The sequence below is a fragment of the Odocoileus virginianus genome, chromosome 16 (genome assembly GCF_023699985.2).
Source record: "Odocoileus virginianus isolate 20LAN1187 ecotype Illinois chromosome 16, Ovbor_1.2, whole genome shotgun sequence".
NCBI lineage: Eukaryota > Metazoa > Chordata > Mammalia > Artiodactyla > Cervidae > Odocoileus > Odocoileus virginianus.
Genome location: NC_069689.1, coordinates 54633103 through 54705191, shown reverse-complemented (window position 1 = coordinate 54705191; position 72089 = coordinate 54633103).

The following is a 72089-nucleotide window of genomic DNA, read 5'->3' as shown; positions in this document are numbered from 1 at the left end:
AAAGACCCTGATGCTGGTAGGGATTGGGGACAGGAGGAGAAGGGGACGACAGAGGATGAGATGGTTGGATGGCATCACTAACTCAATGGACATGGGTTTGGGTGGACTCCAGGAGTTGCTGAAGGACAGGAAAGCCTGGCATGCTGTGGTTCCTGGGGTTGCAAAGAGTCGGACATGACTGAGCTACTGAACTGAACTGAACTGAAGCAACTTAGCATGCCCACGTGCATGGAAGCATAAACTGTGTGTAGCTAATGGTGGGACATGAAGTTAGGAGCTGCTCAGCCAAGGAAAACAAACCAGTCTTAATTTCATTTTGTGTTTATAAAGAAGATGCTGGAATGCGCTCCCTATCCCATTAGCATTAGATATAATTATTTAAACATAACTTGTTAGAGATTAGCTGTTTAATTTAAAAAAAACATAATTAATTGGAGCAATGTGTTAAATAATATTTGACATCATTAATGAGCGGATAATTATGTGTGCTATTTAAAAACAGCACAATACTAATATTTTCTTGTCAAATGAAGCAAAAGCTAACTACAAAGCACCTTAACTCTTTGACTTAATTCATTTTGGAATTCACACTCCTGGCAATAATCACTCAAATTAAAAAAAAACAAACTATTTTAAATTTCTCCATGCAAACTAAGTAAATATAAGAAAAATGGAGGCACATTTTCATAAAGAATAGGTAAGAAAAGGGGGGTAAGGGAGATTCCCATTGGGTATATGTAAATTACATGAACTCAGACTTAGCAAGACTTAGAGAAAATGCCCCACAGAGTTGCTATTTAGCTGTAGAATATCATCAGGGTCCAAGAGAAGCCTGATTCTTAAAGAACTTGTTTTGCGTTGATGGAGAGAAGTAATGATGGGTCAATATTATGGACCACTTAGTAGGTGCCAACATCATGGACTGCTTCATAGGTAATATTTAACACATTATGTACACTGTTCCTCTAAGTTTCACAAAAGCCCAGTGGGCTAAGTGCTATTCATGTGCTTAATTTTTCTGAGAAGGATGAACAGGTTAGGGGATTTGCCCAGGGTCATTCAGCTAATAATCAGTAGTGTCAGGGTGCATCCTGAGGTTTTGCTGACAGTTCTACACCGGGAGATGTTGTACACAGACATCAGAAAGGCTACAGTTCAGATGCTAATACAGCATGGCATTAAATATGGACAAGGGTATATTTTATGATTTGACTTGAACATTGTAACCGAATGGTAAATGGCTGTTCTTCACTGTCTGTTATCTAACTAAGAGTACCTCCAGAAAATGAGGTTCTGGGGTATCACTCTGGCTTATTTACTTCTGGGAGAGTGATTAACAAATGGAATATATCCAATTCCTCTCAAAAAAACTCCTGTTCACAGGATGCCAACAAAGATTTGTGAGCTAGATAATGGCATCTGTTTGAATTGTATTAAAGTGCTATTTCTTGAAGGTCAAAAGAAGTCCAGTCTTGGCCAGTTCATATGTTTGAACTTAATGCTATTAGATCATTCTATTGAAAGGTCACCTTGAAGAGGTGAGTATCATGGAGTTGGGGAAATGAAACAAGAAGATAGTTTTGAGTATTCTTGCAGTGATCCAGGGGAAAAAGAATGACTGCTTCAGTAAAAGTCATGTCTGCATCTGTGTCTCTATTTCTGCTTTAAAAGGAAGATCATTGACACTGTTTTTTTCTAGTTTCCACATACATGTGTTAATAAAACAAACATATGGATACTAAGGGAGACAGGGAGGGTGGGATGAATTGGGAGATTGGGATTGACATGCTTACATCATTGATACCATGTATAAAATAGATAGCTAATGAGAACCTGATGCACAGCACAGGGAACCCTACTTGTTGCTCTGTGGTGACCCAACAGGAAGAAAGTCCAGAAAAGAGGGGATGTACGTACACATACAGCTGATTCACTTCACTGTACAGAAGAAAGTAACACAACATTGTAAAGAAACAATGAAAAGTAGTTTTCTAAGCAAGTGAGTAGAAAACTCTGCAAACTGAACTAACAAGATGACCAAGTAGAGGTGAGAAGCAAGAATTATCAGGACAATGCTGAGATTTTTAGTCAAAGAAGCTGGGAACATCATCTGAGCTAAGGTTCCTCCCAACAAAGAATTATCTGACAAGAGATTCGCTTATTCTTTCTAGAGAGTTTCTCCTATAATCCATGTCTGAGTCCACGTTAATTCAAGAAATACCTTTCTGTCTTAAAAGTAAACAGGCAAAGAAAAAGTGACAAAACCCAGATTCCTGAATTTGTGAAATTGAAGCCTGCACTGCTGGTGAGGAAGGGACCCCAGGAGCCTGCCTGCCACACATCCTCGGGGTCCGCATGCTCAGCAGCGTGGTGTGTAGTCCGTCCACTCAGCAGATGTTAATCGGCTCCTACCAGGAGCTAGGCTCAGTGCCAGCTGCCAAGTCTGGGATGAAGCACACACCGTCTCTCTCTGCCTCTGTCCTGCCCCTAGGAGGGGAGACTGCCATTCACTGTGCAAACGTAGTAAGAAGGATGCAGACCCTGATGGGGAATGGGCAGCATAGGCTGGGGGAGAAGTGTTAGAGGGATCTTACCTGCTCTAATGGCTGTTGGTGTTCCCTGCACACACACACACACACACACACACACACACACACACACGCCACACTTGTGGACTCAGAAACACAGACAACCAACCACCATTCCTAGGGTACCCTGAAGAGAACATTTCTTACTACTGCTCAGAGTCAGAACTTTGGCCTCCCGTCAGCCATCCTTGGGCTTCTCTGATAGTTCCATTGGTAAAGAATCTGCCTGCAATGCAGGAGACCCTGGTTCAATTCCTGGGCCAGGAAGATCCACTGGAGAAGGGATAGGCTACCTACTCCAGTATTCTTGGGCTTCCCTTGTGGCTCAACTGGTAAAGAATCTGCCTGCAATGTGGGAGACCTGGGTTCGATCCCTGGGTTGGAAAGATTCCCTGGAGAAGGGAAAGGCTACCCACTCCAGTATCCTGGCCTGGAGAGTTCCATGGACTGTATAGTCTGTGGGGTCACAAAGAGTTGAACATGAGTGAGCAACTTTCACTTTCACCCATCCTTAATCCTCCTGACACACCAAAATCATTCCTAAAGTTCTCTATCTTCTTATACCCTGCTTGGAATGGTTACAACTTTGCTTTCCCATTTCTTCTTTTATCCTGATATTTATAGTAACAATTTTGAGTAAAAATTCCCGTGAACAGCAGTTCCAGGTGAAGGGTCTTCTGCTGGGAGGATGTGAGTGCTATAAATGGGCTGATCTCTGATTTTATTATTGATATATTCCTGTTAGTTGCTCAGTTGTGTCCAGCTCTTTGCGACCCCATTGACTGTAATCTACCAGGCTCCACTGTTCATGGAATTCTCCAGGCAAGAATACTGGAGTGGGTAACCATTCCCTTCTCCAGAGGATCTTCCCGATCCAGGGATCAAACCCAGGTCTCCTGCTGCATTTCAGGCAGATTCTTTATGTCTGAGACACCAAGAAAACTCTTCTAGAGTTCGCTTTCCAATATTCCTTCAACAAGAAAAGCCTTTATTGGTATCTAAAGCTGAGATTAAGCAAACTTGGAGGTTCCTTTGCTTGTTGTTACTGGGAAAAAGAAACAAAAAAATTATGTTTTTAATTTCTCTGATAAGCTCCCTTGCTGAAGGAGATTGACCACTGCCAGGACCAAGTAAACCATGCCGCTCTGCCTATCCTTCTAGAATCCCCCTGCATCTGACCTTTGCTTTCTGTTGCCTCCTCTCCAGAGTTTTCCCAAGTAAGCTGAAGTTCCTCCCTGAGGTGGAAGGACAGTCCAGGCTTGTGGATCACGTGGTAAGTTCCCCCAAAGTGTAAAAGGCAATGTGGTCACCACACAGAGCCACTCCTGGGGCCCCCTCTGACAAACACCTGAACACACGTGTGTACTCAGTCACTACGTCGTGTCCACTCTTTGCAATCCCAGGGACTGCAGCCAGCCAGGGTCTTCTGTCCATGGAATTTCCCAGGCAAGAATACTGGAGTGGGTTCCCATTTCCTCCTCCAGGGGATCTTCCTGACCCAGGGACTGGACCTGCGTGCCCTGCATCTTCTGCATTAACAGGCAGACTCTTTGCCACTGAGTCATCTGGGAAACCCTGAAAACACACAGCAGAGCCAAATAAAGAACATCTTTACAATTATTCCTGGCAGACCTGAGAAAAGCTCCTTCTCGGCATCCTCAGAGAAGTGTTTTCTGGAACGTAAGGCCAAAGGAAAGGGGTAATTTATTGTGAGGATTGCATATTAATTAGTTTTCTGGAGTTCCTTGGGTAATTACAACCTGTAACATTTGTAATTGATTTGACGAGATTAAAAACGGATGCTTTGGTTCATCAGTGAAATTAGCAAGTGGCCAAGGAGAAGCTGAAGAAGGGCATGTCTCACCTGAGAGATGAGGAGCCAAATGGTCTCAGCACAAGCCCCAGACAGCGCCTTCCCTGGAGCCAAAGCTGAGGCAGGCTCCTGAGACTGCACACTCAGCAGGTAAGACTACACGGGGTGGGTGGCCAAAGGACCCCTGAATGGCCTTTAGAAATTAGAGGAGAGCGCGTCAGGGGCCTGGTGAAGTCAGACCTACCTCAAGCCCACCTTGCTACTGGTCAGGGCAACAAGATTGACATCATTAAAAATCACTCATTTTGTAAAACAAGAGGAAGGGGCCCTGCTCCAGGAGGGGATAAGACAGGATGAATGGGGCCAGGATGGACAAGGAAGCTGTCTCCTGCCAGACCTCTGGCTGCACCCTCCCCTCCTGAGCCTTGCAGATAGCCTTCTGTTCTTCATGATGCTGGACAAAAGACTCTGTCCCTGCCTCCTTTGTCCACGTGTCACAACCTGTGAGACTACTGTGAACTGGAGCAGCACGGTGGCTCTTTGGGGGTTCGGGGAGATGCCTGCTGAAGGTCCTAGGATTCAAATATCCATCTCAGAGGCTGCCCCCAAGGCTGTAACACCTTGTTACAGAGGTGACAAGTTTCTCCTGATAAACAGAGCTATGAAGGTTGTTGATGGGATACCAAGGATGGAGATTCAGGAAAAGAATGAGTAGGATATCCCCAACAAAAATGGGCTTATTAGTTAACATTTATGGAGCACTTTCTATGTATTAGGCGTTGTCTGTGGTTGCTTGTTGGTTATAACAGAGTTGAATAGTTCTGAGAGAGCTTATGCAAAGCAATAAATTTTGAAACAAAATAATGTAATTGTTTGACAATGTTGTATTAGTTTGACAATACGGGACAGTGAGTCCACTATACATAAACATGCATCGCCTGTTTCTCGCATTTCTTCCCCATTTAGTTCACCACAGTGCACTGAGGAGAGTTCCCTGTGCTGTTCAGTAGGTTCTCACTGTGAATGTGAATGTGCTAGTCGCTCAGTCGTGTCTGACTCTTTGCAACCCTGTGGACTATAGCCCGCCAGGCTCCTCTGTCCATGGGATTCTCCAGGCAAGAATACTGGAGTGGGTTGTCACTCCCTTCTCCAGGAGATCTTCCCAACCCGGGGATCAAACCTGGGTCTCCTGCATTGCAGACAGATTCTTCACTGTGTGAGCCACCAAGTTCCCATTAGTTATCTACTATATACATAGAATCAATAGTGTATATGCTGCTGCTGTTGCTAAGTTACTTCAGCCATGCCCCACTCTGTGCGACCCCATAGATGGCAGCCCACCAGGCTCCCCTGTCCCTGGGATTCTCCAGGCAAGAACACTGGAGTGGGTTGCCAGTTCCTTCTCCAATGGATGAAAGTGAAAAGTGGAAGTGAAGCCACTCAGTTTGTCCGAATCTTAGCGGCCCCATGGACTACAGCCTACCAGGCTCCTCTGTCCATGGGATTGTCCAGGCAAGAGTACTGAAGTGGGTTGCCGTTGCCTTCTCCAATAGTGTATATATGTCAATCCAAAAAAAGATGTGGTATATACACAATGAAATACTACCCAGCTGTAAAAAGAATATGTTCGCATTTTCAGCAATATGGATAGACCTAGAGGATATCATATTCAGTGAAGTAAGTCACACAGAGAAAGAGAAATGCTATATGACATCGCTTATACATGGAATCTAAAAAATAATATAAATGAATCTATATGCAAAACGGAAACAGATTCAGAGACATAGAAAACAAATGTATGGTTACCAACGAGGAAAGGGAGGAGAAGAGACAAATTAAGAGTATAGTGTTATCAGATATACAATATTATACATAACATAGATAAGCAATAAGGATTTCCTATTTAGTAAAGGAAATTATACAGACTATCTTGCAATAAACCTATAATCAAATATAATCTGCAGAAATACACAAATCACTATGCTGTATCCCTGAAACTAGCACAATAGCTTAGTTGTACCATAAATCAACACAAATGTATAGTTTTTGTAAATCAACTACACATCAACAAAAACATTTTGATACAAAATAAGCCAGAGATACTGACTTACAGAACAAGTTTGCCAAACTCTGCTCTAGAATAAAACCCTAATCACAAGAGCACACCCTATACACAAGAGCCCATATTCATTCTTTCTCCAGGGTTTCATAACATGATAATTTGTGGGCTGAGATATAGAGCTCTATGTAGAAATCTGAGGACTATTTTCTGCTCTAGGAGAGAGACAGTTTGCCCTTTCTAGATGGAGGAAAAGTGGAAGAAAGGCTCACCAAGATGGGGATGGCTCCACCTAAAATACAGATGCATGCCATTAGAAATGTCACCTTTGTTCGCTTTGATATTGGGGAGAAAGACTGTGAGAAGAGGGTTGGTAACCACATGGCCTGCAATGCAGGGGTAGGTTATCATGAAATAAATATTGCTTAATAAGTAATCCAAAGAAGTGACCAGAGAAAAGTTGCTAAACTATAGAGCACGAAGCTGGCCTCAAGTCTCTTTGCCTGGGTTTATCTCTAATAGCTGACACTTACAGACAGTAGATAAATGCTCACAGTCTTCTGGGTTCCGAGCATATGGCTACCCAGTAAGGATGGGACATGTCTAACTGGACTTGGAGATGCAGAGACTCCTGTGGTCCTGCCATGGGTGGGGCTCATGCCTTATCACTTTCTACTTATTCCTTCCCCAGTATTGATGGGAAGGAGAGTTTCCAAGTATCTTTCAATAAGATGGTGAGCCATTGGAGGTCACTGGTTTCATCCCCCATCTCCAAGAACACTAATTTCCTACAGAGGAGATGGCTATCTGCCTAGTCTCTTCCTCATGGAAGAGTGTGCCAGCCAGGTCTGGTGACATATTTTTAGCAATATCTCTTTTTTTTTTAATTTTTTTTTTATTTTTATTAGTTGGAGGCTAATTACTTTACATCATTACAGTAGTTTTTGTTATACATTGAAATGAATTAGCCATTGATTTACATGTATTCCCCATCCCAGTCCCCCCTCCCACCTCCCTCTCCACCCGAACCCTCTGGGTCTTCCCAGTGCACCAGGCCCGAGCACTTGTCTCATGCACCCAACCTGGGCTGGTTATCTGTTTCACCCTAGATAATATACATGTTTCAATGCTGCTCTTTTGAAATATCCCACCCTCGTCTTCTCCCAGAGTCCACAAGTCTGTTCTATACATCTGAGTCTCTTTTTCTGTTTTGCATATAGGGTTTGGCTGTAAGTGTGTTTTGTGTTATCCAGGCAGAAAATGGTGTGGAGCTGGGCACCTGCCACCTACTTTCCTCCAAGAGATGTGACTCGGGTTTTCTTAGCTTGTCCACTGTTGGGTGGCACTCAGGATGACTAAAGTGCCGTAGGGAGCCCTCAGTGAGCACTGGGACATATGGGTGGAGACTGGTTATGGGATTTCATACACTTGAACCCAGTTAAAAGTTTGAGATTTGAATAACTGATCCACATACACTACTCATATAGAACTGGGAAGATTTTCTTAAGCAGAGTGAGTGAGATAAGTGGACGGAATTAGATCTTAAATGCCTCTTCATACCCTAGAAACTGAAAAGTAATATTAATAATGATAATAAAGAGTATATCACTATTTCTATTGCTATCATTGTGCCTGGTCCTACATGCCGATTAGTATCCATCTTCTCATTCAAACCTCTCAAAAACTCTAACTGTAGAGACTGGCATGATCACTGCATTTTAGAAAGGAGGAAACTGAAGCTCAGGGAGTCCAAAGCATGCTCATAGGAAGTATCAGATGGAGCCTGGTCAGCTACAGATGTAATCTCTCTTTGACCCAGAACCAACAGCAACTATTCCCATGAAGGACTCTCTCCTACAAGAAAGGAGGTTCCAGGGATTAGTGTTCTTACATCCAGAGCACCAGATCTGAACTTTGTTCTGGGACCCCAGGGCAGCAGCATCTCCACTCTGATTTCCTGTTATGTCTGAAGGTCTGCCCTGAATCATGGACCAGGTTACTAGATACGATCTTACCACCTCCCTCCCCTGGGGCCTTCCTTGTGGTTGAGCCCTGCCTCTCTCATTGCTCTCATCTGCTTGGATGGGCCTCCTGAGTTACAACTGGAATCCAAAATGACGGCTCCCTAGTAACTGAAACTTCATGTTCCAGTTTTTAATGTCTTGAGTATAAATCCTGTCCTGGATCAAACTGGAGTTCACTATACTCTCTTACACCTGGTGACAGAGGGCCCTCCAGAATTGAGGCAAATAAAATGCTGCATTCTGTCTGACAAAGCTGCTAGGATGATTGGGTTGCCAAGGGGTGACTTGGTTTCCTTCTTAACTAATTGCCTGATAGTCCATGCAAATTGCCTGATGGTGGAAGATGAGTGATGAAGAGGAAGTCCAATCTCACATGGAGATAGGATGATATCTCAGTCCTGATCCTCCAGCCTAGATTTCCCTGATCTCCACTGAGTTCTTAGTGGTAACCCCTTCAGAAGCCCTTATCTCTACCTTTAATCCAGCCTTTGAACACAGAGGCCAGAAAGTTGGAGGAAAGCCAGGGGTTCAATACCCTATGTGATCGTTAATTTCTTGCCCATAGAAAACAAATCTTTATGTCAGTGCTGTGCTAACACTGCATCTTTAACATCATGGCAGTAGCTTTAGGCCAGTAAGCATTAATAAAACAAACTGCCTTGCACAGAGGCAAGGCAGACACTAAAGAGAAAGCTATGAGGCTCACTGCTAATCCCAGCCACTAATTCATCCTCTCCTCTTTTTTGGAATCTTCTATTAAAAAGTAAATAGAATAATAAGCTCCAATTAAGCCATGCCAGAGGGTACGCTGTGTGTCTAAGGGGCACTGGCATATTTGTCAACCATGATCTGGATACAGAGATGTTATCTGGCTCTGGGCTTGTCCCATGAAGCAGGCATGCTTGTAAGCCCTAGATCTTATTGATGGCTGCAGTAGCAGAATCTGATGGAGTGGATGCCCTGAGCAGAGACTGGGGAGGCCCAAGATTGATTTCATGCTTTATTGCTATTAAAAGATTCTTAGCATTTAGGTTGAGAGAAACTGTGGGGCTTTTTCTCTGGAAGTTATGAACAAAAAGTCCAAGAAAGAATAAAGCATTTCTCTCTCTAAGGGTGTGTGTGTGCTAAGTCGCTTCAGTTGTGTCTGACTCTTTGTGACCATGTGGACTGTAACCGGCCAGGCTCCTCTGTCCATGGGATTCTCCAGGCAAGAATACTGGAGTGAGTTGCCATGCCCTCCTCCAGGGGATCTTCCAGACCTAGGCATCAAACCCATGGCTCCTGCATTGCAGGCAGGTTCTTTACTGTAGAGCCACCCCTTGCCCCATTATATATATATTATATATATTTTAAAATTTAGATATATAGGTATAGATTTCAGGTTGGCCAAAAGTTCATTCAACTTTTTTTTAATATTTTATGGAAAGAAAATCCCAAATGAACCTTTTGGGCAACTATATATATATGTATATATATAACACACATATATATATTGTATTTTAATTTTTTTATTTATTTATTTTTGTCTGGGCTGGGTCTTCATTGCTGTGTGAGCTTTTTCTCTAGTTGCAGCGAGCAGAGGCTACTCTCTGATTGCAGTTTGTGGTCTTTTCGTTGCAGTGGCTTCTCTGGTTGCAGAGCACGGACTCCAGGCACACTGGTTTCAGCAGTTGCAGCTTCCAGGCTCTAGAGTGCTGGCTCATAGTTGTGGCCCTTGGGACTAACTGCCCTGCGGCATGTGGGATCTTCACAGATAAGGATCGAACCCAAGTCTCCTGCATTGGCAGGTGGATTCTTTACCACTGAGCCACCAGGGGAGCCCCTGTTTTATATTTCTGATCTTGTTTAAATTCAACGTTCTGGTCATGATTTCTTAGTTTTCTGATTTGCAAAACAGTAACAGCTGGCTTTGTTACTTATCTGACAGGGACATCATAGGGAATGAAAAATGAATTTATGATGTTGGAGGTCATACCTGGAGATACTCTGACAAGCATTTTTAAACTGTTGGATTGTTAACAATGAGGGTGTCCATAAAATTATTTTTTAAAGATCATGGAGTGAATAGACAAGAAAGTAGCATATATTGCCAATAAAAGTAAAAATAGGGATCTTTATTAAATTTTGTCTGTGACTGTGTGTATGTACATTTGTGTATACTTTGTCACTGCATAAGATGTATTACACCATGTAAGTTGCAATAACAAAAACATTTTAAAAACTCTGTTCTAAAGGTTGATCTTAGATCAGTGAAAGGGTAGAGGGGAATGCCCCATTCCTTCTCCCCCTGGCTTATCCCACACAGAAGGATTCTTCTGATTCTGGGTCATTTAACTCTTAACTGGCAGATGGTATTTCCAGTCCCTCTAACTGGAACACATTCATCCACTCTGATTCCCCCTCAATCAGGACCAGAAGATTTTCTCAAATCAGGAGGGAGATGGAATTGAATTGAATGAGGAAGTGTAGGGAGAAAGAACTAACCTTAATTTAGTACTTATTATGTTCTCCTGGGGGTTCAGTGGTAAAGAATCTGCCTGTCAATGCCGGAGACATGAGTTCAATCTCTGGGTCCAGAAGATCCTTTGGAAAAGGAAATGACAACCCACTCCAGTGTTCTGGGAAATGCCATGGACAGAGGAGCCTGGCAGCCTATAGTCCATGAGGTCGCAAAAGAGTTGGACATGACGTAGTGACTAAGCAACATCATGTGTTGGTTGCTGGCCACAAAATATTAAAAATAAAATGAAATAAACTTTACGGCCATCCTAGGGCAGATACCTTACTTACTCAACTTTCACACATAAAGAAGTAGAAATTGAGAGACACAGCACCATGATTTTTCCAAAAGACTTAACTATTTAAAATCACTCTTCAACTTTTTTTATTTGAGTAGAGTTGTTCTACCACATTGTGTAAGTCTCTGTACAGCAAAGTGAGTCAGCCACATGTATACATATATCCCCTCTTTTGTTTGGATTTCCTTCCCACTTGGGTCATCACAGAGTAGTGAGAGAAGTTCCCTGTGCTATATTAATGCATATATGTAGAATCTAGAAAAAATGGTAAAGGTGATTTTATTTGCAAAGCAGAAATAAAGTTGTAGACTTAGAGAACATAGATACCATTGAGGGAAGGGGGGTGGGTGGGATGAATGGGAGATTGGATTGATATATATATATATATATATATGTGTGTGTGTGTGTGTGTATATATATACACACATTACTGATACTATGCATAAAATTTACCTGGTGGCTTAGATGATAAATAATCTGCCTACAATTTAGGGGACCCAGGTTCGATTGCTGAGTCAGGAAGATGCCCTGGAGAAGGGAATAGCTACCCATGCCATATTCTTGCCTGGAGGATTCTAGGAACAGAAGAACCTAGCAGGCTATAGTCCATGGAATAGCCTGGAGAGTGGGACACGAGTGGGCAACTAACACTTTCACTTTCTTTTATAAAATATCTCAATCATTTTTAACTGAAGGCATCATGTTAGGCGAAATAGGTCAGAGAGAGAAAGACAAATATTTTGTGACATTATTTATGTGTGGACTCTAAAAAATATAACAGAAATAGTCAATAAAACAACAACAAAAAAGCAGACTCACAGGTACAGAGAAAACCCTAGCGGTCATCCATGTAGGGGGAGGGAGATGGAAGAGCAGGAGGTACAAACTATTGGGTGTAAGATGGGCTACAAGATGTCTTGTACAACATGGGGAATATAGTCAACATTTTGTAATAACTAAATGGAAAGTAACCTTTTAAAATTATATAAAAATAAAAAAGATAAATTATTTAAAATCATTTTTCCTCTTAGTTAAATAATCTCTTGGACTGTTACTTTGGCCTGCAAAAAGGATTGGGACATACTGACAAAACTGTGACTCTCCATAAGGGCACTTTAATACATGTAGGTACATCAGGTTTCACAATAAACCAAGCACTTCCATAGTCTTGTCTGACTTGATTCTCACCATATATTCATCAGATGGGTAGGGGAGTAATGTTCCCATTATAGAGACTGGGGAATGAAAACTGAGATGGCAAATGAGCCACATGCTTAATAAGAGGTGGAGTCAAATCTTGAACTAAGTTCTTGCTTTTGATTCCACTGTTCTTAGAACCATAACTACTACTGTTACATGATCATAGAGACCCTTGTGTCTTGAGTCACATCCAATATCTTTCATTATGCTGGAGGCTAAAAAGCAACACTACAAAAGAAGAGAGGAAAACTCACATAATTATAAATCTGGAGTGGAGATTTTAAAGACATCTTTAAACACACTCAAAACAGTACATATTTTAAATTTGTATTTTCATTATGAATATCTCCCAGCCCTCAGTAAAAACTAACCAGATTACTCAATCCTTATATAATACTGAGAATATTGTTCAGAAATCAACTCATTTGACTCAGCAGGGAAACATGAAAGACCAACATGCTTTTGCCCCTACATTGCATCCACCAAGCTCTTAGAATGAAAAGTCAAAGATAAGGCTTTTTTCTGTCTTTTTAGACAGGAAAAATTAATTGCTCCTGCAGAGATGAAAATTTTACACTGGAACAGAAACCAGTGCAAAATGCTTTTTTCTCCTGTTCCCACCTGTGGAGAATGAGGATTTGGCAGCAAATTGGAGCTTACATTGAATAAGTCACAAAGACAAATACCAGGTCCCTTCCTAATTAGGAAGTGGATGGTCTGTTAGACACTGTGTTCAAAGGATGACTATAGGTAAAGGGGAAATGAGATGAAGTGTTTTAGAATATTTGCATGTTTGACAGTGATTATCTTCACATGGTCTGCATTTATATAACTAGACCAGTCCATGGAACTGCTAAGGGAATATTGAGAATTAAACTAACTGTTGATCATAGGGTTCAAGATTTGCAGCTGGCATGGGAAGCACTTCTATGTTTCTTTCTATTTTGTCTGCTATCTTTGTAGATAAGCTCACAATACCACTCCTAGTAAAATTCAATACATTAATTTATGAATGAGGTCAACTTGGTCTGGTGGTTATTGTTGACCAGGATTCAGATCTTGGGGCGTTGATTTTCACTTCTCCAATTGAGTGGTTTTAGTCAAATCAGTCCATCGATTTGTCTCAGTTTTCTCTATCTGAAAAAATGGGAAATGGAAATGTTTCCCTCTTTGACTTCAGAAAATATATTAAAAAGAGGCATGCAGAGTTTGGGATGGACATGCACACGCTGCTATATTTAAAATGGATAACCAACAGGACCTCCTGCATAGCACAGGAAATTTTGCTCCATGTTATATGGAAGCCTGGATGGGAGGTCAGTTTAGGGGAGCATGGATGAATGCATACATATGGCTGAGTCCCTTTGCTGTCCACCTGGAACTATCATGACATTGTTAATTGGCTATATTCCAAAAAATAAAAAGTTAACAAAAGGGGCATGCAGGGGGGCTTCACAGGAATTCATAGACACTGTTTGTGATTCAAATCAGCAGCTCTTCTGTCCTAGGAATGTAATTATTGCAATTGTCCTGATAGAGTGTCTGAGTGAGCTTTGGACTGCATTTGGAATCTGCTCTTTGAGTTTTAGATATGCCTCTGTTGATCAATATTAATTTGAGAAATCCATTTCAATATCACTTAAACCATTTTCTCATCTGAATGAGGACATTAGGACATGAGCATCACAAGGTTGTTGGTTGTATGAGATGTGAAAAATATGTACCATAGTGCTTAATAACTGTAGTTGCATTTGAAAACTAAATGTGACATGTGGCAGGAATTCAGATAATCTGGCCAATCATTTTTCATAGATAAAAGAAAGTCTTTCCATAGAAAGATAAAGTATAAGGTGATCAAACTCCCTTTTAACACAAGCAGATGGCGGGAGATCGGGAGATCAGTTTGGGGAATGCGTTCTGGGAGCTAGGATCTTAGGCATGGGAGAAAGTCAGGGCTGGTCATTATTTTGAAAAGCATGGAGATAACTGTCCTAAGACTGATCACTGACAAAGTACAAGATTTCACAGAAGGATAGGAGTCCCTGAGGAATCAGATCACAGGCACGGCAGCCTCTTTGCAAGGAGCCTGTGGGAAGGAAGAAATAATTGTGGAAAGTCAGTTTGCTCCATCTACAGAGACTTAATAATTCCACTAATTATGACCAGCTAAGGAGCTCATGAAGGCTTGTTTTATTAATGTGCAACATCCCACTGAGGGGGACTGATGCTGAAGCTGAAGCTCCAATATTTTGTCCACCTGATGCAAAGAGCCAACTCATTGGAAAAGACCCTGATGCTGGGAAAGATTGAAGGCAGGAGGAGAAGAGGGCAGTGGAGGAGGAGATGGTTAGATAGCATCACCAACTTGATGGACATGAATGTAAGCAAGCTCTGGGAGATAGCGGAGGACAGAGGAATCTGGTGTGCTGCAGTCCATGGAGTCATAAAGAGTTGGACATAACTTAGTGACTGAAAAATAACAACAGACATCCCAAGAGCTGGACTTGTTCTGTTGACAGATTGAGGTTCAGCTAAACAATTTCGAGTATATCAGTGCATACTCTTTGGAGGTCCTGACCACATACCTGAGAGGTGGCTGCCCGTTTGGACACACTTTACTTTCATGATTCCTATTCACAGGTCATGGGAAAAAAGCAAATGATAATGGCTATTCTTGGTTTAGTTTCTTGAGATGATTTCCTGGTTAAGTCAGTCAAAGTCATTTGTCTGATTTAATGAAATAACTCCTATAGGAAAACATCACGTGGGTTGTTAGGTGTCAGATATAAATCACTTGCTGTTGCTTAGTTGCTAAGTTATGTCTGACTCTTGTAGCCCACCAGGCTCCTCTGTCCATGGGATTTCCCAGGCAAGAATATTGGAGTGGGTTGGCATTTCCTTCTTCAGGGGAACTTCCCAACCCAGGGATTGAACTGCATTTCTTGCTGGGCAGGCATATTTTTTATCACTGAACCACCTGGGAAACCCTTATAAATACTGCATCTACCCAATTAGCTACTTATCCAAAGGCAACTTATCCAGTCTCTCAGTTAAGGCAATTAAGGGAACCCATATTTAAACATTCACTTGAGCCAAAAACTTTGAAAACTTTCAATGTTGTTTCTGCAGCCAACTGGCCAAACTGAAGGATCAAATCCAATATCAGTTGTGATGAAATAGCAATCTCAGTATAGCTGATATATTCCTTACAGTACAGACAGGACCAACATGCTCGTTTGCCCCAGAAAGAATCAGGCTAGGATTACACTGCATCTTTATTCCTCATGGTTTCTCCCACTTGCTTATTCATCAGATGCTTTTTTTTCCACCTCCTCTTCCTTCTTGCTTTCAATATATCCATTCAAAACATGTCTGAAATAAATCCCAAGGCTCCTAAGAATATTTCTGCTCATGTAAGCGTGTGTACAACTTCCTTCCTCATGCTTTCACACAAGGCTTTCCTTTAAATGCCAAAGGAAAAGAAGACTTTCATTGTGTTTTGTTTTCTTCTCTCTTTTTGGCAGATATGCTTTACTTGTTTCTTGCTAGAGTTAAATGAAGGCTATGGATCCTCTTTTCCCAGGCAGAAAAAGGTAATGAAAAAGCTTAAATTCTGGCTTTGCCTATTTGACCTTCAATATGTGGCTTAAATTTTATTAACCTCTGATTTCTTTTCTGGAAACTGAGGATGAACAATAAGATAGAACATGAGTGTAACATGTAGTCCATACAAAGCACCAGAAATAAGTGGCTATAAATTGATTTCCTTTCACTTGCTTTTCTTATTAGACTCTTTTCAGATAATGTAAGCTCATTTTTTGAAATTATAAACAGGAATCTCTTAATGATCAAAGATATCTTTGTGTTAGGAGGTCTAACTGCAAGTCTAAAGCACCTGCAGTCTGAACGGGAGTGGGTGAGCATAGTAGAATGAAAGGGGGAAATGTCACTTTACTACCTTCATTTCAAAGCAGGAACTTGCGGGCAGTGAAATGGCCTGTTTACCAGTTCTTCTAGATATAAGCCCAGATAAGCATCCAGGAACTGTCAAGTCAAGAAATGCTGCTGGTATCTTCTTTATGAATTCTCTGAGAAAGTGGGAAGTCAATTTCAAAAGCAGTCTAGAGTTGGGAAAGATCTAAAGATGACTGAGCTTAGACTTTGACCAACTGAGATAAAACATGAAGACTACTTGGTACATGGCATTTCTAGTCAGCATCTCTAATAGCTAAGGAGAAGAGGAGGTTGTCACTGTTAATGCTAGAAATATTTTTCTGGAATCAAATCAGGGCAAGATTTGGTAGCACTTATTTCTGTCTCCAGGCTCTACTTATGTATCAGATATACAAGGTCTACATAGGAAGTGTGTCTCTTGTGGTTTTTGGTCTGTGCCCCAATTCCTTCTCTAAAATAGCTGAACTCTGTCACAGCACATCCCATTCAACACTGCCGTATCTTAGGGGAAATGTCTACCAATTCATTTTTAAGAAGGAAATTAAAGCCCAGAAAATGGCCATGATTACTGATCAAGGCCATTCAGAGGCTCTGAAGCGGGAGAGGAAGATGCCTGGTGCTGGACTCTCAGTGATGAGCAGATTCAGGGACGTTGTCGTGGGTTGGGGGTGACCACCACCGGGACCACTGTGAAGATGTCATAGGTGACTTTTTGTGCCCTGATGCCCAACTTTTGCTGTGCTTTCCCCTGGCACATATGGAGTTAGGGAACTATTAGAAAGTCCAACAGTCTTCTAAGTACAGTTTCATAGGATTTACTCTGTTTAAGCCAAATTCAGAACCATTTATCACCTTGCCACCAAGGCAGTTGACAGGTAGGATACAAATGCTGCTCCAAAAATTCTTTCAAAATGATGCCTTCCCTTGGTCTTTGAGACTGTATGATTTTAAAGACTTTGCATTTGGAACATTCTAAACTGTGGGCTAAGGTATGTATGCTACTTTCTTTAATTATCCTCTCTCAAAAGCACAGGCCATTTAATTAATATGTGAAGGTGAAAGTGTTAGTTGCTCAGTCGTTCCGACTCCTGTGACCCCATGAATGCAGCCCACCAGGCTCTTCTGTCCAGGGGATTTTTCAGGCAATAATACTGGAGTGGGTTACCATTTCCTTCTCCAGGAGACCTCCCTCACCCAAGGATCGAACCCAGGTCTCCTACACTGCAGGCAGATTCTTTACCGATTGAGCTATGAGGGAAGCCCTAATTAATAAGTACTTTATTCCCCTATTCTTATTCTTTTATGAAATTGCTTATTCCTCAATATCTGTTTCCCATCACCATGGTGTGTTTCCAGACCATGAATTTGTATCACCCACTCATATCTACTAATGACTCACAGGTCCTACTCTTAGGTAGTTCTATTGGATAGAAACTCAGATAGAAACCAAACCAGGTGATGTCACAGAATGAAACTTGTCTCTGAACTCCCAGGGTGAGTAGAAATCAATTTAATATTGTCCTAGATTGCTATATTTCCTTACAACATCATCTTCATGATTCCTTTACATATCTGTCCTTCTTAAGCACTAATGTTAATGAGATCTTTTCTGAAGTTATGTTTAAAGTCATTGTGCTTTAGTTTTTCCTTTTGAAAATTTTACTTATTTAAAACACATTAAGAATCTTTATTTTTTTGCATAGGTTCCTACTTATGAATAGGAAACTGGAATGTTAGGTCCATGAATCAAGGCAAATTGGAAGTGGTCAAACAGGAGATTGCAAGAGTGAACGTCAACATTCTAGGAATCAATGAACTAAAATGGACTGGAATGGGTGAATTTAATTCAGATGGTCATGATATCTACTACTGCAGGCAGGAATCCCTTAGAAGAAACGGAGTAGCCATCATAGTAGAAATGCAGTACTTGGATGCAATCTCAAAAACGACAGAATGATCTCTGTTTGTTTCCAAGGCAAATCATTCAATATCATGGTAATCCAAGTCTAGGCCCCAACCAGCAATGATGAAGAAGGTAAAGTTGAATGGTTCTATGAAGACCTACAAGACCTTTTAGAACTAACACCCCCAAAAGATGTCCTTTTCATTATAAGGGACTGGAATGCAAAAGTAGGAAGTCAAGAAACACCTGGAGTAACAGGCAAATTTGGCTTTGGAGTATGGAATGAAGCAGGGCAAAGACTAATAGAGGTTTTCCAAGAGAACACACTGGTAATAGCAAACACCCTCTTCCAACAACACAAGAGAAGACATTACACATGGACATCATCAGAGGGCCAATACCGAAATCAGGTGGATAATATTCTTTGCAGCCAAAGATAGAGAAGCTCTATACAGTCAGCAAAAACAAGACTGAGAGCTGACTGTGGCTCAGATCATTAACACCTTATTGCCAGATTCAGACTTAAATTGAAGAAAGTGGGGAAAACCACTCGACCATTCTGGTATGACCTAAATCAAATCTGTTTTGATTATACAGTGGAAGTGAGAAATAGATTTAAGGGTCTAGATCTGATAGACAGAGTACCTGGTGAACTATGGACAGAGGTTCGTTACATTGTACAGGAGACAGGGATTAAGACGATTCCCAAGAAAAAGAAATGCAAAAAAGCAAAATGGCCATCTGAGGAGGCCTTGCAAACAGCTGTGAAAAGAAGGGAAGCCAAAAGCAAAGGAGGAAAGGAAAGATATACCCATTTGAATGCAGAGTTCCAAAGATTAGCCAGGAGAGATAAGAAAACCTTCCTCAGTGACCAATGCAAAGAAAAAGAGGAAAACAATAGGATGGGAACGAATAGAGATCTCTTCAGGAAAATTAGAGATACCAAGGGAACATTTCATGAAAAGATGGGCTCAATAAAGGACAGAAATGGTATGGACCTAACAGAAGCAGAAGATATTAAGAAGAGGTGGCAAGAATACACAGAAGAACTATACAAAAATGATCTTCATGACCAGATAATCATGATGGTGTGATCACTCACCTAGAGGCAGACATCCTGGAATGTGAACTCAAGTGGGCCTTAGGAAGCATCACCATGGACAAAGCTAGTGGAGATGATGGAATTCCAGTTGAGCTATTGCAAATCCTAAAGAATGATGCTGTGAAAGTGCTGCACTCAATATGCCAGCAAATTTGGAAAACTCAGCAGTGGCCACAGGACTGAAAAAGGTCAGTTTTCATTCCAATCCCAAAGAAAGGCAATGCCAAAGAATGCTCAAACTACCACACAATTGCACTCATCTCACACACTAGTAAAGTAATGCTCAAAATTCTCCAAGCCAGGCTTCAGCAATATGTGAACCGTTAACTTTGAGATGTTCAAGCTGGTTTTAGAAAAGGCAGAGGAATCAGAGATCAATTGCAAACATCTGCTGGATCATCAAAAAATCAAGAGGGTTCCAGAAAATCATCTATTTCTGATTTATTTACTAAGCCAAAGCCTTTGACTGTGTGGCTCACAATAAACTGTGGAAAATTCTGAAAGAGATGGGGATACTATACTATCTGACCTGCCTCTTGAGAAACATGTATGTAAGTCATGAAGGAACAGTTTGAACTGGACAAGGAACAACAGACTGGTTCCAAGTAGGAAAAAGAGTACATCAAGGCTGTATATTGTCAACTTGCTTATTTAACTTATATGCAGAGTACATCATGAGAAATGCTGGGCTGGAAAAAGCACAAGCTGGAATCAAGATTGCCAGGAGAAATATCAATAACCTCAGCTATGCAGATGATGCCACCCTTTTGGAAGAAAGTGAAGAAGAACTAAAGAGCCTCTTGATGAAAGTGAAAGAGGAGAGTGAACAAGTTGGCTTAAAGCTCAACATTCAGAAAACAGTATAGAACAGACTTGTGGACTCTGTGGGAGAAGGCGAGGGTGGGATGTTTCAAGAGAACAGCATCGAAACATGTATATCTAGGGTGAAACAGATCACCAGCCCAGGTTGGATGCATGAGACAAGTGCTCGGGCCTGGTGCACTGGGAAGACCCAGAGGGATGGGGTGGAGAGGGAGGTGGGAGGGGGGACCAGGATGGGGAATACATGTAAATCCATGGCTAATTCATTTCAATGTATGACAAAAACCACTGCAATGTTGTAAAGTAATTAGCCTCCAACTAATAAAAATAAATGGAAAAAAAAAAGTATAGTTGATTAACAAAAAAAAAAAAAAAGAAAATTAAGATCATGGCATCTGGTCTCATCTCTTCAAGGCAAAGAGATGGAGAAATAGTGGCTGACTTCATTTTTGGGGGCCTTCAAAATCACTGCAGATTGTGATTGCAGCCGTGAAATTAAGACACTTGCTCCTTGGAAGGAAAGTTATGACCAACCTAGGCAGCACATTAAAAAGCTGAGACATTACTTTGTTAACAAAGGTCCGTCTAGTCAAAGCTATGGTTTTTCCAGCAGTCATGTATGGATGTGATAGTTAAACTATAAAGAAAGCTGAGCACCAAAGAATTGATGCTTTTGATCTGTGGTATTGGAGAACACTCTTGAGAGTCCCTTGGACTGCATGGAGATCCAAACAGTCCATCCTAAAGCAGATCGGTCCTGGGTGTTCATTAGAAGGACTGATGTTGAAGCTGAAACTCTAATACTTTGGCCACCTGATGTGAAAAGCTGACTCATTTGAAAAGACCCTGATGCTGTGAAAGACTGAGGGCAGGAGGGAAGGGGATGACAGAGGATGAGATGATTGGATCGCAGCACTGACTCAATGGACATGGGTTTGGGTGAACTCCGAGAGTTGGTGATGGACAGGGAGGCCTGGCATGTCCTGGTTCATGGGGTTGCAAAGAGTCAGACACGAGTGAGTGACTGAACTGAACTCAAGTGAGCTGAAGAATCTTTATACAATTTTTAAAGGTTACTTTCCATTTGCAGTTATTTAAATTATTTGCAATTTTCCCGGTTGCACAATATATCCTTAAGCCTATCTTACATCCAGTAGTTTGTACCTTCCCCTCCCCAGCCCCAATATTCCCCTCTGTCTCCCTACTGGTAACCACTTCTTTCTTCTCTGTATCTTTGGGTCTGCTTCTTTTTTTGTTATATTTATTAATTTGCTATATTTCTTAGATCCAACATATAAGTGGCATACAGTATTTGCCTTTCTCTGGCTTATTTCACTTAATGCTAACTAGATTTTAAAGTATTTAGAATTCTGGCATAGTTGAATTTGCACCATGTGTAATACACTTTGGGAAGGCTGGACTCATCTTCCATGGCTTCTAGCTACTAAATCTGAAAGAATTCCCTTGGCTCAGTGCTGTGAATGAAGAGTGTCATTAGAGGTTTGCTAATTGCCTTACAAACACAACATCACATCGGGAAATGCCTGAGAGGTTGCAGTCTTGTGTGGCTTGGGGAGCTCTTTGAGAGTCTTACAACATGACATGGGAAGCTGTATGGGAGCCTTGCGGCATGAAGTTGTTGCCACATGAAGTCTTCTGGTGACTTCAGAGTGCTTTCAGCTGCTCTTATGACCTACTGAACAAATCACCTCCATTTTACTGCTACACCTGCTCCTTTGGTTCTTAACTGTGTATGTGTATGTATGCATGTGTTCATTTTTCAACCTCATCTGATGCCTGATGTTGTTTAACCTCATCAGGTATCATCAGGTATTACATCCTGACTTCCCTCTTTGATCATATACTGGATTAGGCACACTGACAATTCATCATCCTGACAAACTGTTAACACATACACTATCTCACATCTCTTGAATAGCATCCTACAGCATGCTCTAGATTCAGACATTGTGAAATACCAAGATACTTGGTGCTTACATTTCTGTGACTTTGCCCTTCCCTCATTACAAATAGCTCTAGAGTCACTGGGATCTGTGTACTTGGCATTTGTAACAAAGTTTAGAAATTTGCATGTAAGAGATAGATCAGTGATTCAGATCTTTAAACTCAATTCTCCCCATTTCCTTTGTTTTAACTTACATCTGATCATTTATTTTCCTCTCCTTCTATTCAATGCATATCCTATATTCAAACATCTATTTATCTTTGTTCAACACCATAAACAATAAAATTGAACAAAAATACCTGACACTAAGGCACCACTTAGTCCACACATTTTTCCATCTTACTGTTCTGGGTTTTAGAATCTGGCCTCCCCTCATAAGTTTCTCCACATGAAAAGGAGTCCTCTCTCAAGTAAAGCACTATATACCTCCACTAATATACTGAAAACCATTACTGATAATAAAAATAAAAGTGTCAAATGAAGTTGAGCACTTATATTTTTAAACTAGGCTTTCCTGATGGCTCAGTCAGTAAAGAATCTGCCTGCCAATGCAGGAGAGATGCCAGAGATGTGAGTCAATCCCTGGGTTGGGAAGACTCCTAGGAGTAGGAAATGGTAACGCACTCCAGTATTCTTACCTGAGAAACCCCATGGACAGAGGAGCCTGGCGGGCTACAGTCTATGGGGTCACAAAAATGTAGAACACTAGCAACTTAGTGACTAAGCCACCATTTTTTAAATTATTGCTTTTACTACTGCCACATACAGAATTCTTCCGTCCTGGGGTGGCCAGTACATTGAAATGCATACCATAAAATTCAGGAAGTTATAGTCACCTACCTGATAGGAGAGCTGATCTATAAAATGTAGTGTTAGCAGACTGCCAACTCTGGGCGAGAGGGAAATTGAAATGCCAGCACTTTCAGCACAGCCTTGAAAGAAGTGCTAGGCTAGGAGTATTCACACTCAGACCAACATGGGCAAAGAAAAATTAAGGGCCGAGTGAAGCTTCATTTAATTATATAACGTTAATGACCATTTGTGATTTTGAAATAGGATTTGCCCACTCCTAAGAAATGGACAAAACTGAAATCTTTAGAGCATGAGATGGAAATACATTTATAAGAGGACCCTTCTCTCTTGCTATCACTCCACCTACTCCCAAAGTCCACATCACAGCCACATTGATATAGCAGATGTCTCCTGAGAGGGTTTTGCCCTCTTATCTCATGCCTTTGCATTTGCAGGCATTCATGTATTTATACATTATGAATATATACTCATATATTCACTCACGGTTTGTGCGTGCAAAGTCGCTTCAGTTGTGTCTGACTCTTTGTGATCCTATGGACTATAGCCTGCCAGGCTCCTCTGTCCATGGGATTTCCCAGGCAAGAATACTGGAATGCACTGCCATGCCCTTCTTCAGGGGATCTTCCTGACTCAGAGATTGAACCCACATTTCTTTTTTATTTTTTTTTATTAGTTGGAGGCTAATTACTTTACATCATTACAGTAGTTTTTGTCATACATTGAAATGAATTAGCCATGCATTGGCAGGTGAGTTCTTTACCACTAGCTCCACCTGGGAAGCCATACATTCATATATTTAGATGTTATTTCACCAAATGATAGCTCTGTTCTACATCTTGCCTAACTTCTAATTCATCCTTTCAATGTCTCTTCTGATATCCCTTCTCTGAAAAGCTTTCCTAATTATGCAGCCCAAGCTTCACAGGAACATCCTGGATCAAGCACAAGCCTATACAAAAATTTTGCCTTCTATAATTTTCTGCATGTTTTTTCTCTGCAAAAAATCCTTTCTTCATGAATTCCTTGATATTAGCTCTAGCATTCAATTTACTGCTGATTCACCAGTGTTGAGCATAGTCCCTTCTTTGGCAAACAGTAAGTACTCAATAATTGTTTGCTGAAAGATTCATGAAAGAAGTAGATGAAGGTTGGATTAACCACCATTTCCTCTACCTGGTTTTGCTTGCAGAAACAAGAGCCCAGTTTACATACCTCCTTTTTGTTAAGTGTGTGATCAATGCCATATTGACATGAAATAAGCATTGCTTGGGCCGTGAGGGGATGGCATTTGGTACTGAGGTTCAACAAACAAATCAGAAATAGTACACAAGGAAGTGATAGGCATTGATCACTGTCACTGTAAAAAATCTATTGTCCTTCACTTGATGACTCTTCTAATTCATTCAATGGAATGTTTATTTTGAGCCATATTCCGGCTCTCAGAAGGTAAATGGTCTTGTTCATATATTTAGAGGTATAACAAAAGGAAACTGTGGTTTGAAAGCTTAGAAGGCAGGTAAAGAGAATGACAGAGTAGGAAGAGATGTTTCTTGCAGCAAAACCCTGGAAGAGGAAAAGCTGGCTGAGGCAAGGTCATCTGAATGCACAATAGCAATGAGAATATAAATAGTAATGGCTGTGTTCCCAAACACTTGGTTACATACCAGGCCTAGAACTAAGTACTTCATATATATTAATTAATTTAATCTTCACTTAACCACGGAGAGTTTGAAGCACAGAGAGGCTACTTACCCCAAAGTAACCCCAGTAACACCAGTAACCAAAGTAACTTAGTGACCCAACAAACTCATTCCAAAGCTGCACAGAAAGAAACAGGCAAGCCTAGGGTTTCAACCTGGACAGGCTAAGTACAGACTCCAGATATTTCACATCACAGACCTGGGGGAAACGGAGGTACTGATGTACAGAGCATAGGGCTCTGATGAGTATGACTTGGTATGACATAAGGTTGTAAGGGATGAAGCTAAAGTTTTGCTTTTGGAAAGTAATGCCATAAATAGCTGTGGGTACATGGGATGTTTCTCTTGGTTATATTGAGTCAAGCAAACTAAATACAGTTTATCTAACCTTGTTCTTCCACCTCAACCCATTTGCACTCTACATTTTCTTTAAGACTATTGTGAAACTGAGAAGATAGAAGTTGATTCCATTTCCCTGTATTCATGTCTCTGGTCTAATTATATCGAGTGTCTATTGGTGAAATGTTCAATTTAGTGACATGCTACCTCCAAAATGATAGCATAGCTTCATCTGCAATGTAGTGTAATAAAAAATCTGGAGCTTGGAGTCTTCCATGTTGTAGGACTTTGGACAATTCAAATAGCTCTTTTGATTCTCTAATTTCTCTTTGGTAAAATAAGAAGTAAAATTTTAGCTCTCTTCTGGGGATGTTGATGAATATCAAATGAAATATTGCATTGTCAAGCATTTCCTAAACTTCAGGGGGATGGGGTGAAGTGTTCTGCCAGGATCTGTCATTGTTGTGTTCATTCACTATTCACTCAGCAGCTGGGTGCATCAGTCCCGCAGTGCACCAAGTCTGTTAGGTGTACTGGGGATCATACAGTGAACAAGTCCTCTGCTCCAGGGAGACAAATGTTTGCACGGGGTGGTAAAGGGGAGAACGGCAAGAAACAAGTAAATACATGTAATCATTTGAGAGTCCAGGTGTTATTAAAACATCAAAATATGGATGTATTTTCGGTTGTTTTTGCTATACCATATTCTAACCACTAGCATGGAATGACTGCAGAATATTAGTATAGTAAACTGTCCTTTTTTGTTTCCATTTATTTTTATTAGTTGGAGGCTAATTACTTTACAATATTGTAGTGGTTTTTGCCATACATTGACATGAATCAGACATGGACTTACATGTGTTCCCCATCCCGATCCCCCCTCCCACCTCCCTCCCCACCCCATCCCTATGGGTCTTCCCAGTGCACCAGCCCTGAGCACTTGTCTCATGCATCCAACCTGGACTAGTGATCTGTTTCACCCTTGATAGTATACTTGTTTCAGTGCTATTCTCTCAGAACATCCCACCCTCGCCTTCTCCCACAGAGTCCCAAAGTCTGTTCTGTACATCTGTGTCTCTTTTTCTGTTTTGCAATGCCCTTTGTAAACATCCCGACCACAGCAGTTTGGAATCCAGGGTGGTTTGCTCCACTGTTGAGCGCCCATGGTGACCCCTGACAGCAGGCATAGGGAGGCACGTTGAACACATGTGTGTTGAATGCTCCACTAAGTAGATGGCAGTGCCTGATACTGTTCTGATGTCCTCTTGCCATGAAATAGTTATAAAGGAGTTGTGGCATTTGGAATTAAAAGGTAACTCACAGCTTTAGAGAGTTCAATATCTCAAGGTTAGTAGCACAGTAGCATGACGGCACACCCTCGAGTGGGATGGCCTAGAGCTTCCTCTCAGTTCACTCTAATGATTGTGGCCAAGTCACTTAAGCTCTTTACATACCCACTTTCTCATTTATAAAATGGGAGTAGTAAAAGTACCATAAATCATAGGGTTGTTGATGATGTTATATAAGCCAGCAATTCCCAACTATTTTGGTACCAGAGACCAGTAGACAGTCCCTGTCTACCTGGAAGACAGTTTTTCCATAAATGGGGTTGAGAGATGGTTTGGGGATGATTCAAGCATGTTACACTTATTGTGCTCTTTATTTCTATTTTTATTACATCAGCTCCACCTCAGATCATCAGGCATTAGATCCCAGAGGTTGGGGACCCCTGATATAAACTAATACAAAATGTATTTAAAATGGTTCCTGAGTATATTGAACCTTCAGTGTGTGTGTGTTAAATCCCAGTTATGTTTTAACACACATGCATTGAAAGTTCAATATACTCAATACATGTTGGCTATTATTGTTTTTCTTCCTCCATCCCTTCTTGCCTTCCTGCCTTTCTTCCTTCTGTCAATTGGAAAATTAGTCTTCCAGTTCATATGCCATAGCAGAAAAACAACTAGAAATCAAGATGCTATTTTATTTTTCCTTCTATTACAGCTTGCAACTGTAGACTAAGGTGGCCCCTCTGGGCTTGGATTATTTTTTTCGAATAGGTCAGGCTAGAGAGCAAGTCAATCTTTCCTATACAATTTGAGATGAAAGAAACTCTGAGCCTCTGGTAACTGTTTATCTCATGGATACTCTGGTTTCTGTCTTTATGCAAAGTTATATTATCTAACTAGTGAGAAATCCTCTAGAACCAAGATGCCCACATTAGGGACAAACAGGTGACATTCTGCTGCTTTGATTGGGAATAATCATAAAAATTACCTTTGGTTGAAACCCTATCATAGACCAAATTCTAGGCTAAGTAGCTTACACATAACATTTAATTCTATTGGCAGATATGTGAAATAGTTATCATCCAGCTTTTATGTTTGAGAAAAAGCAGTTATGTAACTTGTTTAGTATCACACAGTGGATTCTGGATCTATCTGATCTCAAAGCCCATGTAATTTCCTCTAGAAAGCATTCCATAGACAGCATCACCTTTCTTAGCTTATGATCTTGCCATTCCTATGATCCATAGAGAGCTTTCTAAAATTTAAAATCCCCAAATCTTGCCATTCATAAGGGGTACCATGACTCACAAACAGTAAACACTTCCCAGCACCTACACACACCAAACTCTTTACCTTGAGTAAGGGATGGTGACTTCCCTTACTTATCATAGGAAGGGAAAATATGGATGTTTTCAGTAAAGGCACTGGGGGTAAGGTTTCCCCAGCAACAATTCCTATGGCTTCCTGGTCTTTTCATAAATGAGACATCTATTTTACTCCCAAGAGCTTGGAGCTAGAGCCTGAACCATGGTTGCAGCAGCTAGCATGATGCAAATGTTTAAAGCTCTAATCAGATATCCAGTCATTGGTTATACAGTCGCTTTTCCTTTTGATGAGGAAATATGCAATTCCTTAGGGAAGAATGTCAAATGTTTATAAATAGAAAAGCATCTGAAATATCCATGAGCAATACTTATTTATAGGGATCATTTATCCAGACTCTCTATGTGCATTTCCAGCTCCACTATTTATCTGTGGTATTATCCATCACCATGTAGCACTCATATATCCACATGCTCTGTCTATTTATATGCATGGAATCTATCTCGCTAATTGTTCTCAAATCTCTAACTAGTGACTACCGTAATTCACCTCCTGCCAGATGGCAGCACGTGCTTCTCCATGACTTCTAATTCTGTCCACAGTAAACCTATCGGCAAAGCATTTGTCTGTTCATTCATGGTTTCTTGCTACATCAATCAGCAACTTCATTTGTTTCTATCTACAACATCAATGAGGGGTTCTTTTCCATATACGATGCATTTTCCCCATTCAACTTTTCCCTTACTTCTTCTTCTGACCCTTTCATGAATGTCTGCCTGTATGTACATTCTCAGCAAAACCAATTATTGTTACCTAATGCTTGTGAACAAAATGGTGAAAAGAACATCTGTTTTGGATTATGGTGATGTGAATTCAAACCAAGCTCTCACTTCAAGCTAATTGCATAAACTTAAGTCTCTTCATCAGCAGGACCTGAGTAGTATTACAAATCTTACATTTTTTGGGGGGGGTACAGGAGGGCTAAGCTGTAAGTTACAATATCTGCCCATAAATGTGCACTAGACCTTCCTGGCTTCGGGCTTCCCTGGTGGCTCAGAGGTTAAAGCGTCTGCCTGCAATACAGGAGACCTGGGTTCGATCCCTGGGTCGGGAAGATCCCCTGGAGAAGGAACTGGCCACCCACTCCAGTATTCTTGCCTGGAGAATCCCATGGACAGAGAAGCCTGGTGGGCTACAGTCCACGGGGTCCCAAAGAGTTGGACATGACTGAGCAACCTCACTTTCACTTCACTTTCATTTTAGACCTTCCTAAGAATTTATCTGCTTAATTAACATTTGCTTAGCATTTATTCTGTGCAATGACTATGCTTTGTATTTTTCAAGGCACTTAATCTTCAACTAATTCTAAGAGGTTGCTATTGTTGGTATTTTGATTTCATAAAATGAGAAAACTAAATGCTATCAAGGTTGGTAATTTGCACAAGAACACCCAACTAGAAGAACAAAGAAGAAGTGAAGTGAAATTAAAGTAACTCAGTAGTGTTCAACTCTTTGCGACCCCACAGACTATACAGTCTGTGGAGTTATCCAGGCCAGAATATTGGAGTGGTAGGCTTTCCCTTCCCCAGGGGATCTTCCCAACCCAGGGATTGAACCCAGGTCTCCCGCATTGCTGGCAGATTCTTTGCCAGCTCAGCCACAAGGGAAGCCAAAGAATATTGGAGTGGGTAGCCTATCCCTTCTCCAGCAGATCTTCTTTTCCCAGGAATCAAACCAGGGTCTCCTGCTTTGCAGGAGGATTCTTTACCTACTGAGCTACGAGGGAAGCCCAAGGAAGCAAGGTTCTAATCCTTGTTTTCTGAATCCAAAGTGCCAGGTACGCTTTTAATTGCTGAATTCTCAGCACTTAGGAGAGTTCTAGGGCTTCTCTGATGGCTCAGTTGGTAAGAATCTGCCTACAACACAGGAGACCACCTGCAACGCAGGAGATCAGAGTTCAATCCCTGGGTCGGGAAGATCCCCTGGAAAACAAAATGGCAGCCCACTCCAGTATTCTTGCCTGGAGAACTCCATGGACAGAGGAGCCTGGTGGGCTACAGTCCAGGGGGTCACACAGAGTTGGACAGGACTGAGTGACTAACCCACCACCAGGACAGTGCCAGGCTCTGTAGCTTTGACTTGACATCTACAAGCTATTGCTATCGTTGGAGTTAAATTACATCTCTGTTCTTGTGATATTTAATGAACATTTAGTTGGTTTGACCCTATGGATAAATCTGACAGTTAACTCATAAATGCAGATGAGTACTTTAGAGTTTCAAACACATCTGTCACTTTCCAGAAATACTGATGGCATATCGAGGACATTGATGAAACTATAGCTAAAAATAGCTCACATTTTGGTGTGCTTGCTATATATCAACAGACAATACTAAATACTCAATACATATTACCTTATTTGATTTTTTACAACAACCCTATGAGGAAGATAACAGTGTTATCCCAATTGTATAAATGGGGACACTAAGTAACAGGGAAATTTAAGTAATTTGCCCAAAAATGTAATTATGGTAACTATTTAAGCTAAGGTTTGAATCCTGGCATTCTGTCTCCAAAGCCTCCTTATAGTTGAGCTAGTCACTAAACATCTTTAAGCTACATTTAAGGTACTAATGATGGGGATAATAATATTGGCTAACACACAGGATTCTGAGAATTAAGTGAGATACTGTGTTCTTGAGACAGTCCTTGCCACTTTGAAGAGTGAGCTCAGTGTATATCAATCAGTACCATTAGTAGCTGGTACGCTGCTTGTTGTCTATTTTTGGGGCATAATAAATGTCTTTGAATGAAACTGATCAGAGAATAGAACTCAATCAGTAAGGATCAAATCTCCTATGAGAAATTTAAGAGCAGTGGCCTTAAGGAGTTCCTGGGGGCTCAGGGGAAAGGTTGGGTTACTGTTAAGTCCTTCTCCATCCATGCAATAAAATATTGGGTTGGCCAAAAAGTTTGTTTGGGTTTATCCATACCATCTTATGGAGAACCGGAATGAACATTTTGGCCAACCCAATAAATGAGCCCCTTATCATAACTGTCTTAATATCTGGCTTCCCAGATTGCTCAGTGGTAAAGAATCCACCTGCCAAAGCAGGAGATGCAGGTTTGGTCCCTGGCTTGGGAAGATCCCCTGGAGGAGGAAACAGCAACCCACTTCAGCATGCTTGCCTGGGAAAACGCTTGGACAGAGGAGCCTGGCAGGCTATGGTCCACAGGGTGGCAAAGGGGTTGGACACGGCTCAGTGAGGCATCTCAGTTCCATTCAGTCGCTCAGTCGTGTCTGGCTCTTTGTGACCCCATGGACCACAGCACGCCAGGCTTCCCTGTCCTTCACCAACTCCCGGAGCCTGCTCAAACTCATGTCCATTGAGTTGGTGATGCCATCCAACCATCTCATTCTCTGTCATCCCCTTCTCCTCCTGCCTTCAATCTTTCCCAGCATCAGGGTCTTTCTCAATGAGTCAGTTCTTTGCATCAGGTGGCCAAAGTATCAAAGTTTCAGTTTCAGCATCAGTCCTTCTAATGAATATTCAGGGTTGATTTCCTTTGGGATTTACTGGTTTGATCTCCTTGCAGTCCAAGGGACTCTAAAAAGTCTTCTCCAAAACCACAGTTCAAAGGCATCAATTCTTAATGCTCAGCTTTCTTTATAGTCCAACTCTCATATCCATACATGATTACTGGAAAAAATCATATCTTTGACAAGATGGACCTTTGTTGGTAGAGTAATGTCTCTGCTTTTTAATATGCTTTCTAGGTTGGTCATAGCTTTTCTTCAAGGAGCAAGTGTCTTTTAATTTCAGGGCTGCAGTCACCATCTGCAGTGATTTTGGAGGCCCCAAAAATAAAGTTTGTCACTATTTCTATTGTTTCCCCATCTATTTGCCATGAAGTGATGGGACTGGATGCCATGATCTTAGTTTTCTGAATGTTGAGTTTTAAGCCAGATTTTTCACTCTCCTCTTTCACTTTCAGCAAGAGGCTCTCTAGTTGCTCTTCACTTTCTGCCACAAGGGTGATGGCATCTGTGTATCTGAGGTTATTGATATTTCTCCCAGCTTAGTGAGTAAGCAACAATAAAATCCTTCTGAAGAAGCCCTAGCTCTTGGAATTCCACTGGCTTCCTAAGGGCAGGAGCATCCCTACCACCCTCCCCCTGGCCAGTGCCCATACCCCACTCCAAAGAATGGACTCGCTAGAGGGACAAGCACAGCCAATGTCAAGGAACTGGTAATCAAAGAGCCACTTAATCATAACCTCTACCTTAATATTGCCTTCTTCTCACCAGAGACACAAGCAAGAGTCTCGATTTACTTATGGCAGGTGGTAGGCCTATGGAGATGTTCAGAAGCAAAGGAGAGTATGTTCATCCAAACATGTGGATATCTTCATACACAAATGAATACACATTTATAGAGGAAAAGAACAATCAGTGATGGTGGAGGCTACCAAAATTCAAACTCCCTGGGACTTGCTGTTGAAAAGCAACTCCTGCTGCACAGCCAACTTCCAAAGCATAATTTGTAGTCATGTAGCATGAATACCCCCGGATGACAGCGTAAAACATTTATAAATCAGACCCTAATGATCAGCCTCTGTACTTTATAACTGCATTTAACTGTTTCTCACTTCTCTGCTGGTAGGAAACAGGAATGCATAAAAATATACTAAGAAGAAAGAGGAAAACCCTATTCCTAACATAATTTCACTTGCAGAAAGGGAATGAGGAAGAAGTGCTCATCTCGATATGTTGTGATAATTAACAGTAATAATGTTTCTACTGCCTTGAGAACTCATTATGTTTTAGGTAGTCACCTCAGGGTTGTACATGCATCATCTATAGTTCCAAAATATGGTGCAAGGGTGGGCATCATTGTTTTCCTTTTAAGGATGCCAAACTGAAGTTCAGAGAGGATTAGTAATCTGCCCAGAGTTCAAGTTGAGCTGTAGGACTTTCAATATCCAGCCCCCAAATCAATCACGAAGGTACAGCAAAAAGACCAGACTGAGGCAAAGCTCAGAAGCAGATACATGATCATGTTTCACTAGTTTCCACTCCAGATTTAATTCTCTCTCTGACAATCTTGGATGTAAGGTCTCATCATCTCTTTCTCTAGACAGCAAAACTGACCTCAGAGTATGTCTATAACTCTTGCAAGGTCACATCTGTTAAATGCTAGAGTGAAACTTGGAATCCAGTGTTTGGTCTCCAAATACTTATCAGCCCTAGAACATCAAGAGGATGGAGGTGTGATTGAGTTTTCTTCTATACTTGCAACCATGCCTTTAAATGCTCATGGCCATCTGGGTACCCCTTCTTGTACATTTTCTGCCAAGTATCCTTTCTGCTTCTAAGCTGACTTTCTCAATACCTGGAAGGGTTAGTTGACCTGCTTAGGACAAACATTGTGCCCTTAGCACCCTCACAGAATAGAAACTGGCAAAATTTCAGAATATTTAACCAAAATCAAACAGCTCTGGTAGCAGCAACATTTGAAATCAAAAGGCTTCTTCTCAGGTATTATGGATTTATGACCGACCTAATAGCTGTTCATAGCTCAAGGAGATCAAACCAGTCAATCCTAAAGGAAATCAATCCTGAATATTCATTGGAAGGAATGATACTGAAGCTAAAGCTCCGAAATTTGGCCACCTAATACAAAAGAGCCGACTCATTAGAAAAGACCCTGATGCTGGGAAAGACTGAAAGCAGGAGAAGGGGATGACAGAGGATGAGATGGTTGGATGGAAGCACTGTCTCAATGGACATGAGTTTGAGAAAGCTCAGGAAGATGGTGAAGGACAGGGAAGCCTGGCTATGCTGCAGTTCATGGGGTTTCAGAGCTGGACATGACTGAGCGACTAAACAACAACAAGGTGTTCATAGGAGATGGATTTGGAGGGGAGGGGCTGAAGGTCCCTCTCATTTGAATATCACCTCTGCACAAGGACAATTCTTCTATAAAAAGAAAAATTTGCTAAAAACAGATACCTAGTGAGGGGATGCTATATAGCCCAGAGAGCTCGGCTCAGTGCTCTGTGATGACCTAGGTAAGTGGGATGTGCGGAGTATGAAGGAGCTCAGGAGGGAGGAGATCTTTGCAGAGTTGTAGCTGATTCACTTCATTGTACAGAAGAGACTAATACAATATTGTAAAGCAAACATACTCACATATATGTATTATGTACACACACATATACATAAATCAGTAAATTAAATTGTGGCAAAGTAAAAAATAAATTAAAATAAAAAGAAAGTGTTGCTTTTATTGTGGAGTTCATGTCCTATTCATTTTTGTACCCTAGTATCTGGCACACGAATGCTACATTAATACCCACAGATGTTCTTTGCATATGTAGAGTGTCTGGACCACCACTTGTCTATAAAGGACCTCCTTGTGGTATAACCAGAGCTGCCACAGGCACCCATGGTGACTGGCAATGCTAGGAACATCTACATGGATTTTTCCAAAGCTAAACCCGTGCATCAGCTCTATAATGTCTCAGAGTACAGCAGCTCGTCTTTTTGTTTACCATTGTATCCCAAGGGAAGGGCCTAGAACTGTGTCCATACATTGTATGCTCTCAAAGAATGTTTGGTGAATAAGTAATAGCCAGAAAATGGAAGCAACATGGTCTTCAACAGAGGATCAGATAAAAAGCTGTAGCGCTTGTTTGGAGGTTCTAGCAGGGGAGCGCAGCTACTCGTATACCCTTGACCGAAAGACTCAGATGTATAGAACAGACTTGTGGACTCTGGGAGAAGGCGAGGGTGGGATGTTTCAAGAGAACAGCATTGAAACACGTATATTATCTAGGGTGAAACAGATCACCAGCCCAGGTTGGGTGCATGAGACAAGTGCTCGGGCCTGGTGCACTGGGAAGACCCAGAGGGATGGGGTGGAGAGGGAGGTGGGAGGGGGGACTGGGATGGGGAATACATGTAAATCCATGGCTAATTCATTTCAATGTATAGCAAAAACTACTGTAATGATGTAAAGTAATTAGCCTCCAACTAATAAAAATAAATGGAAAAAAAAAAAAAGCTGTAGCGCACATATACTCAGCCGTTGAAGGGAATGAAACTGTCATTTCATTTGCAGAGATGCAGATGCACCTAGAAACAGTCAGACAGAGGGAAGCAAATCAGGAAGAGAAAAACAAATATTGTATATTAGCCCATCTATATGGAATCTAGAAAGCTGATACAGATGAATTTATTTGCAAAGCAGAGATAGAGACAGAGGGGTAGAGAACACATATATGGATACCAAGACTGGGACAGGGGTGGGATGAATCAGAAGATTGAGATGATGTATATACACTATTGATACTCTATGTAAAATAGATAACTATTTTATAATAAGTAGATGAGACTCCACTGTACAGCATAGGGAGCCCTACTCAATGCTCTGTGGCTAAACTCTGATAATTTTTTAAAAAGTGCTTCTTGCCACATTGTAATTTAGTCTGTCTTAACCTCCTTTACACACACATAGCTGTGTGCACACACACACACGCCCACATAACACGCATGAAAATCCATAAGCTTGCACACCAGTAGGCTTTGACCTAAGAATGCCTTGAGGTCAGAAATTGTTTAGTGTTTCTGTCTGGCCCCAGGATTTAGGACGGTGACTGGCACAGCCTTAAGGGAACGTTGGTTTGGGCTGGTAAACCATCACCTAAGGATGTTCTCCAGGGCTCCATTCCACTGAGTTTTAAGAAGCCCTGTTAAATCTAATTTCTCAAAGCTTTCCTGCATGCTACTACTACCTTCTCATCAAGTATTTCTCCATTTTCATTCTGCGTTTTTGCCATTTTCCTTGTTATACCCTCGTCTACCACTAAACAACATGCCTCACTCCTGGGGATTTATGTTGAAATCTCTGCTACAGAGAGTCTATCACCAGCATGGGCTTCTATAACACTTCCAAAGTAGTAACAAGGGAGCACACCCTTTGTACAGTGACTATAAGGTGTTATTATACAAAATGAAAAGGACGAACTGCAAAGATTACTCTGGAAAGAACAAGGAATTCTGGCTAGGGCTCATAGTAAAGGCAAGAGCCCAAGACTACAGTGCCTCCACCCCCCACCCCCACCCCTACCCCCTCACAAAACTGTGAAAGAAGAGACTCAGCTGTGGGATGCTGTAAGAAACTGTAAAATAAAGAGGAAGCCAGATACATACAAAGAAAGAAATAGATTTAAGGTTGAATTGAGTATGTGTGTGTGATACATCGCTTCAGTCATGTCTGACTCATTGCAACCACAGACTATAGCCCGCCAGGCTCCTCTGTCCATGGGATTCTCCAGGCAAGAATACTGGAGTGGGTCGCTTGCTCTCCTCTGGGAGTCTTCCCAATCCAGGGATCGAATCCACATCTCTATGTCTTCTGCATTGGCAGGTGGGATCTTCACCACTAGAATCTTATTCAATCTATACTTATCGAGTTCCTTCTAGGTATCTGCCACCATATTGGGTGCCAGGACACACACAGTCCCTGCCTTGTTACACCTTAGATGCTAGAGGGGAGCAAGGCATGGATAAGATAGTTACATAAGCATATAATAAAAAGTTGATGAGTCCTGTGAAAGTGTGAAAGAGGCTCTGATCTATTTGAAAGAGTCTGGAAAGCTTTTGCCAAAGGGGTCATTTGTTGTCGTCGTTTGATTGTGCCTCACAGCAGGCAGGATCTTAGTACCAGACAAGGGATTGAACCTGTGCCCCCTACAGTGGAAGCATGGAGTCTTAACCACTGGACCACCGGGGAAGTCCCCAAAGAGATCATTTTTGAGTTCAGATTCAGAGACAGGGAACAGTTAGCTAGGCGAAGGTGAGGGGGGTTGAAGGGAATTTAAAACAGAGGGGACAAAGTGTGCAGAGATTATATTTGGGGAAAGAACGTAAGAGGAAATGAAAAGAGACCCAGTGGCCAGAGCGTGGAGGTAGGAGAGCTGCCTGAGAAGAGGGCAGAGAGAAGGGCAGAAATCCCTCACTGACCAGGAACAAAGGCCACAGAGGGGACTCTGACGTTCACCATAAGAAGGATTGCTGCAGTCTGTTTGTGTCCGACTCTTTGCAACACTATGGACTGAAGCCTGCCAAGCTCCTCTGTCCATGGGCTTTCCCAGGCAAGAATACTGGAGTGGGTTGCCATTTCCTTTTCCAGGGGATCTTCTCAACCCAGAGATCGAGCCCGCATCTCCTGCTTGACAGGCAGATTCTTTCCCACAGAGCCACTTGGGAAGCCCCTTAAGAAGGATGGGAAGCCCCATAAGGATAGGAAGCTGTTACTGGGATTTAAGTCAATGAGTGATAGGAGATATTTGCACTTTCCAAGTTGACTCTGGTTAATATGTAGGAAATGGTCTGTTTGGAATAAACAATAGAAACAGGATGCCCAGTTGGACAGTAGCTGCAGGAATCCAAATAAAAGATGATGGCTTGGACTAGCATGGCAATGGGTTGAGGAGGAATGGGGTAGGTATGTTTGAGACATCCCAAGGTATAAAACTGGCAGGATTGATGATAGATACAGTGTGATAGGGGAGGCAAGTTTCCAGTATGGTTTCTGGATTGTGCAACTAGATGACTGGGGGTGTTACCTGTGGGGGCTTCCCTGGTGGTGCTAGCGGTAAAGAACCTACCTGCCAATGCAGGAGACACAAGAGACACAGGTTTGATCCCTGGGCCAAGAAGATCCCCTGGAAGAGGAAATGGTAACCCATACGTGTGAGGACTGAGTGGGCATGGAGAAGAGCATGCAGTTGTTTGGGTTCAACACTTGGTTTCCTCACCCTCTAGTCATGAAAATTCATGCATTAGATTCACCTCTCAGAGGTCAGTTTCCTTATTTGCCATGTGAGAATAATGCCTTGTCTGTAAAGTTGTAAGAATCAGATGAGACAAAAATACAAAAAATTGTGCAATGCAATGTTGGCTCTAATCTTTACCACAGATAACAGTGGTCACTGCATTACTAACTTTGTGGTCTCAAGCCAGAAAATGGACCTCCTTTCTCATCTGTGGAATGGAATTAATCATAGTGGCTTCCTTGCACTTTGCTGTGAAAGATGATGCAGAAACTGTGTCTGTTCCAGAGTGGCTGCTCAGTACACATTACACATTAATATTAAAGTTACAGAAATGTACTTGATTTCTGTTTGGCTGGATGAGTAGGAAAAAAGTGCATGACATGAGGTTAAAAAAAAATAGCCAAGAGCAAGCATGAAGACATTTGCCTGTTTTTGTTAGTGTCTGTCTTTGTTGGGGCTGTCTTTTTCAACCAGACCTTCACTTTACAATCTATGGAATGGAGATGAAGCTTATTTCTGTTTCCTCTCCTGGTCACCAGGCAGAAGGTCATTGAAGAAAGGATCCCTTTGAGACGTCCCTGCTGGTCCAGAGGTTGGGAGTTGCTTGCCAATGCAGGGAACATGGGTTCGGTCTCTGCTCCAGGAAAGTCCTATATGCCATGGAGCAACATACATCAAAACTACTGAAGACTGTGTGCTGAGAGCCCATACTCCACACCAACAGATGCCACTGCAATGAGAAGTCTGTGCAGCATAGCTAGAGCGTGCCTCTCACTCACTGCAACTAGAGAAAGCCCGCATGCAGCAACGAAGACCTAGTATGGCCATAAATAAATAAATGAATGAATAAATAAATTTTTAAAAAGCAGTCCAAATAAAATAAAAATCTTAAAAAAAAGAAAGGACGCTTTGTCTAGCTGGAAATGCTTGTGCTGGGAAGGGTACAACAGATGGCTTCCTTTTAGCACACTCGCAGAAAGAGGGCATACTTCTTTAGCAAACTTAAAGATAGTGTCTCAGCCTCCAGGGAGCCAGGGACAGCAAAGCCAAGAGATAATGAAAGAAGGAGGGAGGTGGACAAAGACACAGCCTGGAGCTAACCGTGAAAGACAGGCTGCCTGCCTGCCGTCCACCCCTCTGCGGCAATGTCAAGTCAGGGCCCATCAACACTGATGAGAAATCAGATAGAGGGACTATAGGAGGGTACATTCCAAGGAGTAATTCATCTCTGGAGGCTGAACCTACGTAATGTCCTTGCTAATCTTGGGCTCCCGGGTTATGAAGCCTGCCATGAGGGATGAGTTATATTTTCAATAAGTCATTCTAGCTAATCAGGCCCTCTCATGGTGAGCTGCTCAAGAAGAGACAAGATGAACCACTCTGAGCTTCTGAGCAGGGGGCCCAGATGAGGACAGAAAACTCAGTGGGGACCTCCTGACCCCAAAGGGGGCTGCCATCCCCACTCCCCTTGCCAGTTGGCACAAAGGGAAGCACAGACCGCGCAAGCACAGGAAGATGCCGGGATCGGTGTTTGGTAAGGTTATGATTAAATCAAGGCTTTTGCTCTAATTATACTGCATTTAAATAAACGCAGCCTAGTAATTGTAATTGATGTGCAATTAAACGTGTATTTATATCACCATTGCCTTCCCCTGTGCAGCTGTCTGTTCCTGCTTCTCATTGAGACTGGGGACACTGAAATCTGCCTGATGCTCATGAGGAAGCCCTGCTTCTCTCACGTGGATGCCTGGCCCAGGAGGTTTAGCAGGAGCCCTGGGGCATGCTTAGAAACATTCCAACATCCCAGGGCCTGAATGATATTTGCAGGTCTTTTCAATCAGCCTTTCCAGGAGAGGGCAGGGGCTGAGGATACTTCTGCCCCCAAGAAGGGTCTCATCATGCAAGTTGTTGTTGTTCAGCCACTCATTTGTGTCTAACCCTTTCGAACCCATGGACTGCAGCACACCAGGCTTCCCTGTCCTTCACCATCTTCCGGAGTTTGTTCAAACTCATGTCCATTGAGTCAGTGATGTCATCCAATCATCCTCTGTCAACCCCTTCTCCTCCTGCCTTCAATCTTTCCCAGCATCAGGGTCTTTTCCAATGAGTCAGTTCTTCGCATCAGGTGGCCAAAGTACTGGAGTTTCAGCTTCAACATCAGTCCTTCCAATGAATATTCCAGACTGATTTCCTTTGGGATGGACTGGTTTGATTTCCTTGCTGTCCAAGGGACTCTCAAGAGTCTTCTCCATCACCACAGCTGGAAAGCATCAATTCTTCAGTGTTCAGCCTTCTTTATGTTCCACCTCTTACATCTGTACATGACCACTGGAAAAACCATATATGTGCTGGATGGGTCATTAAACAATGACACAGTTAAGGAGAGATGAATGGAACATCACAATGATATGGAAAATATCATTGGAGTTATCAAAAAGCCATGAGGGAGATCCTTGAGATGCTAGGTAGAAACTCTGTGAATTTCTAGGTGTTTCAGCTGCGTGGAAGATAAGACCTAAATATGGCAAGGTGAAGGAAAAGGGACAGGTAAAAAATTACATGAAGATTCAAGCTCAATTTACATTTCAGTGAACACTTATCAACGCTGGTAGCTCGAATACATCATAAGGCTGAAGAAGATATGCCCTCAGGATGTTCATCATCTAAGCTATATGAAAGTAGGAAAACAGCTCAGGCAAAGAATTAAAGCAATGTAAATGAAAGAAGGTTGGGGGCATTAATGCTGAGCTCACTGCTGACTGTTTGTTTGAGACTTAGATGAATATCATAAACCTTTAGCCTCTTTCCCCAGAAGTCGTGATGGAATACATCTTAGCCAGGGCTGCTCTTCTCCCATCAGAGTGCTAATTAAGAAGACAGAGAAATACCACCATCCACCTCATCTGTTTTTGTTCTCCTGTTAAAGGACACCATGCATCTCCCTGACAGCTAGTCATTACAGGAATGTACGGGCACCCGGACTACTGCCAGAGACAATGAAGACCCCTAAAGATCCCAAGCAGAACCCTCAGCCATGCTGGTGCTAAGGAGGGGTGCATCCTCTCACCAGCTACTATGGCTGATGCAGATTTTAACTCCCAAAGGGGTTCAGTGAGGCAGACCTCAATGGAATGAAGGCTGTCGGCAGACAGAACAATGGGGAAGAGGGAAAAACAACTGATCTTGCATTACTGAACTCTCTGAGGTCACTTTGAGATCTAAGGCACTTGGAAGGTGCAAAATGATTTTCAGCAATATTAAAAAAATGCAGCACTTTCCACTTTGTTTCGTTCTTCCTTGTTACCAGGCACTTCTCTACATGATATTTAATTGACCTTTATCCTCTAGCAGGGATTATTATCTCTAAGTGACTCATTTAAAAAATGGAGACCTAGAGGGGTTAAGGGCCTCTTCAAGGTCAGAGGACTATGCAAATGATAACGCTGGGACTAAAGCCCAGATATGCACCTACTAATCCAATGTTCCTTAAAAGTCAGTCAAGTAAATGGGCACAAGGGATCTTTAAGATGATGGAAATGTTTTAAAGCTAGAAACAGTGATGTTTGCACAGCTCTGTAAATTTTCTAGAAACCATTGTACACTTAAAATAATGACCTTTATGGTATGTAAATTATATTACAATCAGCTCTTAAAATATAAAGGCAACCAAGTGTAGTAAGCAGGACCTGAGCTTTGGTGTTATTATACCACGGTTCAGATCCTAATTCCAGCTCTTAAGTCCTGGGCAACCTTGAACAAGTTCCTTAATTTCTGTCCACATCCATTTCCTCTTCTCCACCATTGAAGTGGTATTACCCACTTCTCAAGACTGCTGTGAGGATCTGTCACTAAAGCAATAGAAGAAAATTTTATTTCTGTTACTTCTGATGCCTAGGAATCCTGACATAAAAAATAAAGTCATTAGTCCTTCACTGCTTGCTTAATCAATAATCATATTCATATCAAAGCTGAAACTTGGGTGAGCAAGAGATGTGATATTGTTTTGATCAAAGTCCCAAATCAGTACATTTCACCATCACTCAATTAGCAACTAATTGGCTCAGCAGACCAAGGGCATCTACATATTCTCCTTCAGTTCAGTTCAGTCGCTCAGTCGTGTCTGACTCTTTGCGACCCCATGAACCATAGCATGCCAGGCCTCCCTGTCCATCACCAACTCCCGGAGTTCACCCAAACCCATGTCCATTGAGTCAGTGATGCCTCAAACTCAAACTAAACTACTTCTCAAATTTGATTACTCATAGTATAGATTGGAGAGTTGTAAGAATTAGATGCCCTGGTCCCACCTTAGATCCAGCTAATGTGTGCTCAGTCATATCTGACTCTTTGCAACCCTCTATCCGTGGGATTATCCAGGCAAGAATACTGGAGTGGGTTGCCATTTCCTACTCTAGGGGATCTTCTTGACCCAGACACTGAACCTGAGTCCCCTGTGACTCCTGCATTAGTAGGTGGATTCTTTACTACTGAGCCTCATGCTGAGAAGACCCCCACGCCAGAGAACCTGATTTAAATCTGGTATGGAGTGTATACCGGGCATTGAGATCACTGAAATCTTCCCATGACTCTAATTGCTGCAAAGTTAGGAACCATAGCTCATTGCCTTTCAGTTCTGACTACAAAACAATTCTCCTGAGGAGCTTTAAAAAACTGCCTTATGACCCAGCAATCCCACTTCTGGGCATACACACCGAGGAAACCAGATCTGAAAGAGACACATGCACCCCAATGTTCATCGCAGCACTGTTTATAATAGCCAGGACATGGAAGCAATCTAGATGCCCATCAGCAGACGAATGGATAAGGAAGCTGTTGTACATATACACCATGGAATATTACTCAGCCATTAAAAAGAATTCATTTGAATCAGTTCTAATGAGATGGATGAAACTGGAGCCCATTATACAGAGTGAAGTAAGCCAGAAAGATAAAGACCATTACAGTATACTAACACATATATATGGAATTTAGAAAGATGGTAATGGTAACCCTATATGCAAAACAGAAAAAGAAACACAGATGTACAGAACAGACTTTTGGACTCTGTGGGAGAAGGCAAGGGTGGGATGTTTTGAGAGAACAGCATCGAAACATGTATATTATCTAGGGTGAAACAGATCACCAGCCCAGGCTGGATGCATGAGACAAGTGCTCGGGCCTGGTGCACTGGGAAGACCCAGAGGGATCGGGTGGAGAGGGAGGTGGGAGGGGGGATCGGGATGGGGAACACATGTAAATCCATGGCTGATTCATGTCAATGTATGACAAAAAACCACTACAATATTGTAAAGTAACTAGCCTCCAACTAATAAAAATAAATGGAAAAAAAAAAAAAAAACCCAAGCCTGAGCCTCACATCCCAAGATTCTAAAACAAAAGACTGGTAGGGGATGTCAGACACCATTTCACCAGAGTTTAGTGTGTATTCATCTTGGCAAATACTTTAATTACTGATGTATTCAAATGCCAGCTCTACTCTTGTGCTTTGGAGCATTGGTTAAGTTTATGGGATTTTTAGTCTATGAAATAGAAATCATCACTTCTGAGGGCTTATGTTAGGAGCAAATAAAAGAATGTATCAAGAAAGACCTCTGAAAACTTATACAAATATCAGATTATTGTTACTCTTAGCGGTCAAGGAAGATCTGCTGCACATAATGACAGCTTGCTAGAAGAATATGTTTCCATACTACACTTATCTATAAGCCAAGTCTATAGGTCATTCAGCAGTGTCTGGCAGTGAAGTTGAAAAACATGAGTGATTACTGGTAAACATGCAGACTCAGTAGTGCTGTGATGAGGCAGCACAGGGCCTGACACATAGCACACGTCCGATAAATATTTGTGGAATTGAACAGAACTGCGTCTTAAAGAATGAGTAGAAATTGGGTAAGTCGATGGAGTAATGGATGATTTTCTGAGCAGAAGGAACAGCCCTGAAAGTGCTTTGAGCATTGGAGAAATTTTAGACAGTTTGCTGAGGCTAGGATGAACTGGGAATTGATGAGAGATGAGGTTTTTGAAGTAAACAAGGGCCAGATCGTAAAAGATACCTTATGTTAGGCTGGAGTTTGTTTTTCATTCTGAAGGCAATGGTAAACACTAGAAAGGTTTTTTAAAAAGAGAGATATGGTCATATTGACCTTTTAGAATGATTTCTCCAGTGGCAAGTACTTGATGGATAGAGAGACTGGGAGGAAAGTATCTTCGTTGTCCAGCTAAGAGGTGGGTGGGTTTGAACTAAGTAGTGGCAGCTAGGGGCCAGGGGGAAGCTGGAGGCCAGGAGACAAGTTAAAAGAATTTCATGAGACAGAATTCCCAGACTTCCAGAGAATTGGTGTGTGTGTGTGTGTGTGTGTGTGTATTTACAGGGATCAGGATGACTTGCAGACTTCTGTTTTGGATGGCTGACAGAACTATTAATAAGGACAAAGTAAAATAAATAAATAGATAAAATAAAACAATAGATCCAGGGTGGAGTGTGGACATGCTAAACATTCCCCAGGTGGCTCTAAAGGGCAGCTTGGGTTGAGAACCACTGCTTCCTACCTTGATCAGCAAGATGCCTTATGGGTGAAGGATTTACTCCACAGCGCTTCACTTCATTCCTTTCCCTTGCATCCAGGACAAGAGTTCACAGCATAGTATGTCAGGCACATCCTGTTATTGCCTCTGAAACTGTGACCTTAGATCTTGGTCCTGATGCAATGAAGCAAGCCCTGGAGTTTTCAGTAATCCCAGGAACATAGGAAGAACATTATTAAGGAGAATGAGCCCATGTGCATGTGGGCTCAGTTTTACCCAATTCTTTGTAACCCCATGAACTGAAGCCTGCAAGGCTCCTCTGTGCATGGGGTTTCCTGGATGGGTTGCCATTTCCTCCTCTGGGGGATTTTCCCGACCCAGGGATTGAACTCCCATCTTCTGCTGTGGCAGGCAGATTCTTTATTGCTGAGCCGCTGGAGAAGCCCATTAAGGAGGATAACTGATGCAGATTCAAAAGGGTCATGGGCAGAGTAGCTGAGTGTTCTTCAAGTCACATGGTCCACGGAGATTGGAAGCCCATAAGAACAGAGTTTCCAGGAAGTGCAAGAGGCCATGGGGTGCTGAGGAGATGCTCAGCAAAAGGTCAACCACCGGTTCATCCTTTCAACAATGGGAATGGAGTTGCTCCGCTACGGTAGGAGCTGTGACAGTGGTGAGCAAGGGAGGCATGGCAGCCTACTCAGAACTCAACAATGAAAATACAAACCTACCTCTGCTGTAGGCAAACCATTCACTAAATGGAGTCTGAGCTGACTACCATCCCTGTCATTGTGTGTTATACCCAAATCTCTGTCATGTATTTATTCGGCTGCATTGGGTCTTAGTTGCAGCACACAGGACCTTTGCTGAGTCTGTGGGATCTTTCCTTTAGGCCCATGGACTCTCTAATTGTGGCATGCCGGCTCAGTAGTTGTGATGCATGGGCTTAGTTGATTGTGGGCATGCGGGATGTTAGTTCCCTGACCAGGAATAGAACCCACATCCCTTGCATTGCAAGGCAGATGCTTAAGTGCTGGACCACCAGGGAAGTCACCCCAAATCTTCATCAGTCATTTTGTCTTTCATTCAGAATGGCCCCCACATCCCTTGTTACCTAGTCCACTAATCATTCTTATTCCTTCCTGACTTGGGCTCAAACTGATGCCTTGACTTTCTTTCCAGTGACTACTCCTGTACAGACCCAGATTCTTTCTTTATCAAATGAGCTATTATCCTAGAGACCTTGAGGATGGGAGAATCAGGGGGTTCTATGAATCAAGTAGAACTAACATGGGCAGATTTGGTCAGAAACACTTGCTCTTGTAAAGGAGTTCTCATAAAACTCTGGGAAGACAGCAGGTTTCACTCACTGGACAGGTGAAGTATGTGTTCTGTCACTTCAACCACATTTCCAGTTCCCAAGGATTATGGCTGAGCAGTCATGTCCTGTCCTTGACCAAGTGATGGACCTGTCTTCACTGCTTGCCCCCATCAGAATCCTTTGCAGCCCCATCCCACGGGATCAGGTAGGCAGGGTGAGCCGATCTTGGTAGACGTAGAGCTGAGATAGGATCAGCATCTACCCCAAATCCTGGTGATTTGTATTCTCAGGAAGTAAAAAACCTATAGGTCCAGCTCCCAATTTTCTCTCTGGGCTTTGTATCTGCACTTCTTTTCTCCGCTTCTTGCCCTCTCTCCCAAAATAGTAAATGAGAGTGATGCTATCAGGAAAGCACTTAGGAGGGATAAGAGTGGGTGATGGTCCTTCCACTGCTGTGATGTGTGACATCACTCACCCTTAATCAGATGGCCTGAAGTGCATTATCTATCCAGTCCACTCAACAATGGATCAGAAAGCTCCTCTAAATACACTTTAGAGGTGCTCTCAGAAAACTATTATTAATTTTCTACACTCCAATACCCTTACCAATAAAATGGACATGGCAATAATTAATGTGAGAAGTTGCTTCACATGGTATCTAATTTACAAATGTTACCTATTATTTATGTTGTTGGTGAACAGAAGGGAGTTTTTGTGAAAATTTTGTAAAGGTTTTGGAGTGACAACATGATATGAAGAGGAATGAATGAGCATCTGTCATGTGGTATGTATTATCATAAGCATGCTGCTTATTAGTTCATGTAAGCCTTACAACAATATATCATACAGATACTCATATCCTTCCCACTTTATGGATGAAGGGAATTATCACAGAGAATTTAAGTGACCATACCAATAAACATTCTCTGTGTTAATAAAAAAAAATTGGAAGATTCTAATGAACGTGTCCTCTGCATGTTGGTAATTCCTCTGATATTTAATCCATGCCATGTACAGACACTATTTAATAAAGTTATGGATGAAGGAATGAATAAATAATGCCCATAGCCTAAGGCAGCAAGTAGGGTGACATCTTCCTACTTCCCAGGCCTTGAAAGTGACTGTCTTTCTTAATCCAGTGATCAGTGTATTTCAGCCTGTGCTAAATAGATGTTGGGCTATAGACTAATAAAGTCTTATCCTTCCCACTGTGCTCAACTGGGTTGAGAGACTGAGCATCACAACACCAAATAAGTGAATAACTTCACGCTATGAAAACCACAAAGCAATAGCACTGAAGTCTCCCAGGCCAAGGTGATTGGCTGGCAGAGCAATGGAAAGAACGACAAATCCTTCTATATTTTCAAAACTGTAAAATGATCAAAATGTCCATCAAAGAAGAATGGTTAAGGAAGCTATGGTACATATATACAGTAGAATATTACCATAAAAAGGAATGAATTTGGGTCATTTGTAATGATGTGGATACACCTAGAATCTGTCATATAAAGTGAAGTTACTCAGAAACAGACAAGCAAATAATGTACATTAATACATATAAATGGAATCTAGAAAAATGGTACAGCTGAACCTATTTGCAGGGCAGGGATGGAGGCACAGAGAGTGGATAAGTGGGCACAGGGTGGGACGAGGAGAGTGGAATGAACTGGGAGACAGCGCTGACATATATACACAACCATGTAGAAAATACATAGTGAGTGGGAAGCTGCTGCATAGCGCAGAGAGTTCATCTCTGTGATGACCTAGAAGGGTAGGATGAGGCGTGAGAGGAAGGTCTAAGAGGGAAGGAACCAATGTATACGTATAGCCGATTTTCTTCATTGTACAGCAGAAACTAGCACAATGTTATAAAGCAGTTAGACTTTCATTTAAAAATAAAAGATAAAAAAAAAGCAGCTCCTTCTATGACCTCTCATTAAAATTCAATCATGTTGCTGACTTACTACTCCACTTGTGAGGCAGACATGGTCCTGTTATGGTAGTGGAAGCTTTGCTTTCCTGGGATGAGGATTTGGCCTCGGAGCTATTGGAGCTAATGGTCCCAAGGGGTCCTAGAGGCTAAGCCTGACATAACCTGTGCCATTTCTGACACTTCCGAAACTTGGGGATAAAATTGACCCGAGCTGCGACTTTCTCTGTTCCAGACATGATTCCATTTTTATCCATTATTAGGTCTATCAGGATTTCAGCAACATTATTTTCATGTGACTTGCTATTCTGATTCTTTCCTTGTGGTTTGCATGAGACTGCCACCCTCCAAACCATTAGAAAGTGTCACCTTATTTTCAGAATGCATTGCTGTGTTTATCTAATGCCCTCAGATTCAGCAGCTGCCAGCAATCGTGATTTCAATTCCCCAGTTCCATCCTGATTTGTGTGTGATTGTTCTAGTGAGAGGCATGGCTATTTATCATGCACAATGTACTCCTGATGTGCATAGAGGTCTGCAGATTTCAGCAGCCAGGGGACAGACTTCTTAGCCAGTTTTCCTGGGGACTTATAATTTTGGGAGGCAGACCAGAGACTTTGGCTTAAACTGGAAGCTGGCACCACTATAATGTGCTATAAATGGACTCCTTCAAAATTTTACACCAGTAGTCTTCTCTCCATCTTCGTAAGAACTGGCAATGGTAAGGCAAGGAATTCCCAGGCTAGCTTCCAATGAGAAAGCTCCCTTCATTGACTAGTGAGCCTCACTTCATACTCAATAAGTGCCCAGGTCTGAACCCAGAGTATCCACACTCAGACTGAACCAGGTCTGTGATCTCAGCCAGGTTGAATACTTCAGCTGATTTCTGCTTTCTCATCAGTAGGGCTGCAAAGATCAAAAAAAGCAATAACCTGCAAAACACCTAAAATCATGCCTAGAACATGAAAGATTTTCAGGAAATGTTGGCTTTTCTCTATATTACGACACTCCTTTGTCCCCATGGATGTTTCCATTGCCACCATTAAAGACTGAAGGATAAAGACAGTTAAACTAACCATCCCAAACTTCTCCTATGGAAACTTTATCTAGCGTGGAACTACTTTACCATCATGGATTCTCTGCCTGAGCCCAAACAAATCTATTGAAAAAATCAAGTTGTAGTTTTTCTTGTTTACGGCTGTTGAATGACAGACTCTCAGTGAACCCATTCTATGATAGACTAAGCTACAACTACCTGAATGAGTGAGACCATGCCTGTATTAGTGCATCCAGTCCTGAGGGCTAAATAGTAAATGAGGTGTTACATGCACCCAATGTTCATTGCAGCACTATTTACAACAGCCAGGACATGGAAGCAACCGAGGTCCACTGATGGGTGAATGGATAAAGAAGATATGGTACATGGATAGAATGGAATATTACTCACCCACAAAAGGGGTTGAAGTTGGGTCATTTGTAGAGATGTGCATGGACCCAGAGTCTGTCATACAGAGTGAAGTAAGTCAGAAAGAGAAAAACAAATATTGAATGTTAATGCATATATATGGAATTGAGAAAAAAAATGGTACTGATGAACCTACTTGCAGGGCAGGAGTAGAGGCACGGATATAGCCAACGGATTTGTGGACACAGCAGGGGAAGCAGAGGGTGGAACAAATTGAGAGGGTAGCATTGACATATACACATCTATATGTATATGTCACATGTGTATGACCTAGGGGGGTGGGATCGGGAGAGAGGCTCAAGAGAGGCTCAAAGAGGCTCAAGAACTATCCCACACATCTGGGATATATGGGATATAATTTTAGCTGATTCACGTTACTGTACAGTGGAAACTATCATATTATAAGGCAATTGTTCACCAACTAAAAAAATTAAAAAGGGTATTAGTACTCTAAATCATGAATTATAATCACGAGGAGACTTGATACCACATAATGAAAAGGAGGAGCATGGGACAGTGCATCTTCATTTTTTTGATGGAGTATACATGATAGCCACATTTTCATTGATTGACTCACGCTTGTCTTCTTTCAAAAACAAGGTTTTGAGACAAGACTTCTAATATGGCAAATCCTCTCAGCAGATCTCCCCCAAAATGAGCTACGAGACTGGACAAAGTTGTTAAAAACACATACACAGTTTTAGGACATTAGAAATTAAACACATGCCTATATTGAGTTTGGAAGCAATTATTCATGGAAAAAATACTGAATTTGGGGTAGAAACATTGAAAGTCTGTGCTGTTTTTTTTCTATAAGGAAGAGCCAGTTCATAAAAACCAGAAGCTCCACTGATGGTGAGGGCCAATTTTATCTGCAACAAGCAGACAAGAGAGAAACCCTGTAACAGCTTTGTCAGTAATGTTAGCTATCTCTGTAACAAATGAAGAAAGACCACTTGCTCACTTAGCAGTGTGGACTTAGCTAGGCAAGTAGGAAACTGGCAGGGTAGACAGAAATTTAGCAGAGACATTTGATAAATGACACAGCAAAAAGGGGTCTTGATCTTCTCCACTGGTCTCTAGTTGACTAGAAAGTTGTACACACATGAAAAGCAGAACAAATAAAATATAGGTTGTTTATATATTGATGTCTGACTCTGTCCTTGCATATGTGCAATAGGACCTGTGGAAAGTAAAAGCTGGAGCTGGCTTAAAAGCTGTAGGAGGGACTTCTCTGGTGATCCAGAGGCTAAGACTCCGGATTCCGAATTCAGGGGCCCAGGTTCAATCCCTGGTCAGGGAACTAGGTCCCACAATACTACATCTAAGACCTGGCACAGCCAAAGAAAATAAATAAATAAAACAAAAATAAATATTTTTTAAAATTGTATGAATTTGAATGCGCTCCCCATCATATATGCAAACGCATTGGTAGAGAGTAGAGACTTTCTGAATTGAGGTATTTAGCACAGATTTTCAAATATCATTGTTTGATCATTAAGTTATGCAGAAAGGAAAATGACTCCTAGGAAATCATGAGTAAAATTAAAATTTTAAAACAAATCAGTAGAAACAGTAGCAGTCACATACCACAAGTGAAATAGATCTCATAGGTTCATTCATAGCAAGTTACTAAGAAAACAAAACAAAATTTTTAAAAAGACTATAGAAACAAAAATTTCTGCATAGACAGGACATATCAGAATTCAGTTACTGTCATCCATTATCTAAAATATTCCCACTTTGAATAAAAATTATGAGACATGCCAATAAAGGGAAAATGTAAGGCATACAGCAGGGGGCGCCAGAGAATAAAATGGTTGGATTGCATCACCAACTCAATGGACCTGAGTTTGATCAAGCACCAGGAGATAGTGCAGGGCAGGGAAGGTCTGGCATGCTGCAGACCATGGGGTCGCAAAGAGCCAAACGTGATTTAACAACAGAAAAACAGCAACAAAGGCATACTCAGAAAAGTGTTAAAAAGAAGTCAATAGAAATTGTTTTTGAGTGGGGCCATATATTGGATTTAGCTGATAAAGATTTCAGAGTAACCATTACAAAGTACGCTCAAAGGACTAAAGAAAACTATGTTTAAAGTATGATGACAGTGATCAACAAACAGAAAATCTCAACAAACCAAAAGGAATTGTGAAAAGTGCCTACTGTAAATTCTGGAAATATACTAATGAACCATGTGGCAAGAAACGGTGGATAGTCTTTAGGAACTGCAGATCTGAAGGTTGCAGCGTTATACACAGTAACACCAAACTGGAAACAATCTCAATGTCCATCAGCTGGTGAATAGATAGACAAAGTTGTACACCAACACAGCAGAATGCTAATCCATCATAAGAAAAGAAAAATTACTAATACATGCTATTTATATAAGATGAGTGAATCTCAGAAGCACTACACTAATTGAAATAAGCTAGATGGGGAAGACTACATACGGCATGATACTATTTATATGAATTTTCCAGAAAAAAAATATATATGTAAAATAAGAAAGATTAGCAGTTTCCTGGGTTGGGACTGGGAGGACATTGATTCTAGGTGGAAACTTGGGCTAATGGGGTGGGAAGATTGATTCTTGGTAGAAATGTGGGGTGATGGTAATATTCCAAAGCTGAATTGTGGTGATGATTACACAGAGTTTACTAAAAATCATTGAATCTTATACTCACCAGGAGTGAAATTCACTGGATTTAAATTATATCTCAATAAAGCTGTTAAGAAAGCTCTTTACTATAAGCCTCTTGAGGTCAAGTGTCCACACATAGAGCTCAGTTAGCAGGCTTTAATTCACTCAAGTAATTAGGGTTGAAAAGCAAAAACTAAACACCTCATCATTCTAGGTTGCCTTATTCTCTTGCCTTGGGGACAATGTTTGAGATCCCTCCTTTCCAGCTTAGCTTCTTGGCAGATCACTTCATAAATGGGAACAAACAAACCCCTAGTTGGTCAGTTAGTTAGTTTATTTAGTTTGGTTAATTTTCCACTGCTAAATGCCCAACAAATACATATTTTTTTTACCACAGAAACTCCCCAAATCTTCAAATCTAACCCTACCGCTTTCTCTCACACCCATCCCTCTCTCTTTGGCCTTAGGGTTTGCAACTTTATGTTTAATAAAAAAATCCCACCCCATGTTGCCTGCATTTAGAGTATACTGCTTTTGCTGTTGTGCCATCTGTCACTCTCTCCATAGCAGGGCCATCGAGCTGTCAGGGCTAAGTGAAGTTTGGCTGATTCAACGTACTCCTCCTTCAGAGATCCCTGTCAGAAGCACTGGGCTGTGGTGGATACAGATGTATGCTCTTTGGGTGACTTGATTTTTAGTTGTCGCCCATTGAAGACCCTGTTGCTGTTTTCTCATCTATAGAATTGAGTCAGAGACACACATCAACACTTGTTGCTCTTTGCTTGGAAAACTGCCCCCAAATGCACTGCCCCCACCTTCCTTCCAGTCACGGCGCCCTCTCAACCCCAAGGTGTGAGGTCTGACCTGTTGGCAGGAGCCCTGAACCCTACCTTGGGTACAATTGGGAAAAAAGTTATGACCAACCTAGCTTATTAAAAAGCAGAGACATTACTTTGCCAACAAAGGTCCATCTGGTTGAAGCTATGGTTTGTCCAGTAGTCATGTATGGATGTGAAAGTTGGACTATAAAGAAAGCTGAGTGCTGAAGAATTGATGCTTTTGAACTTTGATGTTAGAGAAGACTTGAGAGTCTGTTGGACTGCAAGGAGATCCAACCAGTCCATCCTAAAGGAAATCAGTCTGGTATTCATTGAAAGAACTGATGCTGAAGCTGAAACTTCAATACTTTGGCCACCTGATTTGAAGAACTGACTCACTTGAAAAGATCCTGATGCTGGGAAATACTGAAGGCAGGAGAAGGGGATAACAGAGGATGAGATGGTTGGATGGCATCACCAACACAAGGGACATAAATTTGAGTAAACTCTGGGAGTTGGTGATGGACAGGGAGGCATGGCATGCTGCAGTCCATGGGGTCGCAAAGAGCAGGACAGGATGGAGCAACTGAACTGAACTGAACTGGCCTTCCCAGGTGGCCCTAGTGGTAAAGAATCCACCTGTCAATCCATGAGATACAAGAGATGTGGGCTTGATCTCTGGCTTGGAAAGATTCCCTGGAGTAGGAACTGGCAGCTCACTTCAGTATTTTTGCCTGAAAAATCCCACAGACTGAGGAGCCTGGCGGGTTATAGTTCAGGGGGTTGCAAAGAGTTGGACACGACTGAGCGACTGAGCACACAGCTCAGGGGACTTGTAAGCATCTTCCAGATGGGATTCATTGAGTGTGAGGTCATCAAGGAAGGGAAAAAAGGGGAGTCAGCCCTCTAATTAATGATACTGATGGGCAACTGCACGCTGGCACAAAACGGCTACACTTTCAGCAGAATTGCAGGCAGCGTTCATCTGGTAGCACTAATCAACAGACCTCATATCAGTGAGGAATTCTGCGCTTCCATTTGGAAAGAAAGAATGCATTCTCCCACTGAGTACTGGGATAATTGGTAGAATTAAGGAAAACTACATCATTCCATTTGGATCCAGTACTAATTGGAGTGAACAGAATAATCAGCTCAGCAGCACGAAGCACAATTCCTCACACTCCCACTGCAGAAAGGAGAATTTCTCTACATAATGAGCCACTGTGGCCCCTTCATCAGTAGTGAGATTGCATGCTCATCCAAAGTACCCTGTGGGATGTCCCTGCACCGTGTTTTCTGCCAGCCAGTTACTGGTTCAGAAAAGCAAGCCTTCTAATTTGTTGCAGTGGAACTGGAAGGCCAGCCCATCGGGAAACTGGGCTCTGCCTGGCTGCTGACCTCAGGCAGAGGTGTCTGCAGTATCATAGAGCAAGCTTCAAGGGCTTGATTCATTAGAGAGAAATCAATCTATCCGAGGAAATCAGAGTCCAAAACAAAGTTCTTAGGCAATTCCCGAGCCACCACTTCAATAAAAAGCCTTCCGCTTCCTAAAAGCAAAAACACTCAAGACAGGTGAAGTTGTACTTTCTTCAATATTGATAGCTGAGGTCTCACGCCCTTCCTGAAGAATGAACACTGAATTCTTTCTCACTGCTGATGAGAGCAGACAAAACAAAGCTGTTTTCTTTTTCTAAGAATTCAGATGATACTGTTTTTCTCCTGATGGATTCAGAGTTTCTGATTTTTCAACCCATCCACCCTGAAATCCATCCACCCATCTCCCTTGCCTTTACTGAACATCTGAGCCAGACTCTGTTAACTGATTGGTTCCATTTTATAGATGAGGAAATGCAATTTCAGGATAATTAAAGAACTTGTTCCAATTCCATATCTAATAAGGAGTGGAGCTGGTATTTTATAAACCTGATTTTTCTGATGCTAGAGACCAAATCCTGGTATAAATAGTGAAAATGCCAAGTTTCAGATTGATTAAAATTAAATTTTAAAATAATAAATTAAAAAATAAACTTAAAAAGAGCATTCATAGGCCCTTCAAAATGCTAACATTACAGCAAAACATTCCCTGAAATTCTCACCTGAATTCATATGTGCCTGCACAGCTTGCATTTTTACACACAGAATTTTCCACGCACTACATTATTTTCCCTTTCTGACCTAACTCCATATAGTCCTTCCATTTTCTCACTTTTGCTAACAAAATCTTCCTGGAAATGATCTCATTAGCTCAAAACGAATGATATATACCTCAGCAATAATTATATTTTATTTGGCCAATTGCCCTCTTCCTTCTTGAAAAGGGGGAACAGCCACAGAAATGCAGAATTGCTCCTAGGGCTTGAATACAGACAGCTACCATCCCCCCCAGGCTGATCCACTCTCCCCAAGTACAAACATCACCAGGCTTGTTTTAGAACTTTTTGATTGTTTGGGAAAAATTTAATCATTTCTGGGGGAAAAAATGACCTTCAAGTTCTACTTTCAGAAGATAGCTCTTTTGGCAAAAGGGTTTTTGGCTGCTGATGGCAAACTGCAAGGAAGCTAATGTACACCTTCCATTCAAGGGTTGGGCTACATCCTGGTCCAGTAGTTAAGAATTTACCTGCCAATGCAGGGGACACAGGTTCGATCTCTGGTCTGGGAAGATTCCACATGTCACAGAGCAACTAACCCCATGAGCCACAACAAGAAGGGCCACATCAGTGAGAGAAGCCCGCTAGCTGCAACTAGAGATTAGCCCCCACTTGTCACCAGAGAAAACCTGTAAGCACCAATGAAGACCCAGTGCAGCCAAAAATAAATTAATAAATACCATTTTTTTCTGGGGAAATATATTTGAAAACAGAGGATGAGCATGAGATAACACCTTTGTCTAAGACTAGATAATGCATTTGGGTAGGATATTTCGGGATGTATTTTTTAGGAACTTAAGCTTTGCTGACCAGGGACATTCATAAGAAATAGTTCCTGTTTGAACAAGTTGCAAAGACACAAGCTAAAGAAATGCTTCCTTAATGGAGAGGGTAAAGAATTCCAATACATTGATGGATGGGGTAGTTTTCATGTTTTAAGATGGCAATACTTGTCAGTTGGACCAGAAGACTTTAAGATCCTGATCCATACCCAATGCGCTACATGCCCATAGCAGATGCAGCCATGGGATGGATCATGGGTAGGAGAAATTACTGAAATATGTTAGAAAAAGCTCAACCAGGTATGGTTAGGGTGCAGAGAGGAGTAGGAGACTTACATGTAACACACAAACGATCCTGTTTATTTTGCTTGAAGTTGAAACACCAAAATATCTCCTATGCACATATGTGGAAGTGTGGAATTATATAGTATAAAACCATATCCCTGTTGTCAGAAAACCTGAGCTCAAATCATTCTTTTATTATTGTTTTGAGGCACATCAGTTCACTTCTCTGAGATTTATTTTCCTTATTTGAAAATGAGGTTGTTGGACTAGAAGTTCTCTTCTATCCCAAGCTCTATGATCCAGCTTTCTAATAAAAGGAAATGAAAATGTACATTAGTTAGGTTTCAGAATTAAATCAGTTGTGGTTTTTTTCATAGATGTGTACAGATCTTAAATTTTGAAATCTTGTTCTCTCCCAATAAAAATATGATGATCTGTATAACTGAGCAAAAGTCTACTATAAATTTTCTCACCAAGAAGACGTGAGAAAATTGTGGCTTACTTGGAAAGACAGTTTAACATAGTAATTTTATGGAAAAAGAGTCTGAGTTAAGATTTGCTTTTTATAAACACCTTGAATTACAATAAGGCAACCTCAGAAATAAAGTTTAATGATCAACTGTATGACTTTGGAATCTGGCTTTACTGGGTTGAATGCTTCTTGCTCTAGATTATTGAAAAGAATTAGGAGCAAATTTCTTTTCTTTTCATCCATCTATCCTATGTACCAGCGGTTTTCAGGCAGCAGCGATTTGAGCCCCAAGAAATGTATTAAACTGTCCAGGAACAATTGTGGTGTCATGACTTAAGGAGGGATCTTGCTATTGACAACTAGTTAGTAGAGGACACAGAGGTTACTAAACATCCTGTAAGGGGCAGAGCAGCCCCTCACAACAAAATATCACCCAGCCTAAAATGTCAGTAGTGCTAAAGCTGAAGGACATGAATTTGAGCAAATTCTAGGAAATAGTGCAGGACAGAGGAGCCTGGCATGCTACAGTCCATGGGGTCGCAAAGAGTAGGAGATGGCTTAGCCACTGAACAACAATAACAAGTCTGTGGGAGGTATCCAGAAACCTGAGTCCCCAGTCATAGACCAATGGTGATCTTCCTAAGATAACATCATCATGGGCAGCCAGTCAAATGCTATCCCTCAGCAATATTGTTTTCATAGCCCAAAAATTATAGCACAGGAAGGGTAAAGGGTTGAAAAGAATGAATGTAGTATTTGGGATCTTCCACACCGGTTTCCCCCTAATTGATCTAAAGAGAGGCTAAGGGAAATAACAAAGGTTAATTCTGCAGCAACTATAACCTCTTATATAAGAAGCTCTGTGTACACTACACTATTTATAGACTTGTGATTTGTCTTTTTATATGAAGAGTATCTTGTTCAAAGTCGGAAAAAATGCAAAGAAATTATTCAAAGGGGAAATATGAAACTAATTTTTGGGTTCAAACATGGAAATTAGGGCTAAGTTGGTCAATCAGCCTAAAAGATTCCCCAAGGGCAGGGTAAGATCTTCTGGGAGTGCCTTGAGGCAAAGCCAATTCAATTAGTTTCTGCAGCCTAACTGTCAGGACCCAAAAACTAGGTAGAATAATGAACTGATTAAAACCTGTAATTGTGATTCAATGGGGGAAACCATTCATCATGAAGATGGCAATATTTTTACACTCCAGACTGTACAGAAAAGACTCAAACAAAGGTAGAACCTGGGGGCATGAGGAAAACCTGAGGAAAGTACATCTCTTAGCAAGGGAAAACAGAACCAGCCTGAATGAGGAGCTAGGTCTTCATCCAGTGATGTTCTGTTTTCTGATTCAATGACTGAAACCCAGGCTTCTCTTTCTTGCTCTAATCTGAGACACTGTTGAGGATGCACTTCTAGTGAGATCACTATCTATCAAATTTCCTGGATTTTACCCAAAGCAAATACTAGCCATTGTGCTCAGTTATCCCTTAATGTTTTGCAGGTCTTTTTCTCATACCATTTCTATCTTTGAACCCATATTGATTTGTGAAAGAAGTGGCAGTCGCTCAGTCATGTCTGACTCTTTTCAACCCTGTGGACTGAAACCCACCAGGCTTCTTTGTCCATGGGATTCTCCAGACAAGAATACTGGAGTGGGTTGTCATTCCCTTCTCCAGGGGATCTTCCTGACCCAGGGATCAAACCCAGGTCTCCTATATTGTGTCAGATTCTTTACCATCTGAGCTACCAGGGAAGCCCATATTGATTGATCTGTTTCAAGGGTTAATCAACCAATAATTTGAGCTTTAAGGATTAGATTGTCTTTTGCAGCTCTATCAGTCTGCTGCTACATCTCAAAATCAGTCACAGAAAATGTGTAATCAAATTAATGTGGTTGTGTTCCAATAAAACTTTATTTACAAAAAAAATAGGTTGTGGGTCCAATATAGCCTGGAGGCTGTAGTTTGCTGACCTTTGTTCCACATACACAACAGTTACTAAAATAATGTGTTAAGCAAAGTAAGAATTAAAAATAAATGACCAGTATACAATAACTTCCTTCATTTTTTAAAAGATTTTTTGATGTGGACCACTTATAAAGTCTTTATTGAATTTGTTACAATATCCCCTCTATGTTTTGACATTTTGGCCATGAGGCATGTGGGATTTTAGCTCCCAGACCAGAGATTGAGCCCACACTCTGTGCATCGGAAGATAAAGTCTTAATCACTGGACCACCAAAGGAGTCTTTCCTTCACTTCTTGAAAGATATGGTGGTCATTCTGTACTAAATGGCACTTTCTTCCAATAGCTAAGAAGACTTTTGGACCAGCTGGTAATAAAATGTACTAATGAGTGTAGGAATCCTGGGAGTAGAGTGTCTGGAAAATGTATAAAGCATAGTTCACTTTATTAATGTGTTCATCCTTTCACTCACTCCAAACAAGATCTGTGTGGCTATCTGTTCCAAACACTTTTCTAGGTTCTAGGAATACAGTGTTGAACAAGAACAAAATTATTCTTGCTCGTTTGGAGATCATATTCTAGTATGAATAGGCAGACAGTGAACAGATACATACATAGGCAAGATAATTTCTAATAAAGAAAATTCCAATAAGGAATAAAACGGTGGTGTTGTATGGACCGGATATAGGTGGAATAGTTACTACTACTGTTTGGGAAGATCCTCTGGAGAAGGAAGTGGCAGCCCACTCCAGTACTCTTGCCTGGAAAATCCCATGCACATAGGAGCGTGGTAGGCTACAGTCCATGGGGTTGCAAAGAGTCGCACATGACTTCACTTTCACTTTCAGTTTGGGAAGCTAAACAAGGCTTCTCTGAGATGATTCTTTCAGCTAATGGTGATAAATTTCATTAAAAGAAGAATTTAAGAAAATAAATAAGAAAAGAGACATTGGTATGGTTGGAGCATATAATTGAAATGAATGGGAGGGTACCAAATAAGAGGTGACAGAGATAGGTTGGAGCCAGGTCATGCCCTGGGACTAGGTTTGAGAGTCTGACTCTATTTCCAATGTGAGGGGAAGGTACTACATGATTCGAAGGTGGAGATCCATAGTCTAACTAGATTCTTCAAGGATAGCTCTGACTAGGGTATGAGAGTAGATTCTGGGATGGTAACAGGGAAATAAATTAGGAAACTCTTGCATGATAGTGGCTTGTTTTGAAGAGTTTTCATTGCATTTCCATTTGGTTAATTTATGCATAATTAAGATCTTGGTGGAAATTGGTATTTTAAGCTCTATCACCTTTTAAGAAATTACTTCTACCAAAAGAACCAAGGTCTAGGCCTGTTGAGAGCAGGTCTTTTGATATGTTCTACATAAACATCCTGGATTTCATCAGTTTCTACTCTAAGGATCAACTATGTGACCTATTGTTCAAATTAGCTGTGGGATTTCAGAGCACAGTCTCCAATATTTTAGTTCATGAATATGTTTTTAATCTGGTACCACACTATAGATTTTAAATAGGCAATCTCGGTTTAGCAGCACAAAATTGAACTTCTGTTTCTTGTGTATTTAAGGGTATGAGTGGTTTCTTCTGGAAGACAGCAGAATAAAATGAAAAAAAAAAGTTTAGCTGAGAAGCAAGCTAGAAGCAGCATGTTTCTGCTCAATAGCAGACTCAAAGGTAAAAAATTATTTTTCTTTCACTTTGTGGGTGAAACCTGATCATATGCCTGTGTGAGAAAAGGTGGACTTTTCTTGATATAATGCAGATATCAGTTGGATAAGATATATGCCTGTGTATGAACTTGGGTTCAGCTTCTGATATCAGCTCTACATCTATCTCTTTGCAAGCTAATGCTCCATAGCTGCTTGCAATGATATTGAAGGGTCCTTACACATGCAAAATAATTTCTGCTTTAATCAAAAAAGCCCCATGATCTTTTAGCCATTGCTACAAACCACTGCAGGTCAAGACACCCTGATTGCCACTCCAGCCTTCCTACCCCTTATAATAATTACATCAGGCACATCTTCCTTGCCTCTGATGGTTAAGTGCTGCCATCTAGCCTCAGTCATTCTGGCATCTCATGATGAGTACTGATACTACAGAGCTTATTTCTATGTTAATATCTCCCACTGTCAAACCCAGCCTAGAGAAGGCAACACACCACTGAACTTCTTAAAGATCCTGGAGCTGCCCCCTCTTCAATGCATTTCTTATCACCTTATTGTACAGTTCTCTCAAAGGGTAAACCTCAGAACAGTCATAGTGACATCATGTGGGAGTCTTTTTAGAAATATAAATTTTAGATCCCCAAATCTTATGGCGTATTTAATCAGATTTTGGGGTTGAAGTCCAGAAATTGATGTTTAACAAGACTTTCTAAAGATTCTATGCAGGGTTAAATTTGAAAACCACTGACTTCATGAAAGAGTGTCCTCTGGGATATCACCTATTCTAATATTTCCACTGTTCTGAGTCTAATGATTTTATCCTCAATATTCAGGAAAGGGAATTCGATCTCATTAATGTGGGCCTTTGATGTGCACAAGCTTTGAGGAGGTGCACTGAAGATTTTTACTTTTGTTTGCACAGACACATGCACACATAAATAAACTGAAGAAATCTGAGATCAACGTGTTACATAAATGTTAACATTCTAATTGTGATACTGGATTATTGTTTTGCAAGAAGTTACAACAAGGGGGAACTGAGAAAAGTGTACTTGGAATCTCTCTTTATTGTTTCTTACAACTACAGGTGTCTACTACAATGATCTACCTACTGTCAGTCTATCTATGTATCTATTGATCTATTTGTATTTTGCGTTCCTACCAGCATTGAATAAGTGATTCAGTTTCTTCTCATCTTCATCAGCATTTGGTGTTAAACTATTTTTTTTTTTAGCCATTTAGTACATAGAGATATCCCATTTTGGGTTTTACCTTTTTTTTTTTTTTTTTTTTAGCATTTATCTGAAAGGTAATAATCCTGAAAATATTTTCATGTTCTTATTTACCATATGCACATCCCTTTCAGTAAAGGGTCTTTTGACCACTTTCTAATTGACTAGTTGGATTTTTTTTTTTTACTGTTGTTTTGAGTGTTCTTCTAGATACAAGTCCACTGTCAGATATGTAGCTTGCAAACATGTTTGTACCTTGTCTTGTCATCCCCTTCATATAGTCTTTTACAGAGTAGAAGTTTTTAATTTTAAAGCAGTCTAACTCATCATTTTTTTTTTCCTTTTATGGATCATGCTTTTGGTGTAAAGTCTAAAAACAGTTACTTTTTAACAAAGTGTGAGGTTTAGGTTAAAGTTCATTTTCTTGCCTATGGATGTCCAATCATTCTGGCATCAGTTGTTAAAAAGTTTTCCTACATTGAATTTCTTTGGTACCTTGTCAAAATCAGTCAAGAATATTTATGCAGGTCTATTTCTGGGTTCTCTATTCTGTTCCATTGATCTATGCATCTATCCCTCTGCCAGTATCACACTGTCTTGGTTATTGTAACTATAATTCTTAAAGTGGGCAGAGTGATTCCTCTCATTTTATTCTTTTCATCAAGATTGTCTCAGCTATTCTAGGACCTATGCCTTTCCATATAAATTTTACAATAGGCTTTTTCAATAGCTACAGAAAAGCTTCACTAAGATTTTGATGGGTGTTTTGTCAAACCTATAGATCAATTTAGGCAGAATTGTCATCTTTACAATTGGAATTGTTTTGCAATCCATGAACACAGTATGTCTCTTCATTTTAGATCTTCTTTGATTTGTATCATCAGCATGTTGTAATCTTCACTATTCAGGTCTTGTATGTGTTGTGAAGTGTCTTCCCAGGGGGTTTATTTTCTTTGGAGTAATTATAAATGATACCACATTTTAATTTCAGTTTCAGCATTTCATTTTTAGCATGTAGAAAAGTGTTTTCTTTTCATGTATTAATCTTATATTCAACAATCTTGTTAATTCATTTGTTAGTTCTTGGTGGATCCACGGGGGAAGCAGGGAGGGGGATACTGTATAGAACTTTTCTAGTCCTTCCAGTCCTGTGTTAAACAGTAATGGTAAAGGTAGACATCCTTGCCTTATTCCCAGTCTTAGGGAAAAGCACTGAGTCTTTTGTCATTAAGTATGATATTAGCTATACTTTAAAAAAGGGGGGATCAAACCCACATCCCTTTCACTGGAAGGTGGATTCTTGACCAGTGGACCACCAGAGAAGTCCCCTGATCTACCAATTTTGGGTAGATGCCCTTGATCAAGTCAAACTAATTCTCCATTTCTAACTACCTGAGAGTTTTTATCATGAGTAGGTGTTGGTTTGTGCCAAATGCTTTTTCTGCATCAATTCTATCTGTTCATGTGACCTTTCATTTTTGGTCTGTTGACAGGGTGCATGCAGCAAACTTTTAGAATCTTCTCTAGGTGTTTTTATTTGTTTTTATTTATTTTTATTTATTTATTTTTTTGCTCTAGGTGTTTTTAACAGACCATTAAACTCAGAGTCTCGTGTGAGTGTCTCTACGTCAATATATCCTCCCCTACCCAGTATTAAATGTCTGTCCCCACCCCGGTCTCACCTACTCAAGATGCACTCTCACACAGAGTCTCCTTGTTCTCAATCACACACATCACAAAGATCCTACAGATCTTTCCACATATAGACTCTGTTGTCCTGGAGCAAGGCTGCACTTCCCTGATTCAGCTGCACTAAACCCTAACTCTGATTATTGCCCCAGAGGCAATCAAGGAGAAGGGGGAGCTCTTAAGGAGGATAAGCCTTACCTTATAAGACTTGCTCTTCAGGTGACAAGATTGCAAGCTTCTAGGCAAGAAGGATCTCTTTTCCTGCAACACGTGGAAGGAGGTTGCCTCTGCTAGCCTCAAGAATCCAGGAGAAATTAAAGATTAAAGACTCTTAGGCATGTCCATCCAAATGCCCATATCCTAGGTTTCATGGTTGACTCTTCCACTATCAAGGCTCTAATTCTCAAAGGTGAGTCATTGAAGGGGAACATTCAGGTTCATTTATAGCTCTGCTATCCTTTTAGCAGTCTCTGCGATTTTCAGTGGCTTAAACGTCATAGTTACAGAAGATGAGAGTCTCCTTAAAATCTGTTATAAAGGCATCCCAGGGTTCATAGCACGACTCAAGCGAGAAGTAGACCTATCATTTTCTGTTGTCAAGGCTACCAGCATTGTTAACAGAAGTCATATAACTCTACAATCCTTACAATCAGCATTGTGTTCATTCTGTTCCATCACACAGCCACTGCATCATCCATGTGTCACCTTCCACCTACAGCTTGTCCTAATCATACGCAGGCAAATGCCATATGAAGGGATGCCCCTAAAGAAGACATTATCATCATCCCTTTCTGGTACCATTATCTTAGCCTGGGTTCTGAAAAGGTTAATACCTATGCACTGCTATTCATGGCTATATAAATATCAGGGGAGCATGAGGAAAGTGAGGGAAAAGGGTGTGGGATAGAGAAGGATAGGGGAAACACTACGAGGGTGCGTCACTGGCCACTACTTGTGATCAAGAGCAACCAATTCCTCTAAGTTGGCAGATTGTTATTTCCCAAAAAGACGACTGGGAAATCCTTATGAAATAACTGGTTCACAGGAAAATCAATAAAGAGATAGAAAGGGAGACAAATGCACTCACTGACTCCCATTCCCAAATGGTGACCAGTTCACTCTTCAGTTCAATTCAGTTGCTCAGTCCTGTCCACGACTCTTTGTGACATCATGGACTGCAGCATGCCAGGCCTCCCTGTCCATCACCAGCTCCTGGAGTTTACCCAAACTCATGTCCATTGTGTCAGTGATACCATCCAACCATCTCATCCTCTGTCATCCCCTTCTCATCCTACTTTCAATCTTTCCCAGCATCAGGGTCTTTTCCAATGAGTCAGTTCTTCGCATCAGGTGGCCAAAGTATTGGAACTTCAGCTTCAGCATCAGTCCTTCCAATGTATATTCAGGACTGATTTCCTTTGGGATTGACTGGTTGGATCTCCTTGCTATCCAAGGGACTCTCAAGAGTCTTCTCCAATACCACAGTTCAAAAGTATCAATTCTTCAGTGCTCATCTTTCTTTATAGTCCAACTCTCACATCCATACCTGACTACTGGAAAAACCATAGCTTTGACTAGATTGACCTTTGTTAGTAAAGTAATACTTCTGCTTTTTAATATGCTGTTTAGGTTGGTCATAACTATTCTTCCAAAGAGCAAGTGTCTTTTAATTTCATGGCTGCAGTTACCATCTGCAGTGATTTTGGAGCCCAAGAAAATAAAGTCTGTCACTGTTTCCACTGTTTCCCCATCTATTTGCAATGAAGTGATGGGACCAGATGCCATGATCTTAGTTTTCTGAATGTTGAGTTTTAAGCCAACTTTTTCACTCTCCTCTTTCATTTTCATCAAGAGGCTCTTTAGTTCTTCTTTGTTTTCTGCCACAAGGGTGGTGTCATCTGCATATCTGAGGTTATCGATATTTCTTCCAGCAATCTTGATTCCAGCTTGTGCTTCATCCAGTCCAGCATTTCTGGGGATGTACTCTGAATAAGAGTTAAATAATCAGGGTGACAATATACAGCCTTGACATACTCTTTTCCCAATTTGGAACCAGTCTGTTATCCCATGTACAGTTCTAGCTTTTGCTTCTTGACCTGCATACAGATTTCCCAGGAGGCAGGTCAGGTGGTCTGATATACCCATCTCTTGAAGAATTTTCCATAGCTTGTTGTGATCCACACAGTCAAAGGCTTTGGCATAGTCAATAAAGCAGAAGTAGATATTTTTCTGGAACTCCCTTGCTTTTTTGATGATCCAATGGATGTTGGCAATTTGATCTCTGGTTCCTCTGTCTTTTCTAAATCCAGCTTGAACATCTGGAAGTTCATGGCTCACATACTGTTGAATCCTGGCTTGGAGAACTTTGAGCATCAACTTACTAGCATGTGAGATGAGTGCAACTGTGCGGTAGTTTGAGCATTCTTTGGCATTGTCTTTCTTTGGGATTGGAATGAAAACTGACCTTTTCCAGCCCTGGGGCCACTACTGAGTTTTCCAAATTTGCTGGCATGTTGAGTGCAGCACTTTCAGAGCATCATCTCTTAGGATTTGAAATAGCTCAATTTGAATTCCACCACCTCCACTAGCTTTGTTTGCAGTGATGCTTCCTAAGGCCCACTTGATATCACATTCCAGGATGTGTGGCTCTAGGTGAGGGATCACACCATTGTGATTATCTGGGTCGTGAAGATCATTTTTTGTATAGTTCTTCTGTGTATTCTTGCCACTTCTTCTTAATATCTTCTGCTTCTGTTAGGTCCATACCGTTTCTGTCCTTTATTGGGCTCATCTTTGCATGAAATGTTCCCTTGGTATCTCTAATTTTCTTGAAGAGATCTCTAGTGTTTCCTGTCTTATTGTTTTCCTCTATTTCTTTGCATTGATCACTGAGGAAGGTTTTCTTATCTCTCCTTGCTAGTCTTTGGAACTCTCATTCAAATGAGTGTATCTTTCCTTTTCTCCTTTGCCTTTTGCTTCTCTTCTTTTCACAGCTATTTGTAAGCCCTCCTCAGACAACCATTTTGCTTTTTTGGGTTTCTTTTTCTTGGGGATGATCTTGATCCCTGCCTCCTGTATGGTGTCATGAACCTCCGTCCATAGTTCTTCAGGTCAAATCTAATCCCTTGAATCTATTTGTCAATTCCACTGTATAGTCCTAAGGAAATTATTTCAGTCATAGCTGAGTGGTCTAGTGGCTTTCCCTACTTTCTTCAATTTAAGTCTGAATTTGGCAATAAGGAGTTCATGATCTGAGCCACAGTCAGCTCCCGATCTTATTTTTGTTGACTGTACAGAGCTTCTCCATCTGTGGCTGAAAAGAATATAATCAGTCTGATTTTGGTGTTGACCATCTGGTGATGTCCATGTGTAGAGTCTTCTCTGTGTTGTTGGAAGAGGGTGTTTGCAATGACAAGTGCGTTCTTTTGGCAGAACTCTGTGAGCCTTTGCTCTGCTTCATCCTGTACTCCAAAGCCAAATTTGCCCATTACTCTAGGCATTTCTTGATTTCCTACTTTTGCATTCCAGTCCCCTATAATGATGACATTAAAGCCTCTAGACTTCAGAACTGTCACACATGGACATCAATCAGGTCCTATGATTCTACACATCTCAGATTATTTGGAAGCTGTAGGGAAGAAGGTGAGAAGTGAGCAGCATGGGTAGGAGCTCAGGTGCTACTGGGCGGTGCCATTGTGATAATGGATAATCACTGCAGAGGCAATCAGGGAAGAGTCGGTAACCAAGGGCTCTGGAGCTAGTGACACTGAGAAGATCCGAGGCAGCACCTTAGAGACGCAGAACAATAGTTCACAGGATTGATTTGAGAACTGTATGAAATGATACTCATAATATTCTTATTACTATAAGAAGAAAATAGTCAGTGCTCAATAAATAGCACCTACTACTATTATCATTAGTAATACTGATTTTTATACCATCCACAGGCATCCATAGCCATCTCATAAGAGGAAAAATAACCATCAGCATAATATACTACTGTGTAACACAAATGATTCACTTTGTGTGTCTTATCTTCAACAATTACCCTTTTAATCCCTTACCATGTGTTTTTTGTTTGTTTGTTTTTTTACATTCGATCTTGCTTTCTCTTCCCATCTGCATTACCTGGAATTACTTTCGGTTTTTCTACTAAAGCGTTGTCCTTTGTTTCAATTGAATTTATTCTCAGTCTTGGATTCCAGATGTCGACATTACCCTCTCTACTACATTTCACACTCTTGCTCTTATATACGAAACACACAGTAAATGTTTAGAACCTATTAATCTAAAACCCCTATTCAGCTTCCTCTTCTTTGTATTAATTACTGTTACTACTGCCGCTGCTGTTACTACTACCAACACCACCCACTATCCTTAGCATCATGGTGCCTTAAATGGACAAACAACTATCCTTCAAAGCTAGACTTTTGTCTTCATCCTTTTCTGCCTCTACTCTCTGTAATTCCACATAAAAATGCTGCTAGAAAAAGGCATGTAATGGTAACAACATAAACAAAAACTCTATTACAAAAACTACCAATTCACCTAAATTTATTGAGCACTAAAAGACACTATGGTGAATGCTTTATGTGTCACATGCCCTTTATTCTTCATAATAATCCCATGGTGAAGGGATTATTATATCTATTTTGCAAATAAGTGAACAGAACCTTAGAAACCTTAAATAACATGTCGCCCAGCTTAAGAGAGGCAGAATAACAAACAACAACAACAAAATAAATAAAGAGAGAAAGAGAGACAGGACCCAATTGTGTCTGTTTACAAAATCATTGTTCTCAGACACAAGGATGGACTGCCAGTCTTGTGCTCAGTCACGTCTGACTCTTTGCTACTTCATGGACTGTAGGCCACCAGGATCCTCTGTCCATTGAATTTTCCAGGCAAGAATACTGGAGCAAGTTGCCATTTTCCTACTCCAGGGGATCTTCCCAACCCAGGGAGAGAACCTGTGGCTTTTGCATCTCCTGCAGTGGCAGGAGAATTCACCACTGCGCCACCAGGGAGGCCACAGACTCCTGTGCTTGGCCCTTAGGAAATACTCCCCCCGGAACTGTCTGTACTCCCCTGCAAGCTTCCACACTTAACCTCTGTTCAGTCACTCACACATTTTCTGCTCTGCTCAAGTTTTCACCACACCCATCTATGTTATATCCTTCCATGATAGCTCCCCAGGGATATGATAACAAAGTCTCATAAACTAGGTGGCTGAAAACAACAGAAATGTCTTGTCTCACCCTTCTGGAGCCCAGAAGTCTGAAATTAAAGTGCCAACAGGGCTATGGTCCCTCAGAAACCTAGGGAATTATCATTGCTTGCTTCCTTTAGCTTCCGGGATTTGCTCTAAATCCTTAGCATTCTTTGGCCTGGAGACGTGTCATTCTGATCTCTGCTTCCATCGCCACATGGCTGTCTTCTACCTGTGTGCCTCTGTATCTCTGCTCCTCTTAAAAGGACTCCATTTAGATCAGATTAGGGGCCCACTTTATTCTACAATGACACATTTAATTTATATCTTGGTTATATATGCAAAGATCTATTTCCAAACAAGTTCACATTCCAGGTAGCAAGAAGTTAGGGCCTCAGCATGTCATTTTGAGGAGGGGACACCATTTGAATCTATATAATCTTCCAATTAGTGTGCATGCATACATGCACACACACACATGCGCGCACACACACACACACACACACACATACCCCATCTTATTTAACAGCTCAAGTTCATCTGACTGCATCACTCACATCTTTGATGCACATTTCAACCTAAGTGCAGACATGTGTCAGGAGCAAGGAAATGACCTGGCTCTTGCCCACCGTCTTAGATGAGGAGATCTGAGATTTTTGACCTACCCTACCACTTTGCAGGTACCTGATCTTGATTAATTTATGTACCTGATTCAAGACTTTGTTTCTACAATGTAGGATGAAAATAATAATGCTTTCTTTTTTTTTTGTTTCGTTTTACAAAGTCCCTCAGAGAGTCTAACAACCTAAGGAAAAATATTTAAATGGAAACCTGTGTGTGTGTGTGTGTGTGTGTGTGTGTGCGTGCGCGTGTGTACACACACACACACATACATATATACCTGGAAATTTGTAGGGTTAGGTCAAATATTTCAACTGTCATCATATAGATGTATACACACCTGGAAAAATATTCAGTATTTTCAAAGGTAAAATAATATAACTTTTACCCTTTCTGATTACTGATCTTTGGGAAGGGGTTGGTTTTCCTCTTCCTGGAGTCAATTGCATGGCTCTTGCAGGTTTTTACTTTTTTTTTTTTTGACACTTCTCCATTTTAGTATCTCCAGATTTTCCCCTCAACTGAATTGGCTTCAAATATGCTGCTTTTTCTAATCCTGAAATGATTTTTAAGTGGCCCTAGTCATTACTTTTGCTTTTCTCTTTCCCTTCATAGTTAAACTTCTTAAGGGATGTTTTTAACCGTGTTCCCATTTCCTTTTAACTGATTCTCCTGATATTTCTTTGGCATCCATTGTCACATGTCAACTGAGCTGTCTTTATGAAAGTCACAATGCCATTAAACACCCTTGGCACTGAAAGCAACTAGCTGGGTGCCACTGTATCTCTCATTGGATTCCAAGCCTCTTGACAGTTTTGTTGTATATCCCAACTGGCCACCCCTCCTTCTGGACTTAATCTTGACTTCTGTGTTATGATAAAAGACTTGGTCCTCTTGCCCCTGTGAATAAGATCACTCAATCTTATTTGCTTCTACACAGAGAGCTTTTCCTCTCTGTCCTGTAGATGGGCGTCCCCCAGTTCTCAGACTTTCATAATGCATCCTTTATTTAATTTCTCTGGAAGATTTTTCTGTGGCTTTGACTAACACCTACTGTTCTTCTTGTGCACCCATCCCATATTTCTGGCTGAAAATGGACACTATTCTCCAGCATCTGAAATATTGGTATGGTGCTCCAGGAGCCATCTCAGACTCCATGGATCTAAAACCTAAATGGCATGCTTCCTCTTTGCTTCTTCGTCATTCCCTTCACCAAAGCATCCTTGACTGAACCTCTCAATGGTATCGATATTGTTTTCTTTGTCTCTTTAATTCTTTATTCAACATCATAGAGTGCTTACTGTGTGCCAGGCCCTGTACTGGGCTCTGCATCCAATACAAATATAAATTATGACAGTGTTTATGCCTTACAGAGTTCATTGTCTTGAAAGCTACATCATAGAGTGCCCTGAGAATTTTGACACTTTGGGAGATGCTGAAAAAATTCCTAATTCAATTCTTTTTGCTCTTCCCCACCCCCACCATGCCATACAGTAAGTTCTTATTAGTTATGTATTTTACTGGTCAATGCAGGACACAGCTCTTTTGGGTTTCCCTGGTGGCTCAGTAGGTAAAAACTGCCTGCAATGCAGGAGACAAGGGTTCAATTCTGAGTGGAGAAGATTCCCTAGAGAAGGAAATGGCAACCCACTCCAGTATTCCTGCCAGAAAAATCACATGGACAGAGAAGTCTGGTAGGTTACAACAGTTCAAAGAGTCAGACATGACTGAGTGAGCACACACATATAATACATAGATATGTCAATCCCACTTTCCCAGTTCATCCCATTCCTCCCCCTAGTGTCTGTACGTTTGTTCTCTCTATGTGTGTGTGTCTATTTCTGCTTGGCAAATAGAATCTGCACCATTTTTCTAGACTCCACATATCAGTTAGCTCAGTTCAGTTGCTCAGTTGTGTCTGACTCTTTGCAACCCCATGAACTACAAAACACCAGGCTTCCCTGTCTTTCACCAACTCCTGGAATTGCTCAAACACATGTCCATTGAGCTGGTGATGCCATTCAACCATCTCATCCTCTGCCATTCCCTTCTCCTCCTGCCTTCAATCTTTCCCAGAATCAAGGTCTTATCCAATGAGTCAGTTCTCTGTATCAGGTGGCCAAAGTATTAGAGCTTCAGCGTTAGTCCTTCCAATGAATATTTAGGACTGATTTCCTTTATGACTGACTGGTTTGATCTTCTTAGATGTTCTTTTAACATTATGTCTCTGGATTCATCTCTGTCTACTCCATCCTCTTTGCTTCCCTCTCAAACCCTCCCCAGACCTTTAAGATTTATTATCCCCTCTTCTGTTCACAAGTTGGACCCACCAAAGCCTGGTTTATAACTCATCACCTGGGGGATGGACCGTTTTCCGTCTTTGCTGCAACTATTCTTCCTAAAAGTGCAATTAGGTGCCTCTCTGCTGCTTTATAAGTAGCAGTTTTCATCAATGGGTGATCTTGACTCATTTCTTAAGTTTTTTTATTGACTATATAAACATTCACAACTTGCCAAAAATGATTAGTCTCTTTAATCTCTCTTACAATGGAAGTTTTCCCCAAGTCCTTACAGGTCAGAAATAATATCTTACAATGTTTTGCAAAAAAGGAAAAAACAAATATCAACACCATACTACAAACTGGGAATGGGCCCTATTAATTTCTTCCACTGACCTAGCCCAGCTCAACTAACACTGGAAAACTCATCCACTCATATATGCTCAATTTAAAAAAAAAAAAAAAGAGTTAAAAGTTAAAATAACAAAGACCTTCTAAACCATTCAATGCATAAAAATTTCTTGAGTCTTCTGCTAAGTGCAAAGTAGTTAGATCATTACTGTGTAGATATTAAAGTATAAGGAAGTTTCTCAGTCAACTACCTCACAAATAAGTGTTAACTATCTACCAGTACACAATATATTATATTATATCGTCCCAAAATAATTCCCAGGAGATACACTGGTGATCAGCTGGCATATAAGAGGCAACTTGATTTTCTGACTAGTCTACATAACTCAATGTAAGAACACAAGAAGCTGAAAGAGAGAAGTCAAACAACATTTGTTTGCAAATTACTACTACTAAGGACCTACTATATAGCACAGGGAACTATGTTCATTGTCTTGTAATAATCTATAATGGAAAAGAATCTAAAAAAAATAGGCATATATGTATGTGTAACTGAATCATTTTACTACACACCTGAAACTAAAATAACATTGTAAATCAACTATATTTCAATAAAAATAAATTAAAATAAGTTAATGAAACTTGATTGACTGTATCTGTGATGGTTGTTGGGATATAAGGATAATTAAGATATACAGAGCCTTTGCCCTGAGGGAACATAGATATAGATATTAACAGGGATAATTTTCTAAAGAAAATCAGTCCTGAATATTCATTGGAAGGACTGATGCTGAAGTTGAATTTCCAGTATTTTGGCCACCTGATGCGAAGAACTGACTCACTGGAAAATGACTCTGATGCTGGGAAATGTTGAAGGCAGGAGAAGGGGATGACAGAGAATGAGATGGTTGGATGCCACCAACAACTTGATGGACGTGAGTGTGAACAAGCTCCGGGAGTTGGTGATGGGTAGGGAAGCCTGGCACACTGCAGTCCATGGGGTCACAAAGAGTCGCACACGACTGAGCCACTAAACTAAACTGAACAGGTATATAGATATTAACAGTGATAACAGAATCAGACTTGAATCAGATCATCCAGACAC